We start from the raw sequence: 52,485 nt of genomic DNA on the forward strand, positions 1-52,485 counted from the left end.
ATATAAACCACCTTGTCAATAAATGAGTATGTTGGGTAGCTACTAGTTTGTTAAAGTCCTGTAATGTGATAGCCTAAAAAGCCACCTGCCGCATCCCAACCCCACGCACATTTGTCTGTCCGTGAGACAAGTTAGTGAAAATGTGATTACCCGGTCACTTTGGGCGCCTGTTACATTGAATCTGAGCGGTTAGCAGCTTCCAGAGTCCGGACACTTTATCTGAAGTAGCCCGTGGCTTTCCCTTGTCAGGTCATTTAATGTGGCACTGGCTACCAGGAACAAATAAGGCCGCGTATTGCTTTGCCAAGCTCAATAGGTGCTGGTGATTCTGCCAACGTTCAATAAGGCTGCTGTCGTTTGTTTGTTTTAAAGAGCTACATGATGGGTGTCATGTCATGAATTGGATGTGCGTAATTACGCACTGGAGTACTATTAACATGGATTTAGGGTGTTTATTTGCCTCTCGTAAGCTGATATTACTTCCCACATTTAATAGAAACGTTCAACCAGAGCATGAAGTAAATGTTTGGAAATTATTTGTAAGTAACATCACACCTAAACATCCAGAAAATGTGATCACACTCTCTCTGTACTCGACAATAATGTGGTAAGATTAAAATTTTAAGTGTGACACTTCACGGACACCGAAATTCGTTTTACTGGTTTAAATTTAAAAGTCCGACATTTTACCCACCTGACAGAGTACAAAGGAATATTAAAAAATGCAAATCGTAACAACTAACTCTTTGTATTTGATTATATGGTGCGGACGAAGTGAAGGATTTAAATATAAACTGGGAATGTATCTTCTTCCTTTTTGGTGAGTTCTTTATAAGGTGAAGAATATTTGTAGGGGATTATATCCCCAAGTTTTTTTTCTAATAGCTTTCAGCCAGTTTTCGTGTGAACTTATTATTCTTGCACATTCCACATGTGTCAAGAAATGACAGCAGCAGTATGAGGACAAATGATTCGCACTTTGCGTCTAGCCTGAAAAGTGGAAATGGGCAGAATTTTCAGTTCGTCAGACTTCAGGGTATGCAAAAAGTTTTTCCTTTATTTACTACAAAACTTGAAAAAAGTGATTTTTCAGGATGTATTTCTGGATACGAGCAGAACATTGACAGGTAAATGACAAAACGTTATTTGGTTGAAATGCTAAAATCCATCGCCAAACAGCAGAGAACATTGGTCCTTCCCCCCGGGTCCGATTTTTTCGATATTCCATTTACATTTTCATAGAGTTATTGCTTGCTCCCTGCTCTCTATTAGAATTACAAGAAACGCCAAATGAAATACTGACTCACTCAGACAACATCAAGATGCCATATCTTACCATATATATAGCACGCTGACGCCCGTGGTTATGTGAAATCTTGATTATTGTGCCAAATCGTTGGCCTACCCCCACTGACATTCAATCAGTCATTCCAGTGCCAGCCAATGAAAGGTGGAGAGGGATGGAGGAGGACGGAGCTGCTAGACGGAGCGTTTTGATGCGCTGAGAGGAGGACAGAACGTCACATCTCGCCAAACGCCCATCAAACTTTCACCACAGCCTGTAGAGAGGACCCAGTCCTCTGAAAGAGGCCTGTTAGTGACAACCGGGACGCGCTGGACTCTGGGTTTACGGCTGGACAGCGATGGCGACACTTCTGATGATGACTTTTGGTACAGTTTGACCTCACAGCGAACAACGCCTAAAACCCCCCATCTGCTTCAGTTTTCTTGCCCTTTTTGCGACCGAGCGCGGAATGGAGCAAGCACCAAGCGCGCCGAGCCCTCCTCCAAAACCGGCCCATCACGAGCCCATAAGCTTCGGCATCGACCAGATTCTGGGAGCCGGTACTGAGCCAGAAAGCGCGCGCACGGCTGGAAGACAAAGTGGATCAGATTTAAGTAACGGAGACGGTTATTACAGTTTGGGAAGCCCGACTGGGGCCAACGCGCCCTCATATACCGCACTCTCGATCTCCCTCTCCGGTGTAATGCCTCCGGTGGAGGCTTCAGGTTCATACGGAGAGAGCAGGAGTCTGGGCAGCCGGGGAGTCATTCGCGTCCCAGCCCACAGACCAGTGACAGCCCCGGGACCCCCGGCCCCCGTGCAAAGCGCTGTTCCTGGCTTTGGAGGTCTGTGCTTCCCTTGGATAGGGAACAGGTTTGCCAAGGACAGAATATCAGGTAGGCCAGCTGTTAGAACTAATGACTTCCCCTCGTTAATATTTTATAATGTTTAAAACGGTAGTAAGTGCTGCTCAGCCATTACAAAAACCAGGACCTCTGCCAAATATCTGTAGAACTCTAAAGCCTATTTAAGTTATTTGCCCGTTATTTATCTAAAAAGGCGTAAATATATAGAACATTGTGCAAGTTGTTGTTTTTAAAAAAAATTAGAATACACTACATTTACAGACTGTCATTAAACATCATCATCCGCTTTGTTCAATTGGCTTCAGTTGTAGAACTTGAATGTTTAATTTCTGCGTCACGTTTTTGCGAAAAACAAGCCCAGTGCATTCACACAGTTAAACCAAACAACCTGGCGGTGTTACAGTTTTCTAATAAACATGAAAGTAACTCAAATAAATGTATTTATTTATGGAATTAAAGATAACTATAAATAAGCTGATTATTGGACTATGGAATGATTTATCTCATACATTTCAAAGAAACTGAAGCACAATTATGTAAAATAATAAAAGCTATAACCAGTTCTCTGTATTTATAAGGGTGTGTGAAGAGGATTTGAAACGTTTTTATTACACAAATAGTCCTGTGGCCTATTTTATTGAAGATTATTGGAAGCTTTTATGACCACAGGCCTGATATAATAAATGTATTATATATAGTTGTAAATATACAGACACACAATTCCACGGTGATAGACCAAAATGCTTGTTGTTGCTCTTGTTCTAATTACCAGTGCCGCGAATATCTAAAGTTCACACAACTTCAAGAAGAAATATTTACTCGCTATTTATTATTGCTTTGTTTCAAGACTTGCTCAGATTTAACTTGCTTAATAAATATAATATAAGTCACCATATTTCACATATGCACCACATAAACAGGGCACTGTTGTCGCACAGGGCAGATTTCTGTGATATTTGGCCTTGGATCTGTCTGCTGCTGTATAAAATCTCACTTCATATTTATCGCTGTCTCCCCGTCTCTTCTTCCTGCAGCGGCTCTGGTGCCATTCGCCGTTACGCGGAGAATAGGGCACCCGTACCAGAACCGGACGCCTCCTAAACGGAAAAAGCCCCGCACCTCCTTTTCAAGAGTTCAGATATGTGAGTTAGAAAAGCGTTTCCATCGACAGAAGTACCTGGCCAGCGCCGAGCGGGCAGCTCTGGCAAAGAGTCTCAAGATGACAGACGCGCAAGTCAAAACCTGGTTTCAGAACCGCAGGACCAAGTGGAGGTTGGTATGAAATGTCATGATAACATGTGTCAAAAGTGATGCCCGTATAGGAACTTTTTAAAAAAATAAAATAAAATTCCAGGAAAAATCGTTGACTTCTTTATTAGACACTGAAAACACAAACTTTCCACTTTCCAAGTGACATCTTCCTGTTAACGGACTCAGTCGCAAGAGAAAACGAATACATAAATGTGACTATACATTTACAGGAAATATTTAAATTTTAGCTTAGTATAGTATGTTTAGTATGTGGAAATAATTTTAAAGTTTAAATACTATAAATTCCGACCAAATTAAATTGAAAAACTTCTAAAAAAAATAAACAAATAAGTGAAACTAATTAAATTAAATAATAACAAAGATGGGTTTTGTATTGTTTGATTAATCAGCCCTTAATTCACCTTTCAGATTCCCAAAATATTTTTACTGAGTTCCTTTTTATGCTTCGAACAGATCTATTGCATCGCCATGCTTTTTCCTAACAAGGCACAGCTGCTGTTTTCATCTTGCAAATAGCAATCTTTAGACTTCAAGACTTTCTGTCGCTCTCCTTTAATTGTACACAGCTTTTTTTTATTTTTATTATTGAACCAAAATAATGTTTCATTTCTCTCGTTTTTCTTTTTTTTAAGGAGACAGACAGCCGAGGAGAGGGAGGCGGAGCGTCAGCAGGCCAATCGCCTCATCCTGCAGCTGCAGCAGTCCGCCCTCCAGAAGTCCCTCAGCGAATCAGCGGTATCAGATCCACTGTGCGCCCATAACTCCTCCCTGTATGCGCTGCAGAACCTTCAACCCTGGGCCGAGGACAGAGAGTAGAGACCAGACACCAAGCGGTAATCACTGAGCATCCTTAAACAGCCCTGCGAGGATACTTTAATTAAATTAGACCTACATGAGGACAGTAGGACTTACTGTGATCCTTACTGTGGAGGGGGAAAAAAAGTGTGACCAGAAAAAAAAACAAAAAACGGAAGAACCCGATTGAGTGGTTGCGAAAGTGGACCTGAAGTCGTGGTGAGTCCTGAAGCAGAAACTTTATTGGACAAAATGTTGCAACTCTGTACTTGGAAACACCAGGACTACACAAATTCAAAGGATACGAAAAAAGACTTACCACCATAAAAAAATTCTCGCCACCATGTGATTGTCCTCTTGCGCTCGTATACTTATAAGAGGAGACCTGATGGAGGTAATTAATTCTCCACATTGAGATGCAAGAATCAGTGTTTTGTAAGGGTGTGGTTTCTCAGTGCGACCATCGCCTTAGTCTACCCTACTTAGTGGACTTGATTACAGCTGGCTCTGTTATTATCTTCTTTTTTTTAAAATTTTAGTGGGAGGATAATCAACTAGGCCTGCACTCCAGCAGCTACACAACAAAGTGCACGGGTTGGAATGTGTTTATGAGAAAGGCCAGATCTCTTTGTGTTTTTATCAAAGTACAAAACAAGAATGTCTGCTCAAAACAACGAAGACAAAAGCTACTTCCTCTTTAATTCTTAATTGTTCTGGTGTTTAAACCTTCATTTATAGATGTACTCACTCTGACGAGACTACAGCGCACCATCACAGTTACCTGTAAGGCGCTCCAACAAAATTATGACAACAGTGTTACATTATGGAGAGAAAAGAAAAGCTATTTTAAGGAGTAATAAATAGAAAATAGGTGCTTGGATTTGGTGGTGCGAAGTGAGGAAAATATGAAACAAGCTGTAAGTTGGGGAATAAAAGGAGTGATGCATGTTCAGTGATGGTGAAGTTTGGGGTTTTTTTTCCTAACGCACATTATCATGCTTTATTTGTGGGCCGTGTTCTTTGAAACGGAGGCACAAATGTACAAGTCTTTTTGTACTTACGTTGTATATGTGTACAGTATAAAATGTTGTTGTGACCCTTTTGCTCATGTGCTTATTTAAAGGTTTTACCATATAATAAGGTGTAAAACAGAAAAACCGTATGGAGCGACATGATGGGGGGAAATAAGCAGACGTTACTGGATTTTATTTCTTGAAAAGTTTATTGATAAATATAATGATTTTTTACAGTATTTCAATACACACATTATTTCATTCTGACTGTTTTAAGTGTGTCTGTCTGTTTGCCTGTCTATCCGTCCGTCTATGTGAAAGTATGTCTGGGGTTTGTTTGTTTTTGCTTTTTTAAAATCACTATATTGGTAGCACAGTGAGTAGGCATGACAGTAAACCATTTATAAATGTATTTTTGCACTACTCAGTCTTCCAAAACGATGGCTCTTATTTGAAACATGGCTTCCATTCCTCCATAATCAGTGAAAAGGTCTTTACTTTCATCTTCTGTCTTATTCTCTGAGCTTTGTCCCCCTCTGCAAGCTTCCCTTCAACATCTCTCCCTCACAGTGAAGTTTTGGTCGCTCTGAGTTGACGTTTTCAACAGACAGAGTTAAAGACAAACCTCGCCTCTCGTGCAAAAACACAGTCAGCTCATTTGAAGATGAAGCTACATGCTAGAATAAATGAGACTTTAATATTCAGGGAAATGGGACCTTCACACCGGGACACCACACACACAAACACGTGCACATCCTCGTATTGCTCTCCATCTGCATGCCGGGAAACCTCTAAATGGGCTCTTTATTTAACACCGAGTGGCAGGTAGAATAATTATAGGGTTATATCCAATCTGACAGAAGGACAGACAGATAGTCAGAGACACACAGACAGACACCAGTGATTCAAGACACTGAGAAGAAGCCACAGACACAACAGTTAAATATCTACAGTCGAGTAATTACAACATTCAAACACCGACCGACGACACTGGAACACACATTAGGAGTTAAGGAGGCCTCTGAGGACTGTTGCAAGCTGTCACAAGACCTAAGAATGTCACAAGCTGGGACACATTCACACGTTCAGCTCTGCAAACCTTTAGAGGCCTATGTTTGATTTTATGTCTAAAAACGGCCGAGCTGGCTCGGTGAGATGCTGCACACAGACCGGGCATCCCAAACGTAACCATTTAGCAAGATGTTGTGTATATTGCCACCGAGTTTTATGACACATATTCATTTATTACACTGTAGGAATCTCTTGTGCATGCTTCACAATATTGCTCATGTTCTTTGTATTGACACAGAAATTTATAATGCTCTTATTTAAGCCTCTAATGAGACAAAGTGTGCGTTTGGATGCTCTCTCTGCTAAGCTGCATTCAGGAATTTAAGTCCTTGCATGGTAACAATTTTACACAATTCAGAAAGGCCTTCAACCAAATGTGAGAGGGGCAGTATTTACATAGTGGCACTAAGTGCGCACCATCCAAGATGACACTGACAACAGCAGCAAACGAGGGAGGGAGGTGGAGATGAGAGAAGTGGTCACAGAAAGGTCAACTTTGTCTAAAGGAGGCTTTCCAAAACCAGTGAAGGTTTATCGCCTTAGATTTCTTACAGTAGGATGCCTTCCAGAAGGTTTTGTGGAAAACAGTCACACCCAAATTGACAAGCTTCTTGTCTGCCTTCTCTCACAAGTTAGGTTGTTCCTTTTGCTTGCAGATTCTTATTCATCACTCCTTCTCCTCTTTCTTTTTCCTGTTGTTCGTTTCTCTTCTCACACTCTGTGCTTCGTCTGCTGCACCATCTCCCTCGTGTCTAGATGACATTTTCAAAGAGCTGGAGGGACCTCATAATGTTTTCATCCTGTGCAAAGATGAAGGAAAATTAAGAAGTGGTGACTGTGTGAAAAGAAAGTCGGCCAACAATCACCATTTAATTCGTTTTACTGGCCACTAGGGGGCAGTAAAGGTCCATAAAATTTTAATGATCTCTGCAGATAAATACTGATGGAAAACTGTACTAACAGCCATAATTAATAGCGTGTACAGTGAGACTTGCAAAATCTAAGAGGCCTTCGGTAAATAATAATAAATAGTTAGCAAAACTGTTGTGACTGTGGTGGTCTTTTGTGCAGACATGCTGACATTTCGGAGAGCAAATGCACTAATAACATTAGCAACAGCACTGTAGTCAGCCATCATGTTTTCCATTATATGCAAATCCTGCATTAGTTAAACTATTCTCAGTGGAAGAAGCCTTTAGAGTGAGTTGAAGAAAAAAAGCAAACAAATGAGTACCTCTTGACAAGAAAGGATGAATTCATCAAGAGTCACCACACCGTCTCGGTTTTTGTCCATTTTCTGCAGATGGAAGAATACGTGATATTTAAAGCTACAAACACATTTAGTAAATCGGCCTATTTAAATCAATAGTTGAATCAGCGAGCTGCAAGTTACAGAAGATTTAGCAGGCTTAGACAGAAGCTGGTTGCCACCAGACAAGACAGGCCCCAGGTCAGTGGGAGCCCCAAAGGACTGACATACTACAGTTTGCAATGACAGTTGGAGAGACCTGACCTCCCTAAGTGACCCCCACCTGTATCCACTCACTCCAGCTGCAGCTGGTTTTCATAAAATAAATGCTGCTTGTTTAGCCTTGTCTACAGGGAGGAGACAGTTGATGAATTTTATAAACGTCACATTATTTAATTTATTTACTTTGACATTTAAAATCAGTTAACTCAGCTAGCTGAGCTGCTCAGTGTGTCCAGCCTCTTCTGATATGACCATGTCAAGTGGATAGTGGATTTTTTTTGTGTCAGATTAGTTCTATAATAACATACGGAGCAAATTTGAATTTTTGCCCCAACATACTATAAAATTACCATTGGACTTGGAAACACCTTCATGTTCTACCAGAAGAGCTCGGACAGGTGACTGTGGAGATGGATGTATGAACATCTCTGCTTACAGTGCTTCCCCCACAGTCTAAGCAGATTAGACAGGGATACGTTGCAGAAACTGGATGGATGGCTTGATGGATGCATATTCAATGAGGTTGAGATTTGGTCATTGTATATTTTGGGTGGATGTTGCAGCCAACAGTAATTGGTCATTTATTTTCTACTGTAGCGACTTTTGGATAAGTAGGCAGTGCTAAGCTGATGTTGTCAGTTTCATTGAATATACAGCTGAAAACTCATCTTTTTAAACTTACTTTTGGTTGATTTTTATTTTTATGTTTTAGCTTCTGTGAAGCACTTTGTGACTTTTATCTTGAAAGGCGCTATATAAATAAAATTTTACTTTACTTTACTATATAAATAAAGGAAGCAGATAATGGTACCTGAAAGAAGGCATCCACGTGCTGTTTGGGTGCGTCATTTTTCAAAACAGGGTAAGTGTACTTCCCCATCATGTCATAGATTGCTCTGACGATGTCTGTCATCTCCTGTGAAACAGAACACAGACACCATGAGTTATGATGAATAAAACCTGACATGTGGAAAGTTGTGGAAGTTAAGACAAACCTCTTTGTTTATGTATCCATCTCTGTTGATATCATAGAGGTTAAAGGTCCACTGTAGCTTCTCGGTGACAGAACCTCTCAGCAGGATGGACAGAGCTGTTACAAAGTCCTGATGGAGAACGAAGCAGATATAGAATGACAAACCGAATAAGGGAGGCGTAGGGTAGGTGAGTATCAAAGAGCTGAGATGTAATGAGTGGAAATGAGTGAGTATAAAGCAAACCTCAAACTTTATGGATCCTGTGTGTCCTGTGTCAAATGCATTGAACAGGTAGTGCGCGTAGGTGCTGGCATCTGCAGGAGAAGAAGAAAAAAGTTGCTAATACACTGGCAGGAAAACGTTCAGAGACAAAGACGAACATAAATGCAAACATCACAGCAGACACACACACACACACACTTCACCTCCGTGTGGGAAGAACTGGGAGTATATTTGCTTGAAGGTGTCTTCATTTACGACACCACTTGGACACTCCTGGAATGAGAGAGGGACAAAAGGACAAAGTTTAAGGGCAATGTGAAAACTGAACAAGCACAAACGAAGTAAACAGAGTACACAGGAGGGTGTAACAGTGGACAAATACGAGAGCTGATAAGGCACAGAGATTGGATAAATCCAGACTTGACGATGTTTGGTCATCAAAAAGCCATATTAAAGTTGCTTAAAATGATTACAGTCTAATTCCTGACAATCACCAAAGGTACATCTAATTACAGTTTCTGACTATCACAGCAGGGTGTCTCTTATGAGACTATTTTTGATAAAGAGCTGTAAACTAAAAAATGCAACCTCAATATAAAATATACTTTACGACAAAAATCTGCAAAAGTAGTAAAGAACAAAAAAAAACAAAAAACAGAGTATATCTGCATTAAAATGGTAGTGTTACAATTAAGTGACAAATGAATAAACTCTCCCAAATACGCAAAAAGGAACCTGGAATGTTTAATCTCACAACTTCCTGCATGTTACTGCGTGACCACAAATGCAGACTGTACTCTGGCCCATTTATTTACCTGTGAAAATGATTCACTCTGTCATGAAGCAGAGTCATTGTTACTGAAATTAAATGTGGAGACTTACACAAAGAAAACCAGGAGGATAATAAAACCACTTTGTTTCACTAGAAGAAATGTAACAGTGTTGTGTACTTTGAATCCGGGCTTTGGCAAACATTGGCTCAGTATTAAAGAAGAGATTATATATTCGCCGAGATTTAGGCAAACTGGGTTACTGCACAGGCGTACATGTAGCACCGCAGAGGATTTTTTTGTAAATCAGAGAAAGAAAAAAAAAAAGGTCTGCATGTCCAATATGATGATGGATGCTCATAATGATCTCCACACTAATTTGTAGCTATTTAGGTAGGTCAGCTCAGTAAAACCCATAGAGTGTATTTAGATGTTATGATATACCTATCTCCCTCTACTTGCTGCTTGCAGTACAGGTTAAAGCACCACCTCTGTTATCAACCGTGTATATGAGCCAATACAAAGTAAAAAAATAATTAAAAACTACATAAATACAAATCATTCAAATGTCTTTTGATACTGGGTGTTTTTCTTTGATTTAAAGAGATGTTTTTATTGTTTATGCTCTCATACTCAAGTTACAGACAGTTAAGCGGGAGGAAAGTCGTGATGAAAAAAACTGGAGGTGAAGTGTTGCAGTGCACTTTTACAGTCACTTACATTCTTGAAGCCCCTGTAGAGCACTTGGAGCTCTCTTTTACTGAAGTTGGTTTGAGCTTCTAGCTGGTCGAGGCCCTCCGGTCGATGGCAAACCATTGTCATCTCCAAGTCATCATCAGCTTTGTCTAAATATATATATAGGGGAAAAAAATCAGTATTAAAGAGTAAAAGGATAGATGTAGACAGGAAGGGAGTGACTGTTCAGATGAAGAGAAAAGGACAACATTGGCTCAGTGAAGTCACATGTATGCACCAGGTTTGAACAATGTTGTTGTCTTTACAGAATGATACACACTGTGACCAAAAAGGCGAAGGAGAGGGAGAGGAGAGGATGAAAGATGGAGGTGCAGAGAGGTAAAGGTCAGTTTCGCAGCTCTACGCTGCTCCTCTTACCGGCCCTATCATTAACAACTCATTACTGTCCTCGCTGGAGGGGAGGTTGAAAGAGGACACACCACTGACTCTGACTTAACACACACACACACACACACGGTGGTTATAGGTGAACACAACAATATAAAATTAAGACATTTTCTCTCGCCCTCTTTTAGAGACACTCATTTACACATTTAAACCGGTGAACAATTTCCCCCAAAGCAATCTACAATGTAATAATTATGCATAGTGTTATAACTGTGCATAATTTAATAGAAGTAGTAATAAAAATTCTGAATATGATAAAATGGTCACGGTGCCCCCGTTATGTTATCAGCCCACTGAATGACTGTTATCAGTAGGCGGCCTCCTCCACAAACTTCCAGGCTCAGTAGGAAGTTATCACCACATTTAATGGCGATCGTGTTGACTTGCTGAACAGAATATAAAAGGTGTGGAGTTTTTTTAATTTATTAATTTATTTTTTTTTTTAATGCAAAAAGATAATACAGAAAAAAAGCTTGGGTTAAGCTTGTAAAATGGCCCATACTTCACTGTTTCCATAATTTTCTGCAGTACAACTAGCATTAAAATTCACAGCTTACCAGATGGTGAGTCATGCTGTGTTCACATTATTCCATACCAGTTTTTTTAAAACATGCATATATGAAGAATATCAGCCAATATACACTCACCAGCGACACAGTTAGGCACCCGTATTCATCTGCTTGGTAACGCAAGTATCAGCCATTTAAACAGATCTCAGTGCATTTACATTCCAACCAAACTATACAGAACAGCATCTCTGAACTCACAACACTCTGGCATTACACAACTGTTGGTGGTGTAATGTCGTAGGGGATACTTTCTCTGCACTAATTGGGCTCCTTATTATCAACAGAGCATTGTTTAAACTCCACCTGAGTATTTCTGCTAACCATGTCCATCTGTTTATCTGACCTTTATGACCAGGGTAACACATACTGTCTCAGAGCTCAAATCATCTCAAATTGGTTAGCTGATATGAAAATGAGTTCACTGTAATCAAATGGCATTCATATTCACTGGATCTCAATTTAACAGAGCGCCTTTGGGATGTGGTGGAGCAGGAGATTCACATCTGCAGCCGATAAACCTGCAGAAAGAAACTATGTGATGCCACCACCTCAATATTAATAAAAAAAATCTCTGAGGAATGTTTCCAGCACCCTTCTGAATCTGCGACTAGAAGAATTAAGGCGGTGCTGAAAGCAAAAGGGAGTCCAACCAAGTACTACCAAGGTGCACCTAATGAAGTGTATCCCTAACAATCTGTATCGACATTGGCCACAAGAATCCAGCCAGGCTCTAATTAAAGCTGAAAAGGGCCATGGAGTGGCGTGATAAGATTCTAGCAGTAGACACTATTAAAATTAACAAATGGCAGAACCTAAATAAATAAAAAAAGATGTTGCTTTTGTTGAAATAATGAGTTGCTGAGTTTAATGAAGGCTGATGTCTTAATGTCTGACTAAGCATCCCATTAAAAGCTGATAAAATCCTCAGAAATGTTTGTTCTTTTCATTTATCCTCGTGAAATTTAGGCTAAAAAAAAAGGTGAATGGTCCTATTAGCAGAAGCTGCTATGCACTTCCCTGTGTTTGCATCAGTTAAGATCTATGAGAGATTGTAATCACCCAGTTTGTTTTTCATAGAAAATTATGGACCATTTCCCCTTTTAGCACACTAGTCACTATCACTATCAAAGTCACTATTGTGCCGACTGCTGTCCAGACGAAAATTTAGCTGAATGTGTTTTGAACAGGCACAGTGACAGTGTCCAGCACAGGCACAAAGCTAAATCTTTTGAATGGCTCCCATTTAGCTTTAATTGGTGTCACGGGGTGCAAGGTTCACTCTGTCCTTGGCTGTTCACATTTTGAAACAGTAACAGTTTTGAAATGAGACATTTTTATCTGTGTGACAAAACCATTAGTGGTTTGTAAAGCTTCATTACACCAGTCCCTCTTCAGTTCTATTCTCCCAGTGAATGATGGGTACTGAGATGGCATTTCACTGAGCAAGGCAAAGACTGCTTTATCTCACTGCTAAATTAAGCCTGAACTTTTCAGATTTCAGATTCAGTATTCAGAACTTCACACAAAAAACCTAAAGTTTGCCATCGTAGCCTAAATCAGCAGGTTTGAATTCTACAATCAAATACGATATACTGACTCTTTGGCCTGTTGACGCACACGTTTGTCAAATGTGGCTGTAGAGATGCTTTGAAACAGTGAGAACAGTGTCATGTGCAATGATATTATCTAACGGTGCACATGTCAATTTAAAGTATAAAAGTCACGATAAAAAAATCTAAATAATTTATTACGCGACTCAGTAAGTGCATGCTGAATTGTGGTCTCACATTTTGTACTTTATGGGAGCAGTATGACTTTATGACTTTGTATAATTTATAATGTTGAGTTGTAGTCTCTTTATATAGCTCCTTACCCCTCCTCCCTCAACGTGTTCAACGCACACAAACACAGCTACCTGCAAACACACATCACACACGGTCACACATCACTTGAAGGTCATTTTCATCCCAGCAGATCAGACATTGTCAGCGTCACACTGGGGTACTGAGGTGTAGGTTTTGAGGTTCAGGCTCACACACACACACACACAAACACACACACACACAATCATGTGAATTCATCTGATAGGCCTCTAATGCCTAATCATACCAGCACAGTCACCGTTACCCTCCAAGCAAAATAACGACCAGACACGACGTCCATATTATAGTAGTATCATATATAATTACAAAGGGCTCCATTATAGAGAGATTTTATGTTTTAGCATACATAGCATGTGTAAACACGTATATCAACTATACTAAGGTCTTAAAAGAGAGGGTGTCTGATTCTGTGCAGAGCTGGAAAAGCCCTTTAGGCAGAATCTGTGATTCATGGACCTTAATATCAATACATCTAAGGTAAGTAAATTTAAAAAACAAATACCTCACAGGTGAGATGGGGAAGCATTAGTTAACATTCATACACCTTTAAACAGTAAAATTTCCCCAGAGACTAAAAGTTACACTGATCATCAGAGAGAAAATCTCCCTTGTGGTCTTCATTGACTAAAATCATCTCAGTTTCTTCATTTCATTTCATTATGAAACAAAGTAAAACCAAATGTAGGGAAATTTTTGTAATATATCCAGCACTATGGCATTAATATCCATTTTAAAATATGCAAACGTCAAATTAACAACTCAGACTACAAAGTTCTGGAATGAATCCCAACACCAGTGGCACTGTCAACATATAGAGATTTTCTTAAATCTTTGGTTTTCATTGAGCTGTGGCTGTATGAGGCTCCGTTTTCTTTATAGTACATGACAGATGATGTTTCTGTACTGCAGCAGAATTATTATAAGTGGGAAAAGCAATGCATGTGCATGAGTCAACTGCAGATTCGCATCATTAAAATGAGCAGGAGAAATATATATATGCACGCACAAGTCCTCTACAGCAGTTCCCTGCTATGAGTAGTTAATGACAGAAGTTCAGAATTCATGTGGGTAAGAGTGCAAATCTGACAACAGAACAGCCAGCAGCAGTTTGCATTTATTAACTGCTTATTTTTTTTATTTATTTCATTTATCCCTGTGTTCTTTTTGCGTCTTGAGAAAAACTATAACATTCGCACAATGATAACACGGATCTTCTTTGCTGGTTGACAGCCCAACAGCAGTGGAAACACTCTGACTTTGTTGGTTGACTTAAAGGTGGATGATAGTATAATGACTCACCCTCCACAGTGATGACTCCCAGCAGGTGCAGCATTTTGACGGCCCCACAGCACAGCAGAATGATGGCTATAGTATGTAAACTGTTCTCGCTCTGCTCCTCTCTATCCATTCGGATTATTTTCTTCTTTTCTTTGGACTCGCTGTTTATCCTGAAGCTTTCTGTCTTCAACTTTTCCCGTACATCCTTAGCCCCTTCTGGTTTTTATTCCTTAAGATGCTTAACTTTGCACAATAAGGAAAAATTGAACTCCAAACTTTCAAACACTGGTGGTGGTTTTTCACTACAATTCTAAACAAAGTTGGCTTTTAAACTCTCTTTCCTGCTCTCTCTCTCGTGATTATAAACTTTCCATCTATCTTGCTTCCTCCCACAGTGAAATCAGCACTCACCTGCCTCTCTCTGTCTCTGTCTTTTTATCCCCCCTTCTCTCTCCTCCCTGGGGCATCTTCCTCTCTTATCCTGACCTTCGCTCTATCCCACACACCCTCTCTCTCCCCACAGAGCCCCACTCCCCCCTGTATTACAGTCGGTGTCCTTCACTCTTTGGGGCTTTACAGTGAGCACACTGTAACAATGATAAACTCACCTTACACTGTGCCGCCATATGTGTTTGTTTTGTGACTGTGTACAAGTTCATGAACAGATCAGGACTTGATTAATGGCTCCCATTAAGACACACAGTCAGCTTCCAACAACAGACGGCCTAATTCACCACAAAGTGACTTTTCTAAACATACCTTTCATATACCGTACTCTATAATATAAACAGCACTTTGTATAAATCAGTACCTATGAATACACGCACTGAGAGAACATCTATTCTAATTTGCCCTGTGGGCTTTATAAAAATTGCAGCAAGCCTGAATAACAAGAGTATTGGGAACTATAAGAACTGCTATAACCTTTGTGGATCAGCAGGGGGTAGCAAAACCTAACACAGAGAACAGTACCACGATTGCTAAAAATGTGATGCACATTTTAATGTTTAGCTTTCTAATAGAATATCAGTGCAGTGACCATTTGATAAGCTGAACAAAGATTTTTGCTCAAATGCCATTTATTTTAATCCATCCACACAATCACAATCACAGTGAAATAAAGACTAAATTGTAAATTCTGTGCACTTAACAAGATGACACTCATTCAAAGTCTTTATGTGTATGCAAAGAGAAGCTTCACTAGCCAACTGAGCTGAAGTACAGCCGCTGACTTGCAGACTGCAGGGGGCTCTGCCGTATCAAGAGGTTTCCCACAGAGTTGTCGATTGCAGGTTTGCTTTATTTACTGTTGTGAAATTACAGTAGCAGTGCTGGGGAAAATTTAATTTAGCGACAAGAGTAGAATTTAATCCAATTTGTCAGACATTTGCTCATTAGTATAAATGATTAAGTGTAGTTTAAGTTGTGTTCATTAGCTGTCTTCACTGGGATTTTCTGTTGGGATATTATACACAGGTACAGCGAAAGAACAAACACCCTGCAACACATGTTACACACCAATTCCAAGGTACACTCGGACAGAATAACAAGCTGACACCAGATTATTAGTGGAAAGTTGAGAAGGCGTTTATTTTATAGCAGACAGAATACTAAACAGATTTGAATCTGCTGCAGGTCCTTTCCCCTGCCCTTTAAGCCAAGTTTATTTGCATACAGAAGGTTTTGAACAGTGACCAGATTTAGAATATCTCCTCTCTATGGCACCGCGCAGATCCAAGAGCATAGAAGAAAAACCTCAGAACAAAATGGACAAACAGAGCAGTCTATAGCTTGACTCACAGGGACTACTAATAGTACACTGACCTCATTATTCTAAATTTTTGTCATGATTATAGCAGCATAAATATGACAGAGGATAAAGAAATGCATAAAGGGTCTACTTTAAAGGTATAGTGTGTAAAATATTACCACTAGATGTCAGTAGATTGTAGCAAACTGAAATCTGTTTTCTCATTTGTAGTGAGTGTAGGCTTTTATTCCGCTGTTTACCTCAGCTGTCATAGGTCTATTTAATCTGCAGGAGGCTATAAAAACTTTGAAAGGGTTCGACAAGTCAGTAAAACTCAGTTCTTCTCAATGACAGCGATGCTGAGGTGAGTTTTTAAGGATATTGTGACGTTTTCTGTAAGTAAGCACTGTTGTATTTGGTGTTAGCTGCAGTTAGCCTATATTAGCCCCTGTTAGCTGCTGTTTGCTAGCATTAGTGAAACTTTCTTTGAAGTGGCTCTAACAGTGTTGGACTTGGACATTAGGTGAATAAACTCTCATACAATGTGAGGATGTAATCAAACTGTCTATCAGAAGGAAAGTGTGATTTTTAGGACACTAGAACCCAACATTAGCTGGCATTATTTTAGCTTGTAAGGAGCTACTTTTGATATTTAGCTTGCTTGTTATCAGAGAGGGTGAAATGTCTAATCTGCTGACAATAAATAATTGCATCAATACTGGGAATGAATAAGCATGTTTATGAATGTTTTTGGGTGTTACCGTAATGAATTCAGTTGAGGAAATGAGGCTTGAGGAGAGGAGGAAGATGATGAAGTGGAAATGAGGGAGGAAACAGAAGTGGAAGAGGAAGAGAATGACATAGTGAGAACGAGCTGATGAAAAGATGCATTTACAAATACTAAATGGCCACAGATAGCTTGAAAGAGCTATTTATGAGTTATTTATGAGCTTTCACAAACTAGTGTCCTCTGTGTATGTCTGATGGCTTAATTCTACATCTAAGTCTATGAAAATATATCAGTTTATTGCTAGATGAGATTGGTAGATACCTTTAACACACTATCGTCTAACACTTCACTGAGTGAAGCTGTCATAGGACAGGTATCAATCCATCACAGGGCTTCATATGATATATTCAGCGAAATAATACTTTTGCATGGACAACCTACCATCAATCCTTTGAAGCCTATAACTTCAACAATAACTGAGTTTACTAACAAACAGTTAACAGTTTCCATTTGGCATATGCTCACCATCTTTGTTTACGCTCACGTGCACACACCCACACACAGTTGGCAAGCTCCGCGCAGGCTGTTAGGAGTTTTTACTGATGCGCGAGAGGATGGAGACAGTGTGGAAAAAACAAAGACAGAGCAGCCTTGTACAAAGGTGTTTTCTAATTCTACTAACTACAACTGTTCAATTTGGCACGCATTTCTATTTGGGAATACAAAAAAATACAGCACTTTAACAATCCTGTCATTTTCATAAAAATCTGCCTAAATCAGTAAATATGATTTTTTTAAAAATGTTTATCAGAGAGAAAAACAGTTTAATACATTTAAGGAAGCAGAGGACTAATAGATTTTGAAGCAAAGAGGAACACGCTTCAAAAACAAAGTAACACACAGACTTGCTAATTTAATACTAATTCTACTCTACTGTAGCTAATCCCCTTCATCCAAGCAGTGATTTATAAGGTACAGAGAAAATGAATGTGCTCAGTGAGAATCTCACAATCGAAAACATTTGGGACACATCAATACACAGTCACAACATGTACTGAATTACAAAGCTATTATTGATTAGTTTTGAAGCATTGCAAAACAATAAAATAGATAGTGCTACGCTGCGTTGAGCACACTGAATATTTGAAGTAATTGCTACAGTGTTCTTGTTTGGTTCCCGATCAAAGGAAAACACTGAGCTTGAGCATTATGCTGCTCCAGTAAAACAGAAAATGAATTACTAGGAATAGACTGTGTACACGAGCCTGTGTGATCTTCTTCCTTGGTTAGCAGTTAAGATCCAAAGTTACTTTTAAGTTCATTTCGCAATGTAAATTCATTATAACATGTCTACAGATGTAAACTAACATTGAATTTAGGAGATATCACCCAGTTCTACATATCTAATCCCAACTTATTGTCTTTACTCTACATAGGGTTCAAAACCTCATTGTGAGCCTTTGGGGGATTATTATCAAATGTAAAAGAAGTCTTCTGATTCAGGAAACCTCTTTTTCAACACGTGAAAGTGTGTAGTGGTGGAATATATCTGGTCATATAACTTCTGTAAAGTTTTCATTGAACAGGTGAGGTCTAGAAACCTACATCATCCGTGTTCCACAACAAAATCTGCAAACTTAGCATATAAAAAAAGCCTAAATAAACCCAACCTAGAAAGCAACCTCGAGAACTTCACTTCCATCTGCTGCATAACCTATTATAAGCCGTGTTGTCTGACAGTGACCAACAGCCTGAGCCCATTTCTTTCAGAGCTTGTTCAGAGTGTTAAGCGGTGGCCTGAACTGCCAGCAAAGAAAGACTACCTGTCACTCTCCCAAACAAGCACTCTAACACAAAAAAGCCCCTCTTACGTCTGTACACACCCTCTTCCTAAAGCCCATGAAGAGGATTTAATTCCTAACTTTCTCCTGACCACTCCTGCCTGGTATTTAATGCTGCGCTAATTTCTTCTGCATCTCTTCCTTTCTTCTGTTTCCCACTGATTCCTTCTTTCTCCTCCATTTCTTATCTCCCTCCCTCTGCCAAACTCTCCTCTCAGTCCGCCACTCTATCTATGCCATGCTCTCTCTTTCTTTCTAGTACCATGTCCTGTAATCCTTGCCAGAAAGTATCTCATTTGCATAATCTGAATTAGCCTAATCTGTCATCCTGGCCGGCTAAAGAGGAGTTTCTCTTACTGGCCTCTGCGTGGTGGAGGGTGCTTTCCAAGAAACTTAAATAGCTGCAAGCAACAGTATAAACCCCGGAAAAGCTGAATATATAATCATGTTTCACGCAGTGAATTTGAGCCCTCATTCTGAGACATATTGTTTTCCATAGTCAATATTCAAGACATAAGGCCAATCCTTTACTGGCTTTTCAGTGCTTCACTGAAGGTCCAGTGACTTGTTATGGTTGGGGACACACACATAAACACAGAAAAATAAATTTATCCAGTCACATGGGCTAAAAACAAGGCAGAAATCCAGAGTTATTGACGAACAAAGCATTTAAGCACCCGTGTGTGTAAAACAACAAACACTCACACACATAACTGCTTGGATACTGACCTTCAGCCTGCTGAAGGAGAACTGTTTGGATTGCTAAAGTATGTTCAAACAAACACAGGAAAGTGTGTCACTTTTTTTTTTTGGCTACTGTTGATTATGTTTGGGAAGAGGGAGTTATAAATACGGCTCATTTAGACACACATAGCAGCACGCCAGTATTGATTTTTGAGTAAACATATGTCTAGACTCCGAATCTGCAGAACCCACAAACACATACGCGCACACACACAGGCAGAGACACACTGCTGGATGCCAAGAGGATGAGGATGATGAGATGACTTAATAAGCACTCACACCAGCTAATGGGAGTGTGGGTGATGCAGAGAGGGAGCAAATGAGAGAAAGAACAGCAGCCTAAAAGTGAGAGGGGAGGAAAGGAGCGGTATGGAGCAGATTATGATGGTGGTGGCGGCATGCGAGAGTGTGGTGGGGAAAAATTAGAAGAAAGTAAGATGAAGAGGGACAAATGTGGGAGGGAGAAATGGGGGAAACAACTGGGAGTAGAAAAAGCAGTGGGAGGATGTGAAACTGCAAAAAAACAATAAGAGGAAGAGGTTCAGGGGCTGGTAGGGATGAAGCAACTAGAAAAACAAAAGAAAGATAAGAGGGAGAGAGAGATTGACAGAAAATAAAAGGATAGAGTGAGATTGAGACAACATTGCTGCAGGGAGTAAGTAAGGGAGGCAGTGAAAAATGGAAAATTCACCAGGGAGTGGAAAAAAAATGCCAGGTGAAAATTCTTCTGGAGAGATGAGTTGTCAGAGGCCACAGCAATAGATGAGGAGGAAAACAGGAGCGAGCCTGCCAGACAAAACCATGCAGACAAGACAGTAGGAGAAAACTCCCACCAGAAAGAGCCTGTCAGAAAAAGGAAGAAAAAACAACTTGGCAGAAAATAAAGGAAGTTGAGAGAACAACACGCAGCCTTGATGAAAACAGACAGTCCAGACAGGCATGTAAATATTCAAGCAGGTGCAGGACACGAACGCGGCGAGGGTATTTTCTGTCATGACACAGGAGTGATGAGCTCATGCGCAGAAGATCAATCATGTAGAAATTTAATCTCACAACATTATAGCCATGCACTGTCCCCCATTTTCAGTGTTGTGAGGATAAGTTATCTGCAACACCACAGAAAGAAACGGGCGCCTGCATACATACAAGCCCCGCCGCACTAATCCCGCATAAAGCTAACATGTCAGAGCAGGAGAAAGATGCTGAAGTAACAACAGCTGAATTACAAACAATTCTCTCCCCCTCCAACACCAAATAGCTTCACAGCTCCACATCCCATTCTTTTTTATCTCTTCGCTGGGTATTTGTGGAGGTAAAAAGACTTGTTTTCATTTGCAGCAAGAGTCAGATTTCATGCGTTTCCACAACTTAAGTGCATCCACAACCACCTCATTTTTCAAAATAGCAACAAATTTACGCCTAGCTTTTTTTTTTGGTTTTGAACACCCTTAGGGAAAAGTGTTTGTTTGAGCTAGTGGTGGAGTGGAAGAGCTTATTCAAAAGATGAAGCCAGCCATATGCACTGATTTGGAAAAGGTCCTGCTTGGACAGAAAACCGATAACAGTCTGTCTCGACAAATAAGTTTAAATGACTATTAATAGGGGGTAGGGTTGGGGATTTTTTTTTCCGTCTGGCACTGATCTCCTGCTCACTGTGCCCATTCATTGTAGTAGCCACATTAGATTTGTAAGACTTACATAAATGAGGTTTACAGGATTTCTTTTTTAGAATGAGTAACGAGGGAGTAAAACATTTCTTACAGGCAACAGGTTTTCATACATCCCGCTTCTCGCTTCATCTGCAAATTTGCATCTCTCACTATCTGAGTCTCTTTCACGTGGCCTTGACTTACTTAGGAAAACCCCAATCTCATCAAAAAAAAAAAAAAAAAAAAAAAAAAAAAAAACCCACCCCACCCACCCCAAACCCCACATCTTTTGTTGCCATGGTTACGGTGCTTCCAAGGTAACAGCAAGACAGAAAAGCAGTGTGTGAGCAGAGTGACAAATACCTTCGACATGTGTGTGTTTACCAGCGTCGAGGCTCGCGTCTGAGCATGCAGCCAGACAGACAGACAGACAGAGCAGCACGCGTGCGCACGCACAGACCAAAAAAAAGAGAAAGAGGAAAAAAAAGAGCCAGCTCTCAGATTCCTCCCTCGGTTTGCTGTGTCAAAAAAAAGATAAGCTCAACAACAATCACCTGGGTGCACAGACACTGCCTGGCTGAAAGTTTGTTGTAGAATAAACAGATTCACTTTTTTGTTTCCTCTGGGAACACCTGTTGGTCTCTACATTTCTTCCTTTCTCTCTCTCGACAAACCATCTGCTCCCCTTCTTTCACTGCATCTTAACTGAAATACCGGCAGTTATTAATCTTCGCTCTGCAGCTTTTCGTACCTGCGCTGTATACATTGTGCCGGAGTGAGCGTGTGTGTGAAAGCCACAACGACAACACACTGTCAAAAGTTTCACCGCCCGTATGCGTGCATCCATGCGCGTGTGCCGATTAGAAAAAGAGAGAAAAAAAAACCCCACATTATGTTTGTGTGTTTTGTGTGTGTGAGTATGTCTAAGCGTGCGTTCATGTTTGTGTGTGTATTCCCTCACCCCTGGATGGCCTCCTCTGCTTGGTCTGCATGGTCAACGTGCCCACCACAGCCCCCATGTTTGCCGCCGTCGTTGTGGAAACAAGTGCGTCTGTGTGTTGAAGTCTGTGTCTCTTCGTCACGTGTTTCAGCGGCTAGAATGCACACGCACACACTCCCTCGCCCTCTTTCCTCCTCTCATCCTCTCCTCCTCTCTCTCCACCTCCTCTCTCAATGGCTGCTCCAGGCAGAAACCCTCCTTCCATCATCCCCTCTTTCATCCTTTCACACTCCATCTTGTGGCGCTCCTCCTCTCTTTCTCTCTCTCACTCTCGCCCCCTTTCTCCCCAAACTCCTTCACTCCCTCCCTCCCCTCCCTCCTTCCCTCCCTGCTCCTTGTTTTTCATTAGGGGCTGTAGTTGCCCTCCCTCTTTCCATTTCTCTCCCTCCCTCTCTCTCCATCTATCAACCTCCCACCCTCACAGCGAGGCAAGAGCCCAAGAGGAGCATCAGTGATTCAGTATGAAATCGCCAGGATGTTGATTCACTAAATTATAAATTAATATTAGTATACCCATTGACTTGTCGATGATAACGCCGCATGAATCACTCTGAACAAAACAACAAACATGCCCTGTTACATCCGCACACCTAAAAGCATCTGTTTCCTTCTACAGGAGAACAAATATGCAAATAGATACTTGCTCAAACACTGACTGGAGAGGTAAATATGAATCACGGAGCGAAGGGGAAACACGTGAATGTGACGGGAATTACGAAGAGCCCTGAGCTTTGCTTCCTCAGCATTGCGATTTGTTCACGAAAAGGCCACTTTAGTCCATCAGCACCTCCGCTGACTTCATCCATCGCTCTTGTTAATCCATCCTTACCCACGAGCAGGATGGACAAAGGGATGGAGAGTGAGTGAATGAGTGAATGAGTGAGGGAGCATGTGTGTGGTGGCAGATTGGCTTCACGGGTCAGGAGAAACAGCTGAAAGTCAAGGATGTGAGAAAAGAGAGAGATTAAAGTGAGAGGAGGCAAAGGATGAGAAGAGTGAGATATTTAATATGGCTCTAATAGAGGGATCAAGACGAGTGTCAGATAATATTGCAGGAGTGTGTGCTATTCCCTTTAAGAGCTGCACACACAAAGATGAAATCACATTTTAATTACAGACTAATCGATGCAAACAAAGTAGACCACTCTAAGTGAGGGAAGTGTGAGAAGAACAGGAAGACAGTCACAGATGACAAACCAAATGTGCTGCACATGAAAGACCGAAGACTGTAAGCAGAAACGCCACTTTATGAAAATACTCAGTTAGAAGTAAAATTCCAAAGAGTAAATATAATTATGTACAGTTTTAAAGTGAAATCTTATTTACACTTTTTTACGGTCCTCGGTCTGTGACCCAGCATTTTGAGTTTAGAAGTTTCACTTTAGTTCTTTGATGTTTGGCTCTTAGTTTGTGGTATTTTGGCGTTTCGTGGTATAGTTCGTTGGTGTTTCTTTTTTTACTTTCTCAGGCGAGTGGTTAGAGTTTCTTTGGATTCTACTCTTGTTTTAGTTTATTTTACATTCCCTGTGTTTTCTGTGTCTCGTGTTAAGTTTTACCTCCCAGTGTCTCCTCATCAAATTTAGTTCAGCTGTATGTTTCTCCTCAGGTGTCTCCACTCCAACCTCATCTCCTCTTGCGTATTTGAACCCTCAGTTTGTTTGTGTTCTTTGTTGTATCCTCCATCATGCTGTGTGCTCCCCTGGTCTGTGCTTCCCTGTGACTCAGAGGATTTGCTTTCCTGGCGCGAGCCCTGCCTCGTTTTTGCAATTTGTTTGAAAGGCTTCAGAATTAAAGCTGTTTTTTGAGTTTCTTGTCTTGCGAGCCCTGCGTTTGGATCCACCGACAAAGTCCCATCCAAAATGCCATAGTCACTCCATGGCTACTTTAAACCTGAAGTCTACGACTTTCTGCCAGGTGGTGCTGTGCTGGACTGCGCTGCATTCATTAATGTGAAAACCTTTTTTTCTCTTAAAGTTGTGTCCTTAATGTGCATATTTTTTGTTTCAGCCTACACAATTTACCATACATAAGGGATCTTTACACAATATCAGTTGATAGACTGGTCAAAGTGTAATCCGCCTCTCGCCCAGTGTAAGGTTGGATAGCATCTAACTCCACTGTGTAATCAGATTGAATCAAATTAGACAAACAGTTCAGAAAATACTTGAATGGATGGTTATTAAGGATCATGAGAAAGAGTAACTGTAAATTTTTGTCCCAGCTCAATCAGCAACTCATCTGTGGAACTGCAGAGGAGGAGGTGAACAGTTTTATGTCCCAAGGAATCAATAATCTGTCACTGGTATCACCCATCTTCGCTGTGATAAAGATCCCTCACAAACAGAAACGGAAACTTCGGAAGTCTTTTGCAGAACTTTTTTGTAGAACAGCTATAGAAAGCATCCTCACTAGAAACATCACACCCACCCCATCCCAGCCTGTTCACCCTACAGGCCATCTGGCAAGTGAGACAGAAGTTTTGTTATGCAACCGCGTTATATAATGATAATTAAAATGGATATTAAACTGGTGACATCGATCAATAAACTAGCCAGTTATCATACCAGTCAAATGACTGTAGAGAGCAGAGGCTGCGAATCCTACATACAGCTCATACAGCTCTCGCGTAATCGTCCCTGTGCTTGTTGATGGCAAGAAATACAGAAATGAAGCTTCCACTAGGACACAACATGTAAAAATTGCACTATTAGCTGGTTATGGTTTTCTTCTTTGTCTTCTTTGTCGATAAAATCTTTTTTCCTCTCTCTCACTACATGGGGGAAAAAAATATTGTTTAGTAGAGATGCAGTTGTTTCCACAAATGTTTTTTTAGTAAACGATTTGGAAAATAGTCACAGTGTCCTGTTATATCAAGCCAGCAGTCCGTAGTAGTAATGCCTCCGCAAATGTGGCAGCAGCTTCAAAAACGGGGCACTTTTTCGCCTGCCGATGGTGAATAATGAACAAAGCGAGACTGTTAGGAAGCCATATGGGCAGATTTAGCAGAAAAGATTTAGTTTGGTGAGCAAAGGAAACTGCAATCTGCTTTTGTAAAAATGTGCTCATGAATGCGCTGGTGCATTTTTTTTCTTCTTCACAACAGCTAGAAAGACAGAATGGACAGCAGTGGGGTGTAATGCTTTCACCCGGCCTACACACACATGGGAACACACATATGGTTACTCACACAAAGAGGCACACATATACACACACATACATTTTGCACATGCATCAAGCATGGGCAGAAAGACTGTCTGATCATAGGATGAGGTCTCTGTGGATGCTAGTGGCATCCAAATGACATGCAGTCGGCACAGTAGAGCATAATCATTTCCTGCCACACACACACACAAACTGCTCTTCCGCTTTGCTTGCCCTGCTATATAACTGACTGCCTGAATTGTGCCTATAGGATTTTACAGGCTATCAGAGTTATTCCCTTCTATCTTCACTGCAGCCTACTTCTTCTTTAGCCTTAAACTATGTCTATCTATCTCTCGACACCTCCTTTTCTATGAATTTGTCTTCCGGCGCACAGCCCTCGCCAGTACACCTATATCTTGCCATCTCTCCCCATAAATCTCTGCGCTTGTATCAGCCTAGTGTTCCTGTCGTTTCAAACAGTGTTCCCAGCTTGTTCCAATCTCAAATCTCCGTCCCTCCCTATCTCCCCACGGTCTCTGACAGGCCTGTTTCCACACGTTGACAGAAATGTTTCTCCATCTAGTAATCATTTCAAAGTCTGTCTGTAGAGCAGAGAGAAAGGAGTGAAAGGTTGGAGTGTGTGTGATTGTTTTTATGCTTGTGTGTATAATATTGGTACAGAACTGCCTGGTGTTTCCCTGCAGGCATGTGACTGAATGGCTGCAGACTGTTTTACAACACCCCTGTCAGACTTTAAAGGAAAGATGATATGAGACAGAAGCGAGGAGAGAACAGCAAGAGCAGGAAGAGGTGTATAAGATATCTCTATATCTCTATATATATATATATATATATATATATATATATATATACTCTTTCAAAACTACATGTAAGGAGGAAGGAAAAAGCAGCAGAATTACAGATGGAAGCATATTTGGCAATAAAGGATGAAGAAGGAAAAAAAAATCAGGAGGAAGAAGCATACCAGAAGAGCTTCCAGCGGGAGATTAGAGTGCGATGCAGAGAGAGAATGAAAGAGTAAGAAGTGGGTAACAAGAGCCAGGAGAGTGGGCGAGTGGTATTGCAAGAAAGAAAAGGCAGAGGAGAGCAAGTGGGACATGCAAACATCACATTTCCAGAGATGAGGACGGTGGAACAAAAGAAATTAGGGAAAAAACCGAGGGAGGGAAAATAGAACTCTGAAGATTTTGATTAAGATTCAAATGCTTTTGGAAGCTTTAGAAAATCAAGCGAATAAAGTCAAATCTGCACATTCAGACCCACCTCAGTGCTAACTTGCAGTGGGAAAAAAAACCCCATAAAAACACCTGCTTCTCCACATGAAGGATTCATCCCAAGAGTTATAGATTATGAATCAATCACGGGAAACAAAGCTTTGGCAATTACTCACCAGGGGCATCGCGGCTTTGAACAGGGGACATGTCTATTAAGAAAAATCAATACTAATATCTATCGCTGTTGAAATGACTTCTCACACAGACGCTTCCCTGTATCTTTATTAGCAAATGAATCCTGAGCCTCTTACAGGCGCCCATCAAGGAATGAAAAAAAGGGAATAATTAAAGGAGGCTCTGCGATTGATCTGTTTTTATCAAGGGAGAGGGGTAAAAGCAAGAAAAACAAGAGGGATGGAGGATGGTATGCAAACAAATGGAAAGCAAGGAGGAAGGATAGACATTAAAGAGAAGTAAAGCACAAAAGAGTGAGACAAAGCAGAAGATAAAGTGTGAATGTGGCAGATGTTTAAAGAAGATTCAATGAAGAGAAAGAGAGAAAAGTGAGCAGAGGAAGTAGCTTAGTTGAGCTAAGTTGTTATTCTTACAGCTAACTGGACTGACGTGGGATGTGAGGTCTTTGTAAACATGGCAAAGGAAGCAGGAATAGGAAGATATTCGTATTTGACATTGAGATGTTAGAGGAGATTTTTTAACCTTCAGTGAAAAAAAAAACAAGATTTGAGGTCAGTCTGGATGTGCAGCTAATGCTGACAGCGTTTCATTGATTAAAATAGATGACGGTCCATTAAGTGATTGATAGTTAATAGGGAAAGTACTCAATTTTAAACATGGTAGCTCGTGTTTATTTCTTGCCATCCTGAGTATATATGAAGAATATGTATCAAATGCATGACAGCTGTGACTCACTAACCCGATTAGTATAAGGTCACTCTGAGGTACTTGCAGTCAGGGCATCCTGTCAGAAAGGATTTCATTTTACTTTACTTGCAGTTTGGTTATGTTCAGGCAAAAACAGGAGCAACGTGACAGAAACGGTAGATACGGTAGATGGGGGACGTTGCTTAAATGTGAAATAGATATACAAGCATGGGATAAAATCCTGCTCCTTCCATCTAAAATCTCTGTTTGTAACCGATTTAAAGAACTGCAGTACAAAATTTTGCACAATGTGTATATTTCTCCGTATAGTTATCGTAAGTATAATATGGGAACATCTCCAAACTGTCTCAAGTGTAAGGTCAGAGTGGGCACTAGATTCCACTGCTTGTGGGAATGTGCTATTATCCAGTCATTTTGGAAAGAGGTCTGCGCCAATATTAGTACAGCCATTGGTCATCAGGTGACAGAAAACCCATTAATGTGTATATTGGGATATATTCCCGTCTCACTGGTACAACATGAGCATGTAATTCAGTCACTGTTAATGTTGGCCAGGAAAAGCATTATGTTGAGATGGGTGGGGGCTGAGCCTCCCTCCATTTCTCTATGGAAGTCGCTCATCATTGAAGTTACGACTCTGATCAGGCTGGGACACTATATTGATGGGAGCTCCGGAATTTTTGTGGACAAATGGAAGAAACCACTGGAAGCACTGGGAGTAACTTGTAAACTGGATCCTAGTGGACAACAATTATGGACATAATGTTGTAATATTCTAGTGCTGTGTAGTGTTATTATTTTGGATGTGAACCAGTCTTGTATTTGTTGGGGAAAAAAGTTAAATAAAAGAAACGGTAGATACAGGCACGTATGAGAATGTCAGTGATTGTAACGATGTCCACCATATATTGTTTTCCTTGCAGAGTTTATTTCATCTAATAGGTAATTGATTCTGTTCATCTTATCTTAGTCTTCGCTTCTCGCTGCAGTGCAGCTCCTTATTTCTCAGAGGTCGCAAAACAAACTCTGAGACATGGGTTCACTTGGTGACAGGCGGTCTGTTTGTAGTCTGTTTTTTCTCAATTCTCTGCTGTTCCACTTAAAATGTACAAGAGATTTGTATTTATGTTATTTTAACCCTGAAGCAGTTTCATAGTGCACTTCATAATATCTGCACCAATACAAAAACACTTTCTGTAGCGCTTGGTCTGAAAGCGTATGTGCTAAATCTAATTTTGGATTCATTTGCCAAAAAGACGGAACACAAGGCGTTGCCTCTTTGCTCTTTACTTTTTACAAACTAGCCTCAGTGGACAGATTAAGTGCCTGTATTGCTACCAAGTGATGTCTGTTATCCACTGAAACCAGAGCAACTTTGATCTGAATATAAATTCACGTTCTTTTGGCATTAAATGCGACGTTGGCAACATTTGCTACTCTCAGTATACGAGTGCCATTTCAGCTGTCATATTAATTTATCTCAAGTGATGTGCATCACTGCTGTCATATCTGTGCATACAGACTGAACCATATAGTCAGGACTAAGTAGCTATCTATATTCATCATCTCCATTTCTCTCATTGGCGCCGGTATTACAAAGGCCTGGAGGCAAGCACAAGGCTGAACGGTCTACAGAGATAAATTGCATGGAAAATATTGTTTATCTTTGAAGAACTATGCAAAGCATTTGCCCTCAAATATTATGCAAATGAATTATCCTTATATATACAGTGTGTTGATTTTTTTCTTATATAATATAATGCCTGAATGTGGGTTTAATTTGGAACAGCGACAAAGAATCTTCAATTACGGTCACATTTTTTTTAAAAAGTGGAAAGCATGTTTGCTGCAAACATCTGCACGGCACAAACTTGAATGTAAAGAAATATGGGAGCTGAGGTTCTACGGCAGTATCGCAATCGCATCATTGCGCCTATAAACAACACACAGACACACATGTGCTTTGGGCATGAGATTAAGCAGAAAGCTGTTTTCATGATGCCATGTGCCTAATAAGGCTCTTTTGCTGTCGTAATTGGCCCTTTTGGTCTACTTCTTTTGATGTCTGGGGATGAGAGAGAGAGGTGGAAACTATAAAGCCCATTAAAGAAACAGAGATCCTCTCTTCTCAACCCTTTAGCCCTGCAGCAGATGGAAACGTTGAGCCAAACGCACTTGTTCTCCAGAAGACCCACATGCACAAACGCATTATATTTGCATGTATTCTACCGCCCCGAAACTAAAAGCCAACATGATTAGCAAAACTTCAAACAGCTGGAGTGATCTTAGAGTAGGACAAGGCTGTACTGTGCAAAACTCAGAACACAAAGAGATGCGAGGGTTCGAGAGAGCGAAAGAGGAAGGAACCAAGAGATAAACAGCAAAGCTGGAATAAAAGCCATAGATCAAGAAGGGAACTGTGTTGCGAATACAAAGGGAAGACTTGAAGGGACCAACACATGGAAGACAAAATGAGAAGGTGAAATGAGGTGAAAGTGTGCAAGACAAAGAGAGAGACAGGAAGAGAAAGAAAATTCACTTGACAAAGTGAGCGGGCATAGAGAACTGAAAGCAAAGGCAGAAACAAATGGAGCAAACAGGAACGGGAGATGAATCTGTTTGCAAAGGTGCAGCTTTTGTAGTTTATAACCGCTGGGAAATATTTCACAGGAAAAGAGTAGTTTGTGTACAAGCAATGGATAAATGTCTTTTTTTCCCCAGGTGAAAAAAGACACATACAGATAAATGCCTTAATCCCAGGCTATGGCCATATGAGCCAGTGAGGGCAATGGCTAATAACTCAGCCTTCAAGCTTCCCTTGTGGAACAGCTATGACTTTATGTAGGGCACAGCATTAGTTTGACTTCATTTAGAAACCCACACTGAAAGCAAAAACACCCACTTTAGTTGTGTAGTTTAGCAACTCGTTTTAATTCAGTTCAGTCAATGCATCACCCCAATATGTGCTGGATAGGACTGTAAATGGACTGCATTTATCTAGCTTTTTAAAACCAAAGTGCTTTACAGAGTGACTTTCATTCCCCATGCACAACACAATCCTGGCCATGGGGAGCAAGTAAGCTTAATTTCTTTCTCAAGGGTACTTCAAAACAAACAGGAGGGGCTTGGGATCAAACCACCAACCCAATTAATATCTAACCAGTTCTTCTTCTGGATACATGACTGCTGGAGAGCAATGAATTAATTATAGGCTACATTATCAAATGGGGCTTTCACTGCGCATCTCTAAGATAAATGCCAACATTAGTAACCCGTGTCCTCCTGAAAATAAACACAGTTTTGCAACCGGTTTTCCAAGTCAAAGGGTTTCGAGTCTCTTGTGCTTTGAGTCCTAAACTAAGTTAATATTACAAATGTCATATTGAATTTTTAAAAAATGTAATGGTGAGTATGTGTAGGAAATGATGTGAGTTTTCTGGGTTTTTGTCCACAGCATTATCTAAATGTGATCACTGGAGTTAACATCCGTTGTCACTTGCTGGCATGAACTGGATCCATCAAAAGTGGCAGAAAAATTTAGCTACAAGCAGCGATGAGGGAGCCGAGAAGTTAAGCAGGGTGCAGGCGCCATCGCAAATGAATTATGATAAAAGGGTAATGGGGAGTGCCGATAACAATAAGTCCCACGTCTATATGCCACGCATGGTGCCGACAAATCAAGGTTGCCAAACAGGAAGTGACGCCATTATGACATATTGACATGCCGTCATTTTCTGTGTGGTGGGACATAGATAAATATAATAGTTTTTTACCCACTTTGCCACATATGGTCATATGGTTTACTGTATACAAGGTCATTGAACTCCAAAGTAATGGGACCATTATGTTTCAGCTCCATATTTTTAATAATGGAATTTACTAGTGTAGCTTTGTACGATTCACAGTTTAAAATAATTATTGATATCTTATTTTGGGGCTCAGTTCACTTCTGTCTGAAATAAGCACCTCCTCTTTTAAGCCAAAGGTCTTCTGATTGGATGTGCCTTTCCAAACAGGATGTTTGAACAGCAAGTGAGTGGCATTTCTCTTAGTTAGAGCTGTGTATCTGTGATGACCATACTAAAGATATCTGCTCTCACTGACATCATACAGACGTAAGAGTAGAAAAACATAGTCTGAAACAGACGAATTAAAACAGTCTGAAGCCAGAGTTTTTGCTCACAGAGATCATTTGCAAATACACACAGCCATTTATTGTAAAGCTATGCATAGACATGCTAAAGAATAAAGGAAAAACCTAGCAATTATTAGATTTTGATTAAATATAGTATAGTGTTGGCCAGGCTGTACCATTCTTTTGATCTCCCTTTGAAGTCACTATACATTAGCAAGCACTTTTAGAAGGTCAGTCTGCCTTTTCAGAGTGCCTTTTCTTGTTGCAGTGCTTTAATTACACAATATTTTTAAACAACCTTGGTGATCAATCTATGCACAAAGTCAGGCATCAATACATGAAACAGTTCCTGAGACGTGTTTGTTAACTTTGGCTCCTGATTTCAAATGGACCTAACAAACCAAAAATCCACGTGATTTGTGGAGTTTGCACTGAAAAAAACATCTTTATCTATTTATTTATTTTTACTTATATGTAAACACCTACTAGGATAAGATTTCTTTTAATTCAGATGAAAACTAAGTGACATATTACTATACTATTATTTATTTAAGAAAAATTAAGTTAAAGCAGTGTGTGGGAAAAACTGAGTACACCTATGACTGTACACTGTTGACTGAACCAGAGCTTGTTTAACAACCTTTAGGAGCAATAACTTTTTTTAAACAATTGTTTCTTGTACAACTTTAACAGTCTCTCACATTGCTTGAGAGACTGCCAAACATTTTCAATTTTTTCAGCCATTCTTTTGTAGATTTGCTAATAGTCATGTTGCATGACCCAATTTGGGCCAAGCCTTAGCTAACGGCCTTACACTTGACAAGGACTTCAACTCAGTGACTGCAAGGTGTGGCTGCAAAACGAGCCCCAATCATCAGCCCTCCAACACTGTGCTTGACAGCTGGTACAAGGTGTTTGTTTTTTCACAAACATTGCACTGTGCATTTTGGCCAAACTCTTCTACTTCAGTTGTATCTGTCCAAAGGATATTGTTCCTGAAATCTTTTGGTTTGCTCAGAAGTAGCTTTGCAAATGTAGGCCATACTACTACGTATGTTTTTTTAAATTAGAGCGAAGCGGCTTTCTCCTGGCAAATTGATAAGAATATAGCGATTACGGTTCCATTATTAATATCACTTAATGATTCGATTCCTTACCGATTCTCACCAGCTTCACTTTGAGAGTCACCACCATGACCATCACCATCTGGTCAGATGTTTGCGCCTGTTGGAGGTATTTCCCCTCTTTGTTGTGATCAGTCTTAGGGTCATTATTCAAAAAGGTAATTATTATACAGGACACTTTTGTTTAAAGTAATGCATTAGATTTTTTAATTACTCCTTCTACTACTCGTTACATTACTTTCATGTCACTCTGTAAAATGACCTGAAATGCGTTGTCTCACAATTACACAATATAAAGTTAGTTTCACAATATAAAGCTCCGGCTAATGTCTTACACACCAACACAAATCCCTGTCCTAATGAGGACACACATATAATCTTCATCTTAGTATTACACAAAGCCTCTCAGTAGAACAAAAAGTTAACAGCACAAAGAAAAGATGAAAACCAGCACGAGGCGACTTTTAAGTGATTGTCATAGTGATTCTATTAAAGAAAGATAGAAACTGGCTGGAGTCTGACTGCTCATCAGTTTGTTACCTGCTGAAGTTCAGGGTCTGGCTGCTGGGCTGGGGTCGGCATTCACTCAGCTTTCACTCTCGGCTCTTGGCTAGCTTAGCGTTAGCATGCTAGCTGTGCAGATGCTTGCAAAGAGCAAAGTTGCATTAGCAGCATAATGAAGCTGTTTCTGTCCTTGATGCAGTTAGCACTTTACCATTACACTTGTTTTTATGGGCAAAAAAATACTAAATAAAATAAAATAATAGTAATGTCCATATCCACGCTGTAGACTGTGTCACTGTTTTCCTCCTCCACACAACTGAAATCTTGTAGTGCAAGAACTGATAAGTGAGATTGATAGGAAGGCAGACTAACAATTCCAATAGAACTAGACTACAGGGAACCAGTTCTCAATTCCCATCCGTACTGGCGTCTGTCTTAAATGTTTTCCACTTGTAAGTAGTCTTTCCTCACTGTAGAAAGATGGACTTTAACTTTGTTTGGAAATGGCCTTATAACCTTTCCCAGATTGATGGGCAGCAGCAATTGCTTCTCTCGGATTATCGCTGATATCTTTCCTTCTTGGTATTGTGTTAACACACATCTCAATGCACCAGACCTGTGCACTGCTTTTATAGATGTGATCAAACTTGGTAATGATCAGTTAATCAAGAACATTTGGTTAGCATTGCCGAACAACTGAGTTTTGACTTTGTTGTTGTTAAACATATAATAAGACCAGATAAAGGTCAGATTTTCCTGATATGAAAACCTTAAAACTGAAAGATGGTGTCCTTTCTTTTTAACATAACTGCATCTTTATCTTTGGCTTGTTTTTGGCGTTTGAGAGCTCAAGATACAGATGTAAGATTCGGTGAAAACAATCGAGGTTCTGTTCCAGTCGGTGGGGCAGACTTTGCAGCTTTTTAGTCTATGGTTGAAGGGGCTAATACAGACTTCCTAGTCCTCCAAAATAATAAAAAATAAAGATAAAATTATTAGTTCATAACATTATTCCCCTCAGTCAGCAATGGCACTAAGAGAAGTGAGTTGCTGAAAAATATTGTTTCTGATTTTGTCCTGTCAATTTAACTGCTTCCTTAAATCCGCATCTATAATTTTCATCTAAAGTTTGAATCCTCAGCTAGTTAACTTTAAGTCCTTCTCAGCTGGCCATTGCCTCATGTTGAGTTGTGATCAAGGGTGGGTCAACCTTCCATGCAAAATGAATCCTGGCCTGCTTTCATTAGGGCACTTTTTTTTTATCACTGCAGCAGATGGCGAAACACACACGTTCAGTGACACACACATTGCAGCCCCCTGAGAAGCAACCTCGCCTCCTCTCTCAACTTTTCTCAATTTTTTCTCTCCCACTTTTACTCATCTATCACTTCCGCCTCACACCCTCACAGTGGAAACTTCAAAGTGGCTGCTATTTAGAGGTTACCCTACATCCTGGTTGCTTTGTAAGCATTGTTGCCTTCCCTAACGAGTAAATGGGCTGCGTTTGAAATGGAAGTAGCTACCACGAACACAAAGTATCTGACACGCATGTTCATACTGTAGACTGCAGAAAACAACCAACCTGAAAATGTGCCTTGAGTATCTCTTTAGCACATATCGACTGAGAGCTGTTTCCACGCAGGAAAATGAGGTGCAGGTCAGGCACTGAAATAAACAACCCACGCAGCATGCTATATATGTTTGTATTTCAGGAGCCCATTTATGGGGTCTCTAAAGACTTTTCTCAGCTCTTCTTTGTCTGACTGCACTGTTGGACAGGGAAAACACTGAGAATATAGAGCTGGAAGGCATTTTCCTGAGGGACATTCACAGCATATAATTTACATCATTTACATCCCCTCCGGTGTTTTTTTCTTTCTTTTGTCACAGCATATGCAACATGCAGACAGTTTTGCATGATCTCACTCCACTTAATGATCCAATTAGAGATTTCCGAATTTTATCCCTCTGTTTTCCTCGCCGAGATGTGATTTGGCTCCCGATTTTCCAGCCTCTGCTGTGTGTATTTGAGATGCAGCGCTGTGTCTGTCAGCAATAGCCATCAAGGTTTAAGGTCAACAGATGCAGGACAGACCACGGCCAAAAGCTGATGGATTACAATGCTTTGATTTACGGCACAATACCACAGCCACCACACATACAAAACGCACGATTCTTCACACACGCCTACATTTTCAGCAGTCAATTAGGTGCATAAATATTTTCTGTGGACAAAGAATACACATACATACTGGGTACAGCATGCATGTGTCAAGTGTCAGCACCTGTCAAACAGTAGCATGGCAGGAAAGAGAGTGGGCTGGTTTGGAAAGCAGACAGGGGTAAATACCATCACCTATTATAGACATGCCCAATGGCACAGTTGCGCGCACACATGCACACACACGGACACATGTATATTGTTAAATCCACAGTTCAAACAGAGGACAGGTGGCCTGGAGCACTCTAAAGCAACAGTGAATAACAATTTCTCTTTTTTATACAACTTCTTATTGCAGCTTACAGCACATTCATCTTAATACCATAGTGCACTTCTTGTGCCATATTCACCACTCTGAGCAAACATATATGACTCCACCACTAAAGCACAAAGACGCAACATGATGGATGCTGCTCACAGTAACATGCAAATCCTCACATTCAGGATTCAAACGTGTTCAGTGTGTGCATTTCAAATACAAATTCTTACCTTTGTGGTAGGACACTTGCTTGGTTTGCATGGAAAAGGTTCCCATCACAAGACCCATGTTGACTTCTGGCTGCTGGAAGGTTGTGCGTGCTGGCGTAAGTGAGTGTGTTTATGAGCGCGCGCTGGTCTGCCTGCCTATGATCAAGGGGTGCTAGCAAGTATGCGTACAGTAGGTGAGCGTAAATTTGTGATTAAGTTAGTCCATCAGCCAGCTGTATGTGTAGAAGTACAGATATCACTTCTCATGCTGCCTCACACCCACACAGCTCTGCCGCTTCTGCTCGAGGGTGTGTGTGTGAGAGAGAGTGTGAGTGAGAGGAGAGAGAGTGGGAGAGACAGAGAGAGAGTATGTGTGTGTGTGTGTGTTTCTATGTATGCGTGTGTAAATGAAATAAGCGGCACACATCCACTCTCAGGCTGCCTTTGTCTACCCTGCCACTGAAGCTGTCTATTTTACATCCCTTCTATCTCTTTGTCCACCAGTCCCCAGTCACCAGACTGTCATCCCATCAATTCCTCTGTTCCTCTTCATGTATCTGCCTCTATGTCTCTGCTTCTCCCTGCTCCCGTTTTCTCTCCCGTTCGTCTGAGTCGCTCTGTCTCTTTGTCTGTCTGGTGGGGAACGGGGAATTGCACACTGTTGCACAGGAAAAGGCAGAGACAGAGACGGGAGAGATGGAGCAAGAGAGGAGGACAAAACTCAAGAGAGGGCAAGCGAGAGGAGGAAGAAGAGATGAGGAAATTAGGAGAAGAAAGAGGAGAGGGTGAGGAGAAGAGGAAGAGGAGACAGAGACAAATCAGGAGGATTCACAAACAGCAGGGGAGGCAAAGTGAGGAGGCGAGAGGGTGGGAGGGGAAGACCGTGAAAGAAAGAGATGGAGCGAGATGAGGAGTGCAAGAGGTGAGGGGAGATAAGGGAGGAATAGACTGATCCGTGCCCCCCTTTGCTATTCAGCAGGCAAACAGTCTGAGTGTGGAGAGTGCATTCGCTGCTTTATCTCTACATGCACAAGTGTGGCAGGTGGTGTGTGTATATGCGATTGTGTGCGTGTAATTATTCTGCTCGCGGGTGGGTCATGGACAAAACCCTCTACGTGTGGCACAGCTACGTCCTCAGAAACGCTGCCTCGCATTTGTCGGCGACTGCATCGACATGCTGTATCAGACATGTTTTTGTGCTCAAGTCTCCTGATGAACTCATCAACTACACACACACACGCACACACACACAGAGGCCACACACCCTGCACAACAATACACCCAGGAGAGCGATGCCAGTCTGCAAACACAGTCCAACTCATACATACACTCCTTACTCCCATCAGTCACGCTTAACCCCTTGCTGCCCTCTGTGTAACACCGGTTGTTCAGATTGGCAGGCTGCGCTGATGCCACTGATGGCAGCCCTTATTGAAATTCCTCACATGGCTTTAGTTAAGAAAACAATTTACAGCCGAGCCATCGCTGTGGTTGAGCTGAGGCCATCAAGGCCAATGATAAAGTCATTAGGGCATGGCATTCATTAAAGGCTAGCTGCAGTAGCCTGCATGCTCAGGATCAATGCAGAGTAAAACAAGAGAGGGAAGAAGGCAGTGCAAGAGACTGAGAAAAAGAAAATTAAGAGCAGGGTAGTGAAAGGTGGCTAGACAAAGAAAGTGAGAATAATGAGCACTGCAGGGCAGGAGTATGTGTGTGCGTGAGTGAGTGCGTTCAATGGTGAGAGACATATTTTGGGTATGCAAGAGCTCACACCTCCCCTATCCCTTTTCTATCTCTGCAGAAAGGAGGAGATCATACATGATTCTCTTATCAAAATCAAACACTAAAGAGGAAAAAACATTTTGCACATGCGTGCACGCATACGCACAAACGCTGACAAACACTCAGTGCTTACAGCAAGTAAGAGCGGCAATAAATCAACACAGAGAAGCAGGTCTTTGAGTACACACTACAGCAATGACACAAAGACATGCTGATTAAATTCTGAAAGCCCGGCTGAATAGGCGAGATAAGGGAGCGTGATTTGCTGTAGTGATGATGTTTAACTTCAGTGAAGGGGTTACATACACATCCATCAATGGAGAGAAAAGCCTTTGGTTGATCAAACACTTTGAAAACCCAGCGGATAAACTGAAAACGCTCACAGGGGAAAAGCTGAAAAACGTGTTGTTTTGATCAGTCTCTGCGAAGCTGACATTTTCCAAATACCAAGTTTTCAAACAACACAGGATGAAGAAAACAAGCTGCAATTACAGAATGGAATAGAATAGAAAGTCAATTTTTAACCTTGAAAATAGTTGGAAAACCTTGGGCAAAAGCCCCTCAAGCCTTTTACTTGTTTTTGTATATATTTATTTTGATTGTATATAGTTGTCCTGTTTATTATTTATTCCTGCTGTCTTACTTTTCGTATTTTATTCCAGAACAGTTAGTGTGGAACACCCACAAGACATGTATAATCAAAATAAAGGACTATTCTATTCTATTCTATTCTATTCTATTCTATTCTATTGCAGTGAGAATGGTTTGTCCTCTGGAAAAGAAAGCCTGAATTAAAGTTTCTCAAAAATCTTTGAATTCCAAAACCCAGAAACAGTGAGAACATCTGCACGGGAAAAGCTGCAGCATCAATCACTTCTCCAATGACGCAAACACCTCCATGTACATGTTCAACTCAGCTCAGTTAGAACTTTAAGAGTTATGACTCCTGTCTGTTGGAAACAAAGACAATATTACATTGTTTCGGAGCAGTCCACAGATGGGAGATGGATCATCAAACTGCTGGACTTGCCTGCCGCTGGCTTCCTTTTTGTAGCAACCAGCAGCAACTACAAGCCATCTGTACCCAGCAATATTTTCAGTGCTATTATAAAATAGTATATTTTTTTCTACATTGTCCTTTGCAACCAGTTTGGAAAGCTCCAATGAAAGTGCATATCTATCAGAGGGTCTGGGCAAATCTTGTGTTTATTTTCAAGTTGTTTTGAGTGTGGAGGTTTGATTTTTAAACCTCAGAACACCAACACTAAGTGTTGCCTTCAATCAGTCACACTAGCGTAAATCTAGGACAGACATCTCCATGCAGCCAGGAAAAATGAGTGGTTTCCCAGTGATTGCATTGAGTTTTTTGTGCATTTGGAGATTTATTGGAAGTAGTTGAGGTGACTAAACTTGGCAGTCAGAAACTTAGCATGCAGCAGTCTCAATTCGTGGGTAACAACTGGCGATTGCAAGGTGACGGTAGAGGTCGCCTGGTGAAAGCCAACCTGTCTCCAAGCAATTGTGGTCCAACTTGGACCGACTATGAGCACTCTCACACAGATTAGCAAAGGTCTGCATATAACTGAAGCCTGATTTGATGTGATGTGACTTTGTAGGGACTTGACTCAATAAGATTGTTCAACTACTCATCTCAAGTAACTAACTGGCTGTTTTTGTTGATATTCCTATGTAAAAGCAAGGTTGCTAAGAACCTATGTCATTTTGCAGTCATGTCACCATTGTGCAGAACTTTAAATGAAGAAAGTGAAGAAATACTGGGCTCAGACAGCATCAGCCGATTGTGAACTGCTGCCCAAAAAAGGTCATGACATCGATTGGACAGGGGTTAAAGTCATCAACCAGGCGTCAGCACGTTAAATGGTGGCAGAAAAATAATGACATTTACTTTCACAGTCAGAGTGGTCGCTGTCACAGTTATTGCAACCACTTGACAGTTATTCCTGAGGCAATGCGATGACACTTGTACATCTACCATTTCTCAATACGACAGCAGCATCGTGGAAAATGAAACAAAAAAAAAATATACAATGTTTGTTTTGGAGAATGAGAAAAGAGTTTCAGACCCATCAATTATATATGACTGCCTCCAGAAACTGCAAAAACAGCTCTCTGATTTTACATAGGTAGAATTAAAGTCTGGTTATGTTAAGCACAAAACATTTCTTGTTTAGGAAGGCACACAGACTGGGTTAACATTGTGTTATTCTTGGGGACCCTTTGTAGTCATGTGAAAAAGGAATAATTCGTCTGTTCAGGTAGGGAACAATTATCACTATGATTAAACTGGTTACACAAAGCTGTCTGTGTTAAGGTAATGATGCTGCTGTCATTCATGTAAATTAACTTGGGTAAAAATCACTGCAAGGCCAAGAAAAAATTCAGCTAAGGGAAATGGGTAAGAACGCTCCCCTGGACTGGAGGTGTAGTTTCTGGATAAACTGAATGGTCAGTTTTTTCCATGAGTGGAATTTTTTTTCATCTTTGATGGTGCAAGCATATTCCAAGATGACAGTGCCAGATTTCATAGCGATCAAATAATCAAAGAGTGGTTCGCAGAGCATGAGACATCATTTTCACACATGGGTTCACCACCGCAGAGTCCAGATCTCAACCCCACTGAGAATCTTTGGGATGTGCTGGACTTTGATGACTCTCTAACCATCAATATGAGAAAAAAATGTTGTGACAATGGATAAGCTTATTAAAAGATGACATGAATAATTCATGCATTCATCCTTTAATGATCAGCTGACCTGCTGATATTCTTTAAGAAATGGAGCTACTGTAAATCATCACCTTTGTTTAAATACTTTAAACAATAAACAATTAACTGAGCCATTAGCTTTCTAGTCATTTTAATACAGTGAAACTAAAATAGCACTCTAGACTGTTTAGTTGCAGTCCAGTAACACTAACGGCAACAGGTTCATCACATTAGGCCGAGTGCCAAACCCTTCCAAGACATTAGCTTGACATCGTGTGTGCTGCTACTCAGTCCTGTCCAGGCTTCGTTGGATCGTTCTGAGTGCCAGCCAACCCTTCTCTCATCATTTATTAACCATTACACAACAGACCTTTTATGGGATTGAGACGGCAGCCTGGGTGAATGAATGGAGGCAAAGGAAAAGTACATGGGGTTAGACTGTGGAGTTGAAAGGTAGAAAGCATTTGACAGCATACAGACGGTGTTGACAAGCACAGAAAGTGGTGAACAGGCAGTGAATAATAAATTGGCTGGTTAGCTGCTGTCCGGTCTTATTAGATGAAGGCTGAATGGAATCTGTCATAGTGATAACCGCACAGAGGAGAAGAGATCAGGGCAGAGAGAGAGGGAAATGCAGAGGGAAGGAAAGAGTATAGGAAGTGGCAAGAAGACAGCAAGACAAACAGGAGCAGATATTCTGAAGACCAGATGGGGGTAATTCTAGGAGGGAGGGCCGAAGGGGTGTAGGTGAGGAGGAAAAGGAGAGCTACAGACAGAACAGTTAGATGCAGTATTAGGAAGCAAGATTGAAGACTGGCTCCTAACAGGCTCAGTGACATCTGAGTCATCAGGACAAACAGATTGATTTACTGAAGTGAGAAGCAAAGGAGACGAGCTCAACGATCCTGCCAGACACGGAAAAGACGTGTAGCGCCACGGAGAGCAGACTATTTCTGCAGCAAAGAGACAATCGCATGTTGGTTTTCCTTTAACAAAGCCAAGCATGTGTTAGTTGCACCAACACAGACCACAAAGCAAAGTGTATAAAAGGCCCAGTGGAGTAATTTGGTTGCTATGACTATATCATACCACATAATCATCATCATCAGGATCATTTCACCAAAATCATAAAAACACAAATAACCCCTATTAAGACATGCAGTTGTGTTTGTTCAGGCTTTAAGATGTCCCTTTTTAAAATGTCTGCTACAAAACCAGCACACTAGGAGTGAAAGAAATTGTTTTTATAACTTCACAAATATAAAAAAATAGAAGGATTTATCATTTTTTTTCCTGTTAACTGGAGAAAATTCATGACTTTAATTTTATTATTGTTCATTTAAAAAAAATCATGCTAGCTAATATTTGCTGGTGTGCTCTGTGTTCAAATAAAAATGCAGCATAAGTATCTGCTGATTTAGGCTGCTGGCCACACAAAGCAGGATCTCTGAAAGTCTTCAAGTCACCGTAATCAATCTTAGGCTATAAATTGATCACACATGTGTGAGAAAGGGGTCGATTGTAGCGGTGAATGCAACAAGAATTATCAACAGCTTCTCTCAGTTGACTTGAGCATTCAAAAAGCATGGTAGGTAGGATAGTCTTATTGACTGACTAATACTATTACATATAGATATATATATATATACTATGTGGTATTTTAGATGGGCATTGCTTATGTATGTAAAAGCAACATTGTGTTGTAGCTGGTTATTAGGAGCTGTTTTAAACTGTTCTGGGAGGTGTTGCAACTGAAGGTGTTAATGGGAGAGCATTTAGCAATGACAGAGACTGATATTTACTATCAGCATGATCGTGAGCAGTTCCTACTAAACACTCATCACTTTCCATCATTTAGGTTCAATCTCAGTTTCATGAGTCCAAAAATCTTTTAAAAACTATGCAGGATCTTTTTGATGTTTTCCAGCACTCTAATCTGGCCTTTCTGTTTTTGCAATGGATGGTTTTCACCTGCTTGTAAACTCCCCATATTTCCATTCATGAACTGATCTCTTCGTAGCAGACCTTGGCAATCATATGCCTACCTCCTCAAGAGTGTTCTTGAATTGACTACATTTTCTTTTTTCTCCCATGGTTTTTCCACAAGTGCTGTTGAGCCAGCCAGTACATTTATTGTTTAAGAATTTACCAAACTGTTTTGGTTTTTCAACACATCGAAGGCCTCCTTCATTGCATCGACATGTCTTTAGAGCTCACATTGAATGCTCCAGTGAATAGCTGCCAATTCAACAATTAAACTCAACTCCAGATGTCACGGTTCTGGGTTAGTTTCTACCCAGTATTTTGAGTTTATAATGTTTTGGTTTAATTTTTCATCAGGGATTGTTTTCTGGTTCTCTTGTTGTGTTGATGATGATGATTATGATGTTTATTATTAGAGTTTCATGTTTCTGTTTATTTGTGTTTAGGATTTGTTCTTCGGTTGTGTCTGCTTAGTATATGTCTAGTTCCATGTGTCATTTTCTGTCTGTCTCTCAATGTCGAGTCTGCGTCTTAGTGTGATGGTTTCTTGTTCCTGTTTTATTGTGAAGGTCTGCGTCTCATGTGAGTGTGTTCAGTTTTACCTCGTCTCGTTAATGACTCCCAGCTGCGTCTCCCACCTGTGTGTAATCTCCCTGTGATTTCCTGAGTGTATTTAAGTCATGTCTTCTGTGTTTGTAGTTGCTGGTCCGTCTGTGTAGTTGCTGGTCCGTCTGTGTTTCCACCCTGCTTCATCCGTGTGTTTCCCTGCAGTCTACCGTCATCTGTTTCCACCCGCTCTCATTCATGTCCAGGTTCGTGTTCTGTAGTCAGTTTGTTCTCAGTTTAGTTTAGCCTTTGCTCCGTTCGCCGTTTGTCCATTTCCTTTTTGTGTTTAATAAACCACCATCACACCTTTACAAGTGCCTGCATTTGGATCCACCTTTATTTTCCACACGGCTCATCTCACTCGCCGTGACACCAGAAGCTTTATCTGTGTAGTTAGTCGTGGCCTCACCTGGATGTGAAACTGTTTTTTTAGTCATATGTCCAGTTACTTTTAAACCTCTGAAAATGGAAAGCTATGTATAAAAATGACTGCCTTCCTAAATAATTAATGCAATACTTTTGTTAATCCCCTTGAGTTAGAGCTGAAAGTCTGCAATTAAATCCCATCTTGATTATGGGAGTTAAAATCCTCTGTAGTGGTGTGCAGAGGCAACTGTCCAAATACTTTTTTATCTGACTGAACCATAAGTTATCTAAACCGTGCTGTTAATCTCAGTAATCGTGCTTACGAGCACCCCAGCTCATCACAATCAATATCAAAACATCACCTTTGAATGGCTCTAAAAAACAAAATAATGATTTTGAAGTTTTTTCTATTTACTCTGGTTATCTTTGCCTAATATTAAAATGTATTTGATGATCTTAAACATGTATGTGTAACAAAAACAATGTATATTTTTCAAGCCTAAAAACAGCTGTAACCGCGTTGTACTGTTTGAAAACAACAAGAGCCCATGTTGGTGAATCTTTGCTGCTTTTAGACTCTCTCTATGACAACAGTCTCTCCTCAAGGCCATGGCTGCTGTTTTTCTGTCCCACAGTGCATCTCTCAAAACAATTCACCGCCGTACGCCACCCACAAACTTTATGTCGCCTGTCAGAATGTGAAAAACACCATCTAACCTTCTTCCCCCCCGGGTCGATACACAGATGACACATTTCCGAGGGCTCTTTAAGCTCTGTGCAGCTTGACGTGAAGTTGCACAGGACATTAACACTGAGAGATGCACAAACACAAAAGCTGTTTATCCATTTACTCTTAAGCTTGGCTGAAATATTTTCTGCTTCATTTGCCATAAATGTTTTGCAGACAGCGTCACCTTGCCTGTGGGTGTTACTGTTCTCAGATACATTCAGCCTTCACTAGCCGGCCTGCTATTCCTGGAAGCAGATAGTTAGCAGATGAGTGTATTCAAATGTGCAAATAAATATAAAATTGACATTTTTGTTGAAGGGAATCAGGTCTTATTTCTTTACTTCATCAGTGCCCCAGTGGTTTATGTGAACTGAATGCAAACAACTCTATTGACTTATTGACTCTCCCCTTCTGTGTCTCGTTCCCTTCCTCACTGCAGATGAAAGTGATGGAGGTGTTAATTGTATGCAGCTTGGGGATTGATTACAGCGTTTAGGGGGGGGAGAGTGGCATCCCCACCTCAGAGAGCCTTTTTCATAAGAATTATTATGCATTATATTTTGTATTAAATATTCGCCGTGTCCCCTATGGCACATTAAAAGTGATATGACAGCATTTTGGAGCTAAGCAGCACGCGCGCGCACACACACGCACGCAGTTGTAGAGCACATTTAATGAGATAAGAGCACACACGCATCAATATCCAACTCAGAGCATATGTGCACAAACATGCACAGGGGCTTATTTGCATGTGGAAAAATCGATCCATCCATCTTCTCATTTTTCTTTCCTCCTTGCTCTTTGTTCTTATTTACTCTTTCCTCCTCTTTTCTGAATACAAATACTAGCCAACTCGTTGCCACCCCCACCCCCCTTCCCCCCCAAAGAAGGAGGGAGCCTGGAGCAAATATCTGATGGAAAAAAGAGGAGTTAGTGAATATTTCATTAAGTACTTATGAGGAACGCACAGCTGGGTCACCGTGGCTGACAACTGTGAACCCTGAGTCTGAAAATCCGCCTCCCCTGTCCATCATGCATCAGCCATCAAAGGAAAAGCTGCCTCGTGTGCCAGCACTTTGAGATAGTGAATATTTAAAGCTTTAAACACTACATTTTTCTCTAATCTGCTCTGACAATGTGGGAATGTGTGGTTACAGTAATCTGGAAAGGAAAAAGAGAAAGAGTAACCTGATGCCCTCTGCTGTCCAGTCTGATAAACACAAATACAACATATGGATATTACTCATTAACATTGTTGAGACAACACTGGTCTCTGCGATTCTTTTGGTCCTGGTAGAGATCACGCTGAGATGCTGCCATGTTTTACACAATCCTTTTATTACCCATTATTCTTACAGATGCATCTGGAGATCAGCACACTGCAGTCCTATGCAGTCCTATGCTAAAGGATGATCTAAAGAACTCCACACAACAGTTACAGTTATAACCTCTGGTCTCCTCCCCCCTACAGTAAACACCCCCACAATGGAAATACACTAGTACAGTGGCCAAGGGTGCTGACACCCTGACCCCCACCTCCTTTTATGGTAGTGCCTGTTTGCCCTTTGTCTGCTCCTCACCCCCAGTAACTCTTGCTACTGTCTTGGGGGTGGGGGTTGATTTTCCTCCTGCCCTGTACCTCAGTTCTTTGTTCCCATCCCGGGCCTTTTTTGCTATTTTGTATTCTTACACTGAAATATTATAATGTTGAAAGAAATCACAAACTATATTCTCTTTAACGCTGATCTATATGAAGGAATCTATTCTCAACAACATGAATACATAGGTCTCTTTAAAAGGTCATTTCTGGTCTTCGTCACCTGATATTATTAGCCATTTATAATCGGGGTACTAAAAATCATGCTGGGTTGTTCTCATTAGTGAACACCAACATCTTTTCCCCTCCTGTTTCTAAAGCACATAAAGAAAGACTGGATTCAGGTCACGAATTGGGCTCAATTTGTTGTGAGAAGCAAGTAGTTTCAGGGGTTCTTGCCTTATTGAGCCTGCAGATAAGAAGGGACTTTTAGTAGTATTTTCTCTGCGTGGCTGGGGATTTTCAACCAAACAGGGTTTTGTTTGCTGATGACTCCCATCAGGTGCCATCGCATTTGCCCAGACCACAGCCGAGTGCACATTTCTACATCCAGGCAGGTTGCTTTTGTATGCCAGGAGGAAGCACCAGAGGGCAGGCTGCATGAAAAGAAAAAGTGAAATCAAGCAGGCTGTTTACAGCCTGGAGCTGCTTGGCAGGATGTTTACAGGGTTTTCAGGGATGACAGGAAGCAGAAGAGAAGCTTATGCAGAAAGTGACTGACAGGCAGAGATGAACTGAGAGGGAAACCAAAGTGATGAAAGGGATTTAGTCTTTACAGCCTGCAGCTAGAAGAAAAAAGCAGAACTTGAGAGAGGCTGAGATTTCTGGGAAGCAGAAAATTCAACTAGTGTGTTTTTTTTTAATTTAATAATTTTTTTATGTTATTTGGACACTTTTTTTTAAAAAACTGACAAGAAACACGGAAGATAAAGGACTCTGGCTAAAACAAGACAGGCAGCATCAGAGATATATTAAAGTTTCTAAACTCGCTAGAGCAACCCAGTTAGCACGTTTTTTAGTAGAATTTGAGAAATAGAAACTTTTTTAACAATTTGGTCTGCAAATAGTTAAATGATTAATGATGTTAAATGATTCCCTCTTATTGTTCTTTCTCTGGAGACTTACCAAGACACAACACAGTTGTTATGACTTACTAACAAAATAGTTGAATTAAGTTTAAATAAAGGATGACAGTATTGAATTTTTAAAAAATACCTTTACCTTAAAAAAAAAAACAAAAAACAATTTTTATCGCACTTCATATTTTTCACCTAGCTGCCCACTCCCCACCTGCAGTAGCTCCACACCCACAACCAACAGTCTACAATCATCATATTCAGTGTATACACTGTCCATCCATTCATCCATCATTTTCTGCCACTTGTCTGGGTTCAGCATGGTATGTGATCGCCCCAGGGCTTTGTCCCTGCAGGACATTTCTGAAACACCTCACCTAGGAGGCATCCTCAGCTTTGATTTCATTCTTTCTGTCACTACCCAGAGATTGTGGCCATGGATGGGGGCAGGAGCAAAATGACAGCTCTGTTTTTACTCTGAGCTCTCTTTTTACCAAAACAGACCAGTAGAGTGTCCCCATCACTGCAGATGCCCCTTTCACTCTCCCCTCAGTCATGAGCAAGACCCCAAGATACTCAAATTCCTTCACTTGGGGCAGCAGCCCCGACCCAGTGTGCAGATGTTACCAAACTTAAAGGTGTTGATTTTCATCTCTGCTGCTTCACACTTGGCTGCAAAAGGCCTACTGAACGCTGGGCGTTGTGCCGAGTGCACATTTCTGCTTAACAGTTGGTGTTTGAGCATAACAAACTGTTGTTAGCACAGAGGTTTGCCAAAAAAACATGACTCGGGTTCAGATCTGGTGGTCTATTCTTCCCAATCACACCCCTCCAGGTCACACTGTCATCGTCCACCTAAGGACAATGGAGTCCCCAGTAGGGCCATTAAGAAAACTGAGCACATTGAACTGTCATTCGGTGCATAGACACAAACTTAGCTGAAAAACACAAGAGATACCACTTATTTACTAAAGCTGATAAGGGACATGAACATATTTCCCCACTACTCGCCAAACTGCAATTACTGCCCATTATTTAATGTATACTAGTTAGCCTTTCTAAAGCATTAAATACCTTTACTCCAAATTACATAAATGGGGCTCTGCTAACTATTATAGGGGATCTACAGTTTTGCTGTTAGAGCCGGCACACTGTCCAAACTAAACCTTTTCTTGTGAGATGGCACTGGCAGCTCTTTAATGTCCTATAAATCTAATTTTAAAACATTACCTTATTGTAAAGTTTTTATGAATGCTTGAAATGTGGCGAGGCTTTATTATGATTGTCTTGTGTCTATTTCTTTTTATATTGTTGCAATTTTATGTTCACATTTTTATTTTTTGTATCAGTTTTATGGAAATAAAAAAGTGTCCAATTTCCACATTGTATGTGAATTATTATAAATCTTTAAACATGTTCAACAAATTATTTACACAATGAGCTGCTAATTGTTTGAACTACATAAATTCATTCTTAGCTGATTTTTCTTTACATCTATCTAAAATGTAACAAGCAGCATCTCATGTCTTTAACGTCATGCATAATGTTTTGCCATTTCGAGGTCAGCCGTGTCAAAGAGCTTAAGTGACTTTGATAAACTTAGTTCTTCAGAAGCATGTTTACAGGTCTTAAAGCTATTTAGGTATTATAATTTAGTTAGTAAGAAACCTGACTTCAGCTGCTGTGTAGCTCAGAGTCTGATTTAGTCAGAGAGCTTTATGGTAAAAGAGAGAATTTTTAAGTAATTCTGCTCCACTGCCTGTCATAAAAGTCCTACTCAGATGTAAAGGACAGATTTGCATATATATTTTATTTATTTTATCCCAGTCCTTAATGTCCCTTTCCTGTCTTCCTGCAGAATAACAAAACACATTTGTGCCATGAATTTCAAAAAAGGGAAATGGGATTAGCAACATCAGAAGCATAAATGCTTTAGTGAGCTTTGCTGCCACTGATTTGATGACAACCACTCATGAATTTAGCGATTTAATGTAATGTTATTTTCTCCCCACCGTAAACTCATATTTTCCCACAGGTACCAGCAGATGTCAGTGCTGCTCTGAAAGCCTTTACAGAGTTAAATCCTTAGCAAACCCGTGTTTACAATTCATTTCAATACATTTAAACACTTGAAGTATTTTCTCTTTCCAAAGCCATGCTGCTACTGGTTAAAAAAAAAAAAAACTGGTATAAAAATCATGTTACCAGTGAGAGGACCAAACTATTCTGTCCCCCGCAGCTTATTACTGTCTTCTTAAAGTGTCCTAAAATGCTGACTCTTAAAGGTCATCTGAAAAGAGCCTGTAACTTACAGCGAAGTGTTGAAAATACTGTCAGGCCTCCTGGCTGCAGAAAGTAATAACCCTAGTCCCCTTTTACTATCAGCATCTCAGAAAAAAAAAAAACAGAAAAGGACTTTGCTGCTATGGATGGACAGATGGTTGCATGGATGGATGACTGGATCAATATCTCAGTAGATGATATGTTTTACTTCACGGATCACGAATAATTCTTAAGGGAGAGTAAAATACTGATCTGATCTTTGAATTTATGAGTTTTGATCAGTGGAGCATTCTTGTGCAGAGGTAACAGCTGTATTTTTTGGTAGTATTAGTTGCTCTTAAAGAAGGAAAGAGAAAATAAGTACATGGAGCTAACAAGCTGTGGATGCTTATAAGTTGAGAATCTGTAGGAGACATTACTACACAGTAAAAGTCCCCCAATGGTAGTGCATTGGTTTTCTGGAGTTTACCCTAAAATCACCAGCACATACAGTTATTTAAAATTCTGATCTTTAAAAAGAAAACAAATATTAAAATTTCAGATACAATTAAGCACCATTAGCCAAATGAGACTGCATTACATTAGACTCTACTTCCTTTTTCTCCAAATGGCTTCATAACCGTCCAGTTTACAACTATCCAGTTTCTGATGCAGACTGTGAAAGTGATCTTAAATGGATCCCAGCACTCAAGGAAAAATATTTCAGAAAATCAAAGCTCAAACACGAAGCCTAGGTGTAATTAGTATTGCAGTGTTCATGGTGTTCATCTGCCACTTCATATCACATCTTCTTTTCATATTCAGTTAACACAATGTGTGCGTATGAACCCTTTGCAGAGCCAGATCTCTGGTTCCTGCAGCTCATTTCCTTTTTGTCTGTGTGGGTGTTGTACTGGCTCTGTATTTGTGCCATGTGTATTTTTTTTTAAATATATGTGCTCATTTGTGTATGTTTGTGATTACTTTCTGCTCGGTGTACATTTTATTTCCTGTGAGCATGACAGGGGAGCACTTTATGTTTGCTGCTGGTTGCTCTTTTTGGTTTGTCTTCTAAAGACTGATTTGTTATGCAACCAAACCTCAGCAGAAGCTCCTTCATGACGTTATGAGTGTGTGAGACCTTGAGGGCAATTCTACCCACTGTGGCTGAAAGCTTGAGCCATCCACAGACATGTTTGTGAGTGTGTGCGTGCATGCATTTGAGTAAGCCTATTGTGCATCTACTGTATGTGTTTCACTGAATTCTTAGAAATTTCCCATCCCACCAGAAACAATTTCAGCTGGCTCAAAGAGTATTATACAGTAAGTGTGTGTATGTTTGTGTGTATGTGTGCATTTGAGGAGGCTTGTGCGTGTGCCTTCAAGCAGCTGCTATGCTGCAAACAGTTTCTGAAGCACGGCTCTGTGTGCCTTTTGCCTGCACCGCTTTCCTGCTTCGGCAGTAAAATGGATCGCTTTAATGCTGCATACGCGAGCACACAAAAACATCAGGCCACTAACATGAAGACACAAGAAACATGCAAGCACATACACACATATTAACCACTAATAAATCACAATAGTAAAGCCCTTCGTTTCCTCTCGACGTGTGTGTGCAACTCCTTTCCCCTCCGCTGCCACACCGACGCTTTTTATTACTCACATTTATCACAGGAGCACACTCGCACACACTCTCTGTTCTGTATCAACTTTATCTCTCCTCTCTATTAGTCGCTTACTCCCTTCATCTCTGTCTTTTTCAGTCCCCCCCCTGTGGAGAACATACTGAACAGAACGAGGTCAATAGCAGACAAGAGTAGACGCCGCAGAGAGTGAAGAAAAGAGTTGCACGAGCTGAAGATGAACGATGAAGTGGACTGAACTTTCACTTCTGATTGTGTGCTAATAGGCTTTCCTGCAACACTATCACTGTCTGCAGCACCCACTTTCTGAGCAAGCAACTTGTGCAAATTCAAGAACTTAGGAATATAGCCATGGCTCAAGCACATACGTACCTTTGATGAGAGTCCCAGTGACCAGTTTGTGAAGGGTCACAGCAAACTTGACAAGGCCTTGCTTGCAGCGTTTTGCACACCCTGTCATCCTGACAGCGACCCGGGATGCAGCAGGCTGAGCAGGGCCAGAGCAGGACAGGGGTTTCCAGGTCCAAGTCAGCACCACCAGTAGCAGCACTCTCAGATCAATACAACTTCTTCTTAGTATATGTATCCAACACCGGCAAAAGGAGCAGAAGATAGAGGCTTACTACGTCGCCTTCCGTCTTCCTGAGCTGGAGGGGAAAGGAGAAATGGTGATCTCCCTCTGTTTTTCTCTGCTTTCCCTCCCCCGCTCGTTCTTTGCCTTCTCCAGCTCACCTCTGTGCGTGTCCAAATTAGTGAGATGTGCATTTAGTGAGAGTGAGAAAGAGAGGGAAGAGAGGAAGAGAGAGAGAGAGAAAGAAGGTGTGTTGAGGAAGTAAAATTTGGTGTCCGAGTAAGACAACTACAGCTTATTAGAGATTCTCTTACATTCCAAGTTTCCATGAAACTTCCTTCTGCGGACAGCCCGTGGCGTTGCAGTAATGAAGCAGTCTCATGAACTCTTTTGTCCTTCTTCTTCCTCTTTCTTTTCCTCCTCTTTATCAAATGCGTTCCCCTTTAAGTGGGGAAGCAGCAATACACTTTCAGCACCGGTGACAATGGACAGCTCCCCACCACGCAGACCAGACACGCTAAGCTTGTTCTGCTTCTTTCTGTAGGCAAACACACGCGCGCACACACATGCTAACATGCACACACACTCCTCCTTCAACCCCTCCCACAACCCTCAGAACACATGAAGGCACTTGGTCTTCGTCCGCTGATGAAATGAGCTTTGTCTGCAAACACCCGATTCAGCATTTATAAATATTATCACCAAAATTAGAAATAGAAATACTCTGTGATTTTAAAAGGTATTTAACTTGACTGTGTTTAACATTTATTTATTTTTTGTCTTTTATATTTTATAACTATTATTATTTTTGCTTTTACTCATTACGTGTAAATTTAAGTGGATTTCACATTTAAAAACCAAATAAACAACTTAATATAGAGTCGATCTCTGCCTGTCAGCTGCCATGGAGCTGTCACAAGTCAACGTTCATCCAATCCAGTCTATGCTTTTTCTTGAAGCCCATCCCAGCTGAAATGGGCTGAGAGAAATGATGCACAGTAGACGCAGAGAGACAGTAAACCATTCACATCTACACCTTCAGCCCATTTAGAATCAAAATTAACTTCTGTGAATGTCTCCGGAG

At 40.7% G+C, this 52,485-nt stretch overlaps 2 protein-coding genes across 3 annotated transcripts; one reads left to right on the plus strand and one right to left on the minus strand.

The window, feature by feature from the left end:
- The first annotated feature begins 1,517 nt into the window (after positions 1 to 1,517).
- tlx3a (T cell leukemia homeobox 3a) lies at positions 1,518 to 5,311 on the plus strand. The gene is made up of 3 exons (XM_085134607.1): positions 1,518 to 2,181; positions 3,186 to 3,423; positions 4,056 to 5,311. The coding sequence occupies exons 1-3, from the start codon at positions 1,755 to 1,757 to the stop codon at positions 4,237 to 4,239; spliced, it is 849 nt and encodes a 282-aa protein (XP_084990733.1). The 5' UTR covers positions 1,518 to 1,754; the 3' UTR covers positions 4,240 to 5,311.
- Positions 5,312 to 5,419: 108 nt separating this feature from the next.
- On the minus strand, positions 5,420 to 52,024 carry kcnip1a (Kv channel interacting protein 1 a). Of its 2 annotated transcripts, none has more exons than XM_085134652.1 (8): positions 51,203 to 52,024; positions 10,460 to 10,584; positions 9,173 to 9,242; positions 8,991 to 9,061; positions 8,769 to 8,876; positions 8,585 to 8,689; positions 7,537 to 7,599; positions 5,420 to 7,102 (listed from the first exon to the last, which is right to left on the minus strand). In XM_085134652.1, exons 1-8 carry the CDS (start codon positions 51,288 to 51,290, stop codon positions 7,055 to 7,057), a joined length of 678 nt encoding a protein of 225 aa, XP_084990778.1. In that variant the 5' UTR covers positions 51,291 to 52,024; the 3' UTR covers positions 5,420 to 7,054. The 2 variants fall into 2 exon arrangements, with proteins under 2 accessions (XP_084990778.1, XP_084990788.1); XM_085134662.1 differs by lacking the exon at positions 51,203 to 52,024 and adding an exon at positions 22,288 to 22,617.
- Positions 52,025 to 52,485: the final 461 nt, after the last annotated feature.

Source organism: Neolamprologus multifasciatus, chromosome 2 (assembly GCF_963576455.1).
Source record: "Neolamprologus multifasciatus chromosome 2, fNeoMul1.2, whole genome shotgun sequence".
NCBI classification, from domain to species: domain Eukaryota; kingdom Metazoa; phylum Chordata; class Actinopteri; order Cichliformes; family Cichlidae; genus Neolamprologus; species Neolamprologus multifasciatus.

Excerpts from the sequence above, each read along its gene's own strand:
- tlx3a (XM_085134607.1), top strand. The coding sequence starts at position 1,755 with ATGGAGCAAGCACCAAGCGCGCCGAGCCCTCCTCCAAAACCGGCCCAT. Across the intron at positions 2,182-3,185 it reads TGCCAAGGACAGAATATCAG|CGGCTCTGGTGCCATTCGCC; the intron begins GTAGGCCAGCTG and ends TTCTTCCTGCAG. Across the intron at positions 3,424-4,055 it reads AACCGCAGGACCAAGTGGAG|GAGACAGACAGCCGAGGAGA; the intron begins GTTGGTATGAAA and ends CTTTTTTTTAAG.
- kcnip1a (XM_085134652.1), bottom strand. The coding sequence starts at position 51,290 with ATGACAGGGTGTGCAAAACGCTGCAAGCAAGGCCTTGTCAAGTTTGCT. Across the intron at positions 8,877-8,990 it reads CAGGATCCATAAAGTTTGAG|GACTTTGTAACAGCTCTGTC; the intron begins GTTTGCTTTATA and ends GTTCTCCATCAG. Across the intron at positions 7,103-7,536 it reads TCATCCTTTCTTGTCAAGAG|GATGAAAACATTATGAGGTC; the intron begins GTACTCATTTGT and ends ATCTTTGCACAG.